This window comes from Arachis stenosperma, chromosome 6 (genome assembly GCF_014773155.1).
Source record: "Arachis stenosperma cultivar V10309 chromosome 6, arast.V10309.gnm1.PFL2, whole genome shotgun sequence".
NCBI classification, from domain to species: Eukaryota; Viridiplantae; Streptophyta; class Magnoliopsida; order Fabales; family Fabaceae; genus Arachis; species Arachis stenosperma.
The window spans coordinates 21,255,351-21,327,439 of record NC_080382.1 but is presented as its reverse complement, the minus strand read 5'-3'; the positions used below and the strand labels follow the sequence as shown (position 1 = coordinate 21,327,439).

Genomic DNA, 72,089 nt, shown 5'->3' with positions numbered 1-72,089 from the left:
CAAAAAATAATTTACTTGTGTTAACGTATTATTATATAATTTCTTTATCTTAATAATTTCCTTGTATTATATGATTTCTAAGGTGTTCCGTATCTTGTAACTGAACTGAACTAGTTTTGTAGATACATGTGAGGGACAAGTTTCTAAGATTATCTTTATCCATTGAGAAGGTGCCACGTACTCCAAAAATCGAAATAGCCCCTTATTGCGCTTGTTTTCAGAGTTTTGTCTGTCTTCGAATATTGTGTACCAAGATTGCCCCTTGATTTATGTAACCCTGTTGCAGCGGTTGAAAAACTGTTAAGAGAAATCCACAGAAACAGACATAGAATGTTTCGTCACGGGTGAAGATAATCTATACATTATTCTAAGGGCAAAATACTAAAATAAGCCAAGGGGAAGAAATTTTTACGTAAATTCGCTAAACCAAAATTTAGTTCATGAATCAACCAATACATGTTTATATGTAGTTCGAATCAATTAGATTCGAACTCAATCTACACATAATTCGAATCATATTGCTTCGAATTATACACAAAACTCACACACACACTAATTCGAATCAACTTGATTCGAATTACACACATACAATAATTCGAATCAAGTTGATTCGAATTACACCCTGATTTATTAAAAAAATTAATAATTTATTAAAAAATTTATTAAAAAATAATAATTTAAAATTAAAAAAATATATATTTTATTTCATGTATTAAAAAAAATCTAACAAAATATTTAATTACGAGACTTTTTTTAAATATTAATGAGCTATCAATTCAAATTTCATACAATACTCTTTTGTCCATTTTTAATAGCTCATGAATATTTTTTAATAAATTTTTTTAAATTATATGGTGAGATATTACATGATTCGAATTACGCATGGAAAGTTCAATCACTCTGATTCGAATTATATGGTGAGCAATTCAAATTCTATACAATACTCTTCTGTCCATTCTTGATAGCTCATGAATACTTTTTAATAAATTTATTTTAATTATACCACAAAAAATATTTTATTCTATGCAAAATAATTTAAAAATGGCTTAAAAGATGTTAGGAGTACTATAAAAATTTGCAATGACTTAGGACATTAATAATTTAGAAATTAAAGAAAATATATTTTTATCATGTATTTACCTAAATCACTAGAATATTACAAACTTTTATAGTACTCGTAACATTTTTAAGCCATTTTTTAAATTATTTTGTATAGAATAAAATATATTTTTTAATTATTTTGGATGGAATAAAATATTTTCTTTAATTTTTAAATTATTATTGACTATCTAGAGTATTTTATTTAAAATTTGTGTACATGCATGTATTTACCTAAATCATTAGAACATTACAAATTTTTATAGTATTCCTAATATTTTTTAAGTCATTTTTTAAATTATTTTGCATTATTTTTTTGTGGTTTATATAATTAAAATAAATTTATTAAAAAATTTTCATGAGCTATCAAGAATGGGCAGAAGAGTATTGTATAGAATTCGAATTGCTCACCGTATAATTCGAATCAGAGTGATTGAACTTCCCATGCGTAATTCGAATCATGTAATATCTCACCATATAATTTAAAAAAAATTATTAAAAAATATTCATGAGCTATTAAAAATGGACAAAAGAGTATTTTATGAAATTTGAATTGATAGCTCATTAATATTTAAAAAAAGTCTCGTAATTAAATATTTTGTTAGATTTTTTTTAATGCATGAAATAAAATATATATTTTTTTAATTTTAAATTATTATTTTTTAATAATTTTTTTAATAAAATATTAATTTTTTTTAATAAATCAAGGTGTAATTCGAATCAACTTGATTCGAATTATTTTATGTGTGTAATTCGAATCAAGTTGATTCGAATTAGTGTGTGTGAATTTTGTGTATAATTCGAAGCAATATGATTCGAATTATGTGTAGATTGAGTTTGAATCTAATTGATTCGAACTACATAGAAACATGCATTGGTTGATTCATGAACTAAATTTTGGTTTGGCGGATTTACGTAAAAATTTCTTCCCATTGGCTTATTTTAGTATTTTGCCCTTATTCTAAACAAGATACTTATTCAATTACTCATCAAAAAAATAATGCATGAAATGTATAACACTACCGAATTTTGATTTTGATGAGTTATTAATATTCACATCCACATACACGCATCAACAGTCTAAAAAATTTATTTACATTTCATAGGTTACAAAAAAAAATTTATTCAATACTTTACCCAATTTATTTTCACTTGAAAGTATTACCCGAAGATCAATATATTAATCAAGAAATTTAGGTTAAATAATATTAGATTTTTCTGGGGTGATAAACAAATTGGTCTTTTCCTTTATTTCATTCATCTTAAATTCGAATCTTGAAAAAGAAAATTGTACTGAAAGTTTAGTTCTTCAAGTTATTTTAGGTGAATAAGGACTAAGGAAGACATTACATTTTCGGAGACATTAATATTCCATTGGTAATATGGAATATCAGTATTCCAAGTAAGTTTGCAATTTTAATTTTTAACCTAATGAGTATGAATACATTAATTCATTTATTTTGGAGAATAAAAAGATTATAATAATCAACAAAGAAATCATATTTTTAACAACTCTACATTATAATTGATATAAAAACCTTTAACTTTTCAATGTTTTCTGTTAATGTGCATATATATTGTTATAATATAATTAGGATTAATTATCATTATTTAGTATATCTGAATATTTATTATAGGATATTATGTTTTTATTATTTCGATTTTCTTAGCATCTATAAATACCTTTTTATATTGTATAATTCTAGACAACTTGAATACACTCAATAATACACAAATCCTTTTTTCAGTTTAGTCTTTTGTTTCTAACATGGTATCAGAACAATAGTATTCTCCTTCTTTACGGGATGCAACCTCAGCCTCTCCAAGACATCCCTCAAACTCTTGAGCTCATTGTTGGTAGCCTTGAGCTTCTCCTCGACGAGGGCTTTCTGGTGGTTGAGCTTGTCCATGAAGTCGAGTTCGAGTTCTTCAATCACATCATCATGGCTCTTAATATAGTTAAGATATGAATTCAGGATGTACTGGTGGACAAACCTGGCCTGAACGAGGGACAAGACGGTATTGGAGGTGGATTTGGAGGGGTCAAAGGAGGCAATCTGAACGAGCCAGTGAATAAGTGCGAGGAAGGAAGGTCACTGGTGAGGGACACCGGGGGATTTGAGCATGGATTTGTTGAACACTAACGGATACTTGAGGCTCTTCAAGATAGGGGAAAGATCGGCTTCGAGCTTTGACACACGGTACCCGATCTCTCCCAAAAGGAACGTTAGGGTTTTGATGATGTCTTCTATGAAAGGTGTGGAGCCACTGGATTCAAAGGTGATGGGAGATTTTCGCGACAAGAGGAACGAGTTTATGCGGGAAATCACCCATTGCTGCCAGTGGTGCTCCTTGTAGTCATCGAATCTCGTGGTTCCCGCGCCGTCGGCGGCGGAAGAAGGGCGAGTGCTTGCAAAATTGGCGGCGCAGTCCATGTCTGCTGTTGACGGTGGTTGGAATCGGAGAACACTCCAATTTTGAATACACTCAATAATACACAAATCCTTTCTCCAGTTTAGTCTCTTGTTTCTAATATAGTATCAGAGCCATGGTATCCTCCTTGAGGAGGATAGGTTATTTTTCTTCGGTTGAAATTACCGTATTTTTCATATATTTTTTTCCTGTCCCATTTTTTTCCTTCTCTTTTGTCAAATTCTTTGATACTTTTTCACCTCACCGACTAGCATGTTCTCTCTGTTTTGTATTTTTTTTAGTCTAATGAATGAAACACCATTATCATCTTCTGCTTACCTATTTCTAAGGAAAAATCATATATTTTTTGTCACCTTCCGGCAGTTCCGTCTGCGCTTCCTTCAGACAACGACAGTTCCGTCTGTGCTTCATTCTGACAAGCGGCAGTTCCATCTGCACTTCCTTTCGGCAGTTCCGTATGCACCCATTCTATCAGTTTATGCATTTTTTCTCCTTATTTTGTTGTTTTAAATAAGTTTCAAACTCAAGTGATCACTTGAGTTTGAGAGGGGATGTTAAAATATAATTAGGATCAATTAGGATCAATTAGCATTATTTAGCATATCTGAATATTTATTATAAGATATTATGTCTTTATTATTTCGATTCTCTTAGCATCTATAAATACCCTTCTATATTGTATCATTCTAGACAACTTGAATACACTCAGTAATACACAAATTCTTTTTCCAATTTAGTCTCTTGTTTTTAACATGGTATCAGAGCAATGGTATCCTCCTTCTTTACGGGATGCAACCTTAGCCTCTCCAAGTCATCCCTCAAACTCTTGAGGTCATTGTTGGCAACCTCAAGTTTCTCCTCGGCGAGGGACTTCTGGTGGTTGAGCTTGTCCATGAAGTAGAGTTCGAGTTCTTCAACCACATCATCATGGCCTTTAATGTAGTTAAGATAGGAATAGAGGATGTACTGGTGGACAGGCCTGGCCTGGACGATGGACAAGACAGTATTGGAGGTAGATTTGGAGGGGTCAAAGGAGAAGATCAGAACGAGCTAGTGAATGAGTGCGAGGAAGGAAGGCAACTTGTGAGGGATAGTGGAGGATTTGAGCATGGAATTGTTGAACACGAACGGGTACTTAAGGCTCTTCAAGAGAGTGAAAAGATCGTCTTCGAGCTTTGACACACGGTACCCGATCTTTCCCAGAAGGAACGTTAGGGTTTTGAGGATGTCCTCCGTGAAAGGTGTGGAGCCGCTGGATTCAAAGGTGATGGGAGATTTTCACAACAAGAGGAACGAGTTTAAGCTGGAAATCACCCATTACTGCCAGTGGTGCTCCTTGTAGTCATCGAACCTCATGGACCCCGTGCCGCCGCCGGCAGAAGAAGGGCAGATGCTTGCGAAATTGGCGGCGGAGTCCATGTCAGCTGCTGATGGTGGTTGGAATCGGAGAACACTCCAATTTTGAATACACTCAATAATACACAAATCCTTTCTCCAGTTTAGTCTCTGGTTTCTAACATGGCATCAGAGCCATAGTATTCTCTTTAAGGAGGATAGGTTATTTTTCTTCGGTTGAAATCACCGTATTTTTCATATTTTTTTCCCGTGTCATTTTTTTCCTTCTCTTTTGTCAAATTCTTTGATACTTTTTCACCTCACCGACTAGTCTGTTCTCTCTGTTCTGTATTTTTTTGAGTCTAATGAATCAAACACCATTATCATCTGCTGCTTACCTATTTCAATGGAAAAATCATTTATTTTTTGTCACCTTCCAAAAGTTCCATCTGCGCTTCCTCCAGACAGCGGCAGTTCCATCTGCGCTTCCTCCAAACAAGCGGCAGTTCCGTCTGCGCTTCCTTCAGGCAGTTCCGTCTGCACCCATTCTATCAGTTTATGTATTTTTTCTCTTTATTTCGTTGTTTTAAATAAGTTTCAAACTCAAGTTATCACTTGAGTTTGAGGGGGGATATTAGAATATAATTAGGATCAATTAGGATCAATTAGCATTATTTAGCATATCTGGATATTTATTATAAGATATTACATCTTTATTATTTCGATTCTCTTAACATCTATAAATACCCTTCTATATTGTATCATTCTAGACAACTTAAATACACTCAATAATACACAAATCCTTTTTCTAGTTTAGTCTCTTGTTTCTAACATGGTATTAGAGCAATGGTATCCTCTTTTTTTACGGGATGCAACCTCAGCCTCTCAAAGTCATCACTCAAACTTTTGAGCTCATTGTTGGCAGCCTCGAGCTTCTCCTCGGCGAGAGCCTTCTTGTGGTTGAGCTTGTCCATGAAGTCGAGTTCGAGTTCTTCAACCACATCATCATGGCCCTTAATGTAGTTAAGATAGGAATTGAGGATGTACTGGTGGACAAGCCTGGCCTGGACAAGGGACAAGACGGTATTGGAGGTGGATTTGGAGGGGTCAAAGGAGGCGATCTGAATGAGCCAGTGAATAAGCGCGAGGAAGGAAGGCCACTAGTGAGGGACACCGGGGGATTTGAGCATGGATTTGTTGAACACTAACGGATACTTGAGACTCTTCAAGATAGGGGGAAGATCGGCTTCGAGCTTTGACACACAGTACCCGATCTCTCCTAGAAGGAATGTTAGGGTTTTGATGATGTCTTCCGTGAAAGGTGTGGAGCCACTGGATTTGAAGGTGATGGGAGTTTTTCGCGACAAGAGGAACGAGTTTATGCGGAAAATCACCAATTGCTGCCAGTGGTACTCCTTCTAGTTATCGAACCTCGTGGTCCCCGTGCGGCCGGCGGTGGAAGAAGGGCGGGTGCTTGGGAAATTGGTGGCGCAGTCCATGTCTGCTATTGACGGTGGTTGGAATCGGAGAACACTCCAATTTTGAATACACTCAATAATACACAAATCCTTTCTCCACTTTAGTCTCTTGTTTCTAACATGGTATCAGAGTCATGGTATCCTCTTTGAAGAGGATAGGTTATTTTTCTTCGGTTGAAATCACCGTATTTTTTATATTTTTTTCCCGTGCCATTTTTTTTCCTTCTCTTTTGTCAAATTCTTTGATACTTTTTCACCTCACTGACTAGGATGTTCTCTCTGTTTTGTATTTTTTCGAGTCTAATGAATCAAACACCATTATCATCTGCAGTTTACCTATTTCTATGGAAAAATCATATATTTTTTTGTCACCTTTCGGCAGTTCCATATGCGCTTCCATCAGACAGCGGTAGTTCCGTCTTCGCTTACTCCAGACAAGCGGCCGTTCCGTCTGTGCTCAGACAAGCGACAGTTCCATCTGCGCTTCATTCCGGCAGTTCCGTCTGCACCCGTTCTATCAGTTTATGTATTTCTTCTCTCTATTTCGTTGTTTTAAATAAGTTTCAAACTCAAGTTATCACTTGAGTTTGAGGGGAGGGGGGATGTTAGAATGTATTTAGGATCAATTAGGATCAATTATCATTATTTAGCATATATGAATATTTATTATAAGATATTACGTCTTTATTTTCGATTCTCTTAGCAATCATAAATACCCTTCTATATTGTATCATTCTTGACAACTTGAATACACTCAATAATACACAAATCATTTTTCTAGTTTAGTCTCTTGTTTCTAACATGGTATCAGAGCAATGGTATCCTCCTTCTTTATGGGATGCAACCTCAGCCTCTCCAAGTCATCCCTCAAACTCTTGAGCTCATTGTTGGCATCCTCGAGCTTCTCCTCGGCGAGGGCCTTCTTGTGGTTGAGCTTGTCCATGAAGTCGAGTTCGAGTTCTTAAACCAAATCATCATGGCCTTTAATGTAGTTAAGATAGAAATTGAGGATGTATGGGCGGACAGGCCTGGCCTAGATGAGGGACAAGACATTTTGGAGGTAGATTTGGAGGGGTCAAAGGAAGCAATCTCAACGAGCCAGTGAATGAGTGCGAGGAAGAAAGGCCACTGGTGAGGGACATAAGGAGATTTGAGCATGGATATGTTGAAAACGAACAGGTACTTGAGGCTTTTCAGGAGAGGTGGAAGATCGGCTTCGAGCTTCGACACACGGTACCTGATCTCTCCTAGAAGGAACGTTAGGGTTTTGAGGATGTTCTCCGTGAAAGGTGTGGAGCCACTGGATTTGAAAGTGATAGGAAATTTCTGCGACAAGAGGAACGAGTTTATGCGAGAAATCACTCATTGCTGACAGTGGTGCTCCTTGTAGTCATCGAACCTTGTGGCCTCTGCGCCGCCAGTTGTGGAAGAAGAGCGGATGCTTGCGAAATTGGCGGCGAAGTCCATGTCTGCTGTTGACGGTGGTTGGAATCGGAGAACACTCCAATTTTGAATACACTCAATAATACACAAATCCTTTCTCCAGTTTAGTCTTTTGTTTCTAACATGGCATAAGAGCCATGGTATCCTCCTTGAGGAGGATAGGTTATTTTTCTTCGGTTGAAATCACCGTATTTTTCATATTTTTTTCCTGTGCCATTTTTTTCCTTCTCTTTTGTCAAATTTTTTGATACTTTTTCACCTCAGAGACTAGCATGTTCTCTCTATTTTGTATTTTTTCGATTCTAATGGATCAAACACCATTATCATCTGCTGCTTACCTATTTCTATGGAAAAATCATATTTTTTTGTCCATGAAGTCGAGTTCGAGTTCTTCAACCACATTATCATGGCCCTTAATGTAGTTAAGATAGGAATTGAGAATGTACTGGTGGATAGGCCTGGTCTAGACGAGGGACAAGACATTTTGGAGGTAGATTTGGAGGGGTTAAATGAGACAATCTGAACGAGCCAGTGAATGAGTGCGAGGAAGGAAGGCCACTGGTGAGGGACAGCGGGAGATTTGAGCATGAATTTGTTGAACACAAACAGGTACTTGAGGCTCTTCAGGAGAGGGGGAGGATCATCTTCGAGCTTCGACACACGGTACCCGATCTCTCCTAGAAGGCATGTTAGGGTTTCGAGGATGTCCTCCGTGAAAGGTGTCGAGCCGCTAGATTTGAATGTGATGGGAGATTTCCGCGACAAAAGGAACGAGTTTATGCGGGAAATCACCCATTGCTGCCAGTGGTGCTCCTTGTAGTCATCGAACCTCGTGGGCCCCGCACCGTCGCCGGTGAAAGAAGGCGGATGCTTGCGAAATTGGTGGCGAAGGGTGGTTGAAATTGGAGAACACTCCAATTTTGAATACACTCAATAATACACAAATCCTTTCTCCGGCTTAGTCTCTTGTTTCTAACATGGTATCAGAGCCTTGGTATCCTCCTTGAGGAGGATAGGTTATTTTTCTTCGGTTGAAATCACCGTATTTTTCATATTTTTTCCCGTGTCATTTTTTTCCTTCTCTTTTGTCAAATTCTTTGATACTTTTTCACCTTACTGACTAGCATTTTCTCTTTGTTTTGTATTTTTTCGAGTCTAATGAATCAAACACCATTATCATCTGCTACTTACCTATTTCTATGGAAAAATCATGTATTTTTTGTCACCTTCCGGCAGTTCCGTCTGCGCTTCCTTCAGACAGCGGCAGTTTCGTCTGCGCTTCTTTCAGACAAGCGGCCGTTCCGTCTGTACTTCCTTCAGACAAGCGGAAGTTCCATCTACGCTTCCTTCTGGCAGTTCCGTCTGTGCCCGTTCTATCAGTTTATGCATTTTTTCTCTCTATTTCGTTGTTTTAAATAAGGTTCAAACTCAAGTTATCACTTGAGTTTGAGGGGGGATGTTAGATTCTATTTAGGATCAATTAGGATGAATTAGCATTATTTAGCATATCTGAATATTTATTATAAGATATTACGTCTTTATTATTTCAATTCTCTTAGCATCCATAAATACCCTTCTATATTGTATCATTCTTGACAACTTGAATACACTCAATAATACACAAATCATTTTTCCAGTTTAGTCTCTTGTTTCTAACATGGTATAAGAGCAATGTTATCCTCTTTCTTTACGGGATGCAACCTCAGCCTCTTCAAGTCATCCCTCAAACTCTTGAGCTCATTGTTGGCAGGCTCGAGCTTCTCCTCGGCAAGGGCCTTCTAGTGGTTGAGCTTGTCCATGAAGTCGAGTTCGAGTTCTTCAACCACATCATCATGGCCCTTAATGTAGTTAAGATAGGAATTGAGGGTGTAGTAGTGGATAGGCCTGGTCTGGACGAGGGACAAGACGTTTTGGAGGTAGATTTGGAGGAGTCAAAGGAGATGATCTGAATGAGCCAGTGAATGAGTGCGAGGAAGAAAGGTCATTGGTGAGGGACAGCGGGGGATTTGAGCATGGATTTGTTGAACACAAACAGGTACTTGAGGCTCTTCAGGAGAGAAGGGAAGATCGTCTTCGAGCTTTGACACACAGTACCCGATCTCTCCCCGAAGAAACGTTAGGGTTTCGAGGATGTCCTCCGTGAAAGGTGTGGAGCCGCTGGATTCGAAGGTGATGAGAGATTTCCGCGATAAGAGGAACGAGTTTATGCGGAAAATCACCCATTGCTGCCAGTGGTACTCCTTGTAGTCATCGAACCTCGTGGGCCCCGCACCGCCGCTGGCAAAAGAAGGGCGGATGCTTGTGAAATTGGCGGCGGAGTCCATGTCTGCTGTTGACGGTGGTTGGAATCGGAGAACACTCCAATTTTTAATACACTCAATAATACACAAATCCTTTCTCCAATTTAGTTTCTTGTTTCTAACATGTTATCAGAGCTTTGGTATCTTCCTTAAGATGGATATGTTATTTTTCTTCGGTTGAAATCACCGTATTTTTCATATTTTTTTTCGTACCATTTTTTTCCTTCTCTTTTGTCAAATTCTTTAATACTTTTTCACCTTACTGACTAGCCTGTTCTCTCTGTTTTGTATTTTTTTGAGTTTAATAAATCAAACACTATTATCATCTGCTGCTTACCTATTTTTATGAAAAAATCATATATTTTTGTCACCTTTCGGCAGTTCCGTCTGCGCTTCCTTCCGGCAGTTCCATCTGCACCGGTTCTATCAGTTTATGCATTTTTTTCTTTATTTCGTTGTTTTAAATAAGTTTCAAACTCAAGTTATTACTTGAGTTTGAGGGGGATATTAGAATATAATTAGGATCAATTAGGATCGATTAACATTATTCAGCATATCTGAATATTTATTATAATATATTACGTATTTATTATTTCGATTCTCTTAGTATCTATACATACCCTTCTATATTGTATCATTCTAAACAACTTAAATACACTCAATAATATATAAATCTTTTTCCAGTTTAGTTTTTTGTTTCTAACCTATATAATTTTTCCATCTTAAAGGCATGTTTAATATTTGAAAAAACAATCATATTTATTATATTTTAATTTATACTAAATACATCACTATAAATAAAAATTCTATGAAAATAACTATTCACTTTATTTGTAGACAAAACTAAAGTCATGGATATTTACTTATAGATAAAGTACTATTTTTATATCCATGTTTGAGTTAAATTTTAATTTAATTTTAACGTTTTAAATGTCTTATTTCAATCTTAAAATATTTTAAATAGATTTAATATTGTCTCACTTTTGTATTTGATACAAGTAATTAATATATTAAAGATTCAACAGCGTTCAAATTTTTTATGTAAGTAAAATCAACTCACCAATAATCATTAATTTTAATTTTTTTTTATTCTGGACGATTGATGATTGATTATTAAAATTTGAAATTTTGTACGAGAAGGAGAACAAGAAAAAAAAGTATTATGAAAAGATTTTGATTATATTTTTCTAACACATAAAAATAAGAAAATATGACTTAACTAATAATATTGTTAATGTATGTCCGCGTTATTTTTTTTCGTTAACTATTTATATCAAATTAATGATAAAATAATATTAAATATGTTTAAAATTTTTTAAAACAAAAATAAAATATTAAAGATTAAATTAAAATTATAAAATAATATTTTACCCTTTATTTATTATTGATTTTAGAAAATTAAGAAGTGTTCGTTCGTCGGCTTCCGAACAGGTCGGGAGAACAGAAGATGCAAGGGTGGATAGGTGAGGATGTCTTAGTCCTGGTCGCACTGATTGTGGGTCTGCCGAGCTAACGAGCACTTGGGCTGGTGAACGGACGAAGGGGGGTGCCACCTGCAAAGACACTCCGACGCTCAAGTCAGTAATGTGCAGGCGGGCAGAATAATGGGGTGAGATAATGGGGTGAGAGAATGTGACGTACCTCGGGGGAAGAGCCAATCTTCCCCTTATATACATGTCAGTAGTGGGCCCCTCATGGGACAGGCCCATATTCCCAAGGACGCTGTCCTGCAGCCGTGTGTGAGCTGTACAAGACGCGTGTCCGGGTCGGTTGGGGGGCGCGTGTCCGGGTCGGGTATTGCTTGGGTCGGGTCGGCCCGTGTTGATTTTGGGCCGGGCCGTAACAGTGCCCCCACGCGCCAATGGTAGTCGTGAGAGCTACCAATGGCGTGTCGTCTCGCATCTCGTCTGGTCGGCCGCTCGTGGAAAGGATGTGCCCCCAACGCGCGTCTCTTGGTTGTTCAAACAACCGTTTCTCCGCTTCGTTTCCTGTGCCGAGCATTGAATGCTCATAATGGGGTAAAAACCCCGTTTGAAAAGACCATTTTGCCCCCAGGCGTTTCGCGCTCTGGAGGCAGTTTTTAAACGAGTGGTTTTGATATTTCTGCACTTTATGCACTTTTTTCGCACTCCCTATTCTCCCTTCTTCCTCCTTACTACAAGGCTTTGCTGTGGTGCCTCCGTTCGTATTTCTTGCATTTTCCCAAATTCACGTTCGTGTTTCTTGCATTTTCCCAGATTCAACTTCATCTTCCTTTCATCAATTCAGGTAACTTTTGGATCATCCCCTTTTTATGCATTATTTCTGTATGCTTGTTGTTTGGTTCTTTGAAGTTATCGTGTAGCCTCTTAGTTGCGAGTAGACGTGTTAGGGGGAAAAGTACCATTCCAGGGTAGGTTTTTTCTCGCTCTTTTAGCCATTTTAGTCTTGTTTGGCCTTAGTCGGGAAGTCGTGAGGGTGGTGTGTGTGTTCGGCTTGAGCAACCGATCTCTTAGACTAACTGGATGGTACCCCCATGTAGGTATGGCTCGCACGGTCTCCCGGGCATCCGTTAACCCCGCGGCGTACGACCAATATGCTTGGGTCGTCTCTGATATAAGGGATTCACCCAACCAAATGGGCGAAGAGGAGCTCACGGAGTTCCGACAAGCCGGGTATTTGTGCGGCGGGACTGACGAGGAGGCCAACTACGACGTCTTCGTCCCGGATCCTCACGAGCGTTTGTACGAAATCAACTTCCAACCCCGCCAGGTTGCCGACTGGATTTGGTTCTATAAAGCCATGTTCACTCAGGTCGGGGTCCGCATTCCGTTCTCCGCCTTTCAGATGGCACTGTTAAACCGAATCTCCGTGTCACCGTCGCAGTTGCATCCGAACAGTTGGGCTTCTATCCGCTGTTTCGAGATGGTCTGTGAATATCTCGAACTGCCGGTGTCCGTGGACGTTTTTCTCTTTTTCTTCACCCTTACAAACCCTACCAAGGAGGGAAAACATAGAAAAGGGTTCATGTCCTTCCGTGCTGCCCAGGGTCGGAAGATCTTCGGTTTGTTTGAAGATTCCTATCATGGGTTTAAGGACAAGTATTTTATGGTCCGCCCTGCCAAAGGTCGTCACCCCTTTTGGTTGTCTTTGGAGGGGGTACGGCTCATCCCGACTTATTGGAGCTTCGGGGCAGGGTCCAATAGTTTTATTAAGGTAAATTATAAAAGCATGTCGGCAGTAGATAAGCAGATTGCCGAGGTGCTAAACGCAGTTTTTGGGAAGAACCCGGTAAATCCCCATCTCCTCATGGGTGACAGGGAGTCCGGCCGTAATTATATTTGTGAGGAGCTTTTCTCTTTGCCCTTTGTCTTTTTTCCTTTTATTGATATTGTGTGGCGACTAACCGACCTTCTTTGTTTTCCTGCAGTGGATATGTCTGCGTCGGTGACGGGCCTTGCCGACTTGTTTCAAACCTTTCTTGCCGGTGGTGATGACGAGGAGGGTGACGAGCAGCCTACCCCCGGGGGACCTGATGCTCCTCCGGAGGGCCAGGATGCTCCCGAGCAGAGGGCCGCAGCCGACGGGATCGGAACCTCGGCTCAGGGCGCCATGGTGGAAGGTGGCAAGGCGGTCCACGTTTCCCCTATCCGTGAGGTGACCGGGATTGGGGGTTCGGTGCCCACTCCGGATGATGAGGAGGAGGTGGTAGAAGTCTCCGGCCTGAAGAGAAAGAGAAAGAAGACATCCACGGCGTCGTCTGGTCCTGAGGGTGTCCTTACCGTTATGGAAAGGAATTTTGACGCCTCAAAATTTATAGACACCCAGCTGATCCCTGGTACCGAGGAGCATTTCCATGAGTCATCCCTTGCTGGGCAGGCGAGGTGGATGTACCGCACTCTTCTGCGCGGTGCGGTCATAGCTCGGAAGGCCGAGTTCGAATTGTCCGGGATGGAGTCTCTCCGTCGGAAGTTGGACTCCGCAGGGAAGGCCAACAATGAATTGAAAAGTGAAGTAGAAACTCTCCGGGAGCAGTTGACTCAAACTTCGGAGAAGTTGGATGCCGCCGAGAAGAAGACCACCACCGCTGAGCAGAAAGCTACCTCCGCCGAACAAAAGTTAACAGCTGCCGAGAAGAAACAGAAAGAGTCGGACGCGACGATTGAACGTCTGGTCGAGCGTGAGATGGCTCTGGAGAAACAGGTCGGCGAGGCGCAGAAGCGTACGGCCGAAGTCGAGAAGGAGAAGCGGGCCGTGGAGGCCGAACTGGCAACATGGAAGGCCAAGTACAAAGACGTCGTTAAACAGGGTAAAGGCGCGATTTTGGGCACCGAGGAAGCCCTGAAGGCTCAAATTAAAATTGTTGCCCCTGAGTTCGACACGTCGGCAATTGGCGTTTTTAAGATTATTAAGGATGGCCAGGTTGTTGATGTTCCGAAGAAATGAACTCTTTGTTTCGTCGTTTTTGTTTAGCCGTTTCGTTTTGGCTTGTAGACAGTTGTTTTTAGCCGTTTTGGCTTACGAACAGTTTAATCTTAGCCGTTTTAATTTTGGCTTGTGAACAATGACTCTTTGGTCGCTTGCTCGTGTTGTCGCGATGAAGTTTTTCTTACTTGTCCGACTGTGTTATCGTTTTTAGTAACCGTTTTTGGTTTATAGTTGTTTATACCGTCGGCCCGTGGGCTCTCGTGTAGTTGTTCGTTACAACGGTGGTTGTTGACCTCCCGGGGTGATCAGTCCCGGGTTAGGTGTCGTCGCTAGTCATGACAAGATGATTTATCTGAAAAACGGACATAAAATAGAGTGGAGAATTTGCACAAGTATATCTTATTCGGTAACCACATAAAGGACTTGAAAGTTACTATAAACGACAAGTTGACTACTTAGCTAGATTAGCCGGCATGTCACTCCGTCCTCTAGGAGTAGAATCTTCTAAGGTTGTCCGCGTTCCATGTCCTCGGGACTTCCTTGCCATCAAGCTTTTCTAACTTAAAGGCTCCTTTTCCCATCACTTTTTTGATTCTATATGGGCCTTCCCAGTTTGCCGCTAGCTTGCCCTCTCCGGGGGTCGGCAGGCCGATATCATTCCGTCTCAGGACGAGGTCGTCAGGCTCAAAGTCCCTCTTGAGCACTTTGGTGTTGTAGCGCAGATCTATTCTTTGTTTTAGCGCTGTTTCCGTCAAATGGGCCATTTCCCGGGCTTCATCTATCAGGTCCTTTTCTACAGTTTCCTCTACTCCTTTCAAAAGCAATCGCGGGCTCGGTTCACCGATCTCCACGGGTATTACTGCATCCACCCCGTACGTTAGTCGGAAAGGGGTTTCCTTGGTGGAGGATTGCTCGGTTGTTCGATAAGACCAGAGGACCGATGCCAGCTCGTCGGCCCAAGCACCCTTTTTGTTGTCCAACCTCTTCTTTAGCCCTGAAAGGATAACCTTGTTGGCGGACTCCACTTGTCCGTTCGTCCGAGGGTGTTCTACCGAAGAGAACCTTTGCCTTATACCTAGGCCGCTGAGGAATTTTGTGAACTTTTTGTCAGCAAATTGTGTGCCGTTGTCCGAGATGACGACTTCTGGTATCCCGAACCGTGTTATCACTTGCCTCCACATGAATTTTCTGCAATTGGCTGAGGATATGCTAGCCAATGGTTCGGCTTCTATCCATTTGGTATAGTAATCAATTGTCACTATGAGATATTTGACCTGCCCAGGGCCGACAGGGAAGGGCCCCAAGAGGTCGATTCCCCACTGAGCGAACGGCCGGGAAGTCGTCAGCAAGCTCAACTCGTTTGCCGGTGCCTTGGCAAAGTTGGCGTTCTGTTGGCACTTTATGCACTTTTTGACAAACTCTTTGGAATCTGCCATCATCGACGGCCAGTAGTACCCAGCTCGGATCAACTTCCTTGCTAGGGCTTTTCCTCCGATGTGGTGCCCACAGCAGCCCTCGTGGACTTTCCTGACGACGTAGTCCGTTTGGTCGGGGTGTAGGCACTTTAGTAGGGGTTGGCTGAGCCCTTTTCTGAACAGCTGCCCTTGGATGACGGCGTATTTGGCCGCTTCCCTCCTTAATTTCATCGCATCCTTTTCGTCACCAGGGATTTGGCCGTGTTCTAGGTAATTGGTGATGGGGTCTAGCCATGAAGAACTTAGGGTTGTTATGTGTAGTGCAATTGCAGGTTCCCTTGTCATGCCTTGGATGAGAGATCGGTTTCCCTCCCCTGGCTTCGTGCTGGCTAATTTTGATAGGAGGTCTGCTCGTGTGTTCCTTTCCCTGGGTACATGCTGGACCGTGACCTCGTCGAACTTTTGGCTCAAGCTTTTGACCTTTTTCAAGTACTTCTGCAACAAGGGGTCCTTGGCTTGATAGCTGCCGTTTACTTGGGAAGTGACGACTTGGGAATCGCTGCATACTTCCAGCCTTTTTGCGCCGACCTCTGTTGCTAGGGTCAAGCCTCCTATGAGGGCTTCGTATTCTGCTTGGTTGTTCGAGATGGGAAACTCGAGTCTGACCGACTGTTCGTATACGACCCCGTTTGGATTTTCTAGGATGATCCCGGCTCCTCCGAAGGTCTGGTTGGAGGCTCCGTCCACGTGGAGCTTCCACCGTGTACCCATGTCTTCGCCTGGGTCTCCTGTTACTTCAACCAAAAAATCAGCCATGGCCTGCGCCTTGATGGCTTGCCGGGGCTCGTACCGTATGTCATATTGAGAGAGTTCGATGGACCAAGTCATCATTCTTCCCGCCAGGTCGGGTTTTTGGAGAACTTGCCGGATCCCTTGGTCCGTTCTGACGACCACTTGGTGACTCTGGAAATACTGTTTTAACCTTCTCGAGGAAGTTAGGAGTGCTAAGGCTAGCTTTTCCAACTTGCTATATCTTAACTCTGCTCCTTGTAGGGCCCTGCTTATGAAGTAGACTGGTTGTTGGGTCCTCCCGTCCTCCCGCACTAGTACTGCGGCCAGGGCTTCGCTTGTTATAGCGAGGTACAGGTACAGTGGTTCCCCGTCCCTTGGCTTCCCGAGAACGGGAGGTGCCGCTAGGATTTCCTTGAAGTGTTGAAAGGCTTCTTCGCACGCGGGTGTCCACTCAAACGCCATCCCTTTCTTCATGAGGTTGAAGAATGGCAGGGCCTTTGTCGCCGAGGCCCCGAGAAACCGGGAAAGTGATGTCAATCGCCCTGCCAACCTCTGGACGTCCTTGACACAGCCCGGGCTCTTCATTTGAAGTATTGCCTGGCATTTCTCCGGGTTGGCTTCTACCCCTCTCTGAGTTATCATAAATCCCAGGAACTTGCCGGCTTCCATGGCGAAGGCGCACTTGAGGGGGTTCAGCCTCATACCATGTTGACGGAGGGACGCAAACACACTTGCCAGGTCGTCTAGGAGGTCGTCAGGTCGTGTTGTTTTTGCCAGGATGTCGTCCACGTAAACTTCGACCGTTTTCCCTACGAGGTCGTGGAATATCCTGTTCATCAGCCTTTGATATGTCGCCCCTGCATTTTTCAAGCCAAACGGCATTACCTTGTAGCAGAAAGTTCCTCCTGGCGTTATGAACGCCGTTTTGTCTTCGTCTGGTCGGTGCATCGGTATCTGATTGTAACCGGAGTAGGCGTCCATGAAACTCAGATATCGGTACCCCGCCGCGGCGTCGACGAGTGCATCTATGTTGGGGAGGGGGAAGCAGTCTTTGGGGCATGCTTTGTTAAGGTCAGAGTAGTCCACTTCTCGTATGAAGCCTGCTTCTAGGAGGCCGGCCGTTTGCTTGGCTACCTCCTCTGCTCTTTCCGCCGACATCTTTCTCCTTCGTTGAGCCACTGGGCGTGCTTCCGGCTTGACGGCTAGGTGGTGTGAGATGATTTGTGGATCAATGCCCGGCATGTCGGCTGGCGTCCATGCGAACAGGTCTTTGTTGGCCCTTATCATTTCAATCAAAGGCTCCTTCAACTCATGTGGGAGGTTCTTGTTAACGAATGTGAACTTTTCCCCTTCGTCACCGATGCTAAATTTCTCCAGGTCCCCTTCTGGTTCCGGCCTCGGGTTGTCCTCTACTCTGGCGTCGAGGTCGGCTAGGAATACGCCAGATGCTTCCTTGGACTTCTTTCTGAGGGAAAGGCTGGCGTTGTCACAAGCGACCGCCGTCTCGAGGTCTCCTCTTATGGTCCCTATGGATCCATCATCGGTGACAAACTTCATAACTAGTAGCTTGGTGTTGATTATGGCTTCAAAATCATTGATTGTTTTTCTTCCCAAGATGATGTTGTAGGCTGTGGAGTCTCGGAGGATCACGAATTCGGCCATCGCCGATCTTCGGCCTTGCATCTGTCCTACCGAGATCGTTAGGGAAATGACTCCGTCTGGTTTGATGAAGTGGTCGCCTAACCCGATAACCCCGTGCTGGTGGGTCGTCAGGTCGGCATCCTTCAGCCCCAGTGCGTCGAACACATTGCGGAACATGATGTTTGAATCAGCCCCAGTGTCGACAAGGATCCGTTTGACGAGGCCGGTTCCCACTCTGGCCGTTATGACCATGGGAGGGTTTTCCGGGGCGTCGCTGAACCATTGATCTTCTGGGCCGAAAGAAATGGACGGAGGTTTTTTGGTACTCTGCACAGGTGGAGATGAGATCGCCAGAACCTTGGCGTTTTTCTTGTGTGCCGACCGGGATTTTGGTGCAGCGTTTTTTGCCGTTACCACGTTTATCACCGTGAGGCCGTGGTCTCTGTCTTCGGGCTCCGGTCGCCGTTTGGCCGAGCGTGTCTTGCCTTCCTCGTCTTGCTCACGATAACGCCTTCTCGGCTCCCTGATGAGATGGGAGAACGCTGCTAGCTTTCCTTCCCTTATCGCTTGTTCTAATGCATCCTTCAGGTCGAAGCAGTCCTGTGTTTGGTGGCCATATCCCTTATGGTAATCGCAATAAAGGTTCTTGTTTCCACCCGTGCGGTCCTTGAGTGGTCGGGGCTTCGGAAGAATTCCCTTTTCAGCTATTTGCTGATAGACTTCCACGATGGGGAGGGTGAGCGGAGTGTAGTTAGTAAACTTCCCGACTCGAGGAAACGGCCTAGGTGCTTTGTTTGATGCCTCCTCCCTAGCCTTCTCTTTTGCTCTCTCCCCGTCGCCACCGGGCTGACGAGCCTGGCCGTAACCGGACTGCCGCTTATTGGCAGCCACTACTCGGCTGACCTCCTCGTCGTTTATGTACTCTTTGGCCACCGTTTGGATTTCATGCATTGTCCAAACCGGCTTCGTGGTAAGGTGTTTTCGGAAGTTCTCGTTGAGGAGGCCGTTCGTCAGGCAGAGACTGGCCACCGAGTCGGTTAAGCCGTCGATTTCCAAGCATTCGTCGTTGAACCGATCTAAGTACCTCCTGGTCGGCTCTCCCTGTCTCTGGGTTACCCCGAGAAGGTTGATAGGATGCTTGGCCTTTGCTATTCGCGTTGTAAATTGAGCCAGGAATGCGCGGCTGATGTCTGAGAAATTGTAGATGGAACCTTGAGGGAGGCCGTTAAACCATCTGCTCGCTGGTCCTGCTAGGGTCACCGGGAAGGCGCGGCATCTTACTTCGTCGCCTACTCCCTCTAGATTCATCCTGGCCTCAAAGGCCGTGAGGTGTTCTAGAGGGTCTTGAGTTCCGTCGTACCTCATGTCCGTTGGCTTGTCGAAGTGTTTCGGCAGCCGGACCTCGAGGATAGATCGGTGGAACGGGGTGGCGCCCATTATCACAGGTTGTCGTGTTCTTCCGTCTTCGCGACCTCTTGTCGCTCGATGGGTTGGTCTGCCGCGGGAGTAGATAATCGTGTCATTTCGTCTCCTCACTATGGGTGATTCCTCCCGCGAGCTCTCCGCTTCAGTCCGCGGGCGGCTTCGGCGAGAGTCTTCCTCCTCGCTCCCGGGAGACGGGGTGTAGCTCGGATCGGTAGATCGTCCGTCCCGCTCCCGGTTGGCAAGCTGTCGCTCCAGGTTCTGGACTCTGTGGCGTAGCTCTTGCATTATTACGGCGCTATCGCCGCCCGTTCCTCCGAAGGGTCGTGTCCTCGTGTGTTGACGGGGGGACCTTCGCCGCCCTCCTTGCGAGGCGATGGAGGCTGCCCCCTCCGCTCCGGCAGCCCGGCCTTGGTCGCCGGGACCCAGTACAACCTCCATTTAGACGTCCCCACAGACGGCGCCAATGTTCGTTCGTCGGCTTCCGAACAGGTCGGGAGAACAGAAGATGCAAGGGTGGATAGGTGAGGATGTCTTAGTCCTGGTCGCACTGATTGTGGGTCTGCCGAGCTAACGAGCACTTGGGCTGGTGAACGGACGAAGGGGGGTGCCACCTGCAAAGACACTCCGACGCTCAAGTCAGTAATGTGCAGGCGGGCAGAATAATGGGGTGAGATAATGGGGTGAGAGAATGTGACGTACCTCGGGGGAAGAGCCAATCTTCCCCTTATATACATGTCAGTAGTGGGCCCCTCATGGGACAGGCCCATATTCCCAAGGACGCTGTCCTGCAGCCGTGTGTGAGCTGTACAGGACGCGTGTCCGGGTCGGTTGGGGGACGCGTGTCCGGGTCGGGTATTGCTTGGGTCGGGTCGGCCCGTGTTGATTTTGGGCCGGGCCGTAACAAGAAGAAAGAACGCCTCGTAGAAAATTAATTTATTATTATACATTCCATTATGTTATTGTAGGATTATTAATTGTGGAACATTGGATACAAATTAAAGGACTTATGAGGGGTACATTTTCGTCAATTCACGTGTCTCTTTATTTTCACACCTACAATATAGTTAGATTTAAGCACGGATTTAGTGGACCCTGGATTTCTACTTCAAAACACACACAAAAAATAAAATATCCATAAAAATAATACAAGCATGAAGAACTTAATTAATGTATGTTTAATATATATTGCAACCTAGTATATGTTATCTTTGAGGTATACATGTTTACCACAACTTAACTATGTTATTTCTTAACCAAAATTGCTCGGAAGAATATATATATTTGTTACACTTGTGTTTGTTTTGTGTTAAATAAATTCTCATCGTCCTCCAAGATCGATGTGACGTGTGGATGTGGTTCTTGTTCAGGGAGACACATGGGTGTGTTTCAATAATTGGTGAAAATGCACATTTTGAAATATAAATATGTTTCAATAATAAATAATCAAGTTGGACTAATTGAACTGTTCAATCGGTGGGGTTTTTTGGTTGGGGGGGATACATTCGTACATATATGATATTGCATAGTTTAACAAATCAAACTATCCAAATATATAAAGGAAGTGAATAAAAAAAGTACCAACTAATCATAATTATTTGCTTCAAACTTGTAATTTTATTTTTCTATTTTCAAATTTTCATATGAAATTTTGTTAAAGCTCAAAAAATGTTGTTTTGATTCAGTCATTTTGGGCTTCAATATTCTTTGATCCTTCAGCCCGAGCCCAAATTAAGTTGTGACTATTTATAAAAATTGAGACTTCTCTGTACAAGTTAGAAATGACTTAACTATACTGTAAGGCTTCCTCTAGTGACAACTATATTGGGGAACAAACATATTTTTTATATACTAAAATTAGTTATGTATGTATTTATGTATAAATATATATGTAATTTTATTTATTTTTAATATGTATTTTATATTAGTAGCTGATTTTAATGACTACTTCTATAGTTTTATCGTCTCGTTTTCTTTTTTTACTCGTCTTTTACCTTTCTTTCTTTTCCCTTTTCTCAAGTTAATGTTCTTATTTTTTCTGTTTTTCTTTCAGATATTTAGATCTGATCGAAATTTAAATTTGAAATAATTCATTTGTAATTGTTCTTTTTTATTTGTAGTTTATTGATAATTGATCTTTTTTATGGGTGTCTTTTTCTATATATTATTGTAGATTTAGAATGAAGATACAACCAAAAAAAATTATTCATAAAAATATTTTTAGATTTAGAAAGCTTTTAAATTTATTCGAAAAAAAGATATTTTTTCTGTGTTGCAGCATTTTCTGTGTAGATTTAAAAATTAAAGAGACAATTTTTTATTTCTGTTTCTGTCTTGTAAAATTTTTTGTAATCGAATATTGTGCCTCATTTTAAACTATAATTCAACATAAAAATTATCTATTTTATTTTTTAGTTTTAGATCTAACATTTTTTTCCATTTATAAGTGTTGTTAGGATATTTCCTTAAATGAAAGCCTTTTTTTTCTATATATATATAAAAAAGAGTACGTGAATGTGTCGATATGACAAAACAAAAATGACTTACCTCATCTTGTTGTTTTAAAAAAAATTACGTTTTTAAAAATATAATGCACATTATTAAAATAATCTCATTACACATACTAAGTAAATAATAATTTTTAACAATTAATATATATATATATTTTATTTTATTAATTAAAAATAATTTAAATATATAATTAATTAATAATAATTATATTTTTATATAAGTGTCAGAAATATTTGATGTACGAATATTGTTATTCTTATTCAATTAAAATTATTACATCTATGCAAAGTAATAACCTCTGATCACTGCCCTATTGCAACTTGCAAGTAGTATTTCATGGATTTTTTTTTCTTTGTTCCATTTTTTCACACATATAATTCTTATGAAGATGTTCATATATACTAAACATATAAATATATAGCACGTCTCTTAGCAATAATATGTGTGACTGTGTAATATATTGTCCTTAATGAATACAAGGTAGCGATTACTTTGCTGTTTGTAGCCTCCAAAGGGTGACTTTGTGAGGTGATTGCCAAAACTTGTATTTAAATTTAATATCTAAAATAAATTGAAACGAGTTATTTGTTTTTTTTATAAATAATTTCAAATACCATATAACTCGGATAGAATTGAATTTGAATTTGATGGAGTGATCATATACGCAATGATTCCTATCAATTATTAAGCAATATTGTTGATCAAGGGTATGATTTTAGATTCAAGTTGTTGGTTTTATTATTTGACTAAATTTGTAGGCTTAATAGTTTTTCATTATTTATAACGAGTATAATCTGTATTTGCTATAATTCTAAATAAACTTTTAAAAAATAAAGCTGCATGATTATCACTTTTGGCTTTTTGATAAATATCAAAGTAATCTAATAATTAAGTGTTCAAATCTTTTATTTGAATTTAATTAATTAAGGGGATATATATTGTTGGTTTTAATTAGCTTTAATTTGATGTTGTTCTGAAAAAACTTAAATAGAATTAAGATTACATGTTTACTATCAACCAGATAACTTTTAGTCTAATAGCCAAGTAGCTTCATCAACTATTGGTAATAGTAGAATTGTAAATTAAACATCTATAATTTTACATAATTACTTGATATATTTATATAAACATCAATGACACTCTTCACTCCCTATCTTAGAATATATAAATATTATATAGATACTACATAAAAATATACTTTATTATATATGATCGTTCTAATACATTGAATCAGCTGATCATCCATCAGCTAAACCAATGACTAAGATGGCCTAATCAAAATTAATTAAAGGTTAATCCTAGGAAATCTATATAATGACAAACAATATCATGAAATTAAATAGCATTCTTTTTAATTTATTTATTTTTATTGTGTACCTTAGAGACATGATTTCAGGGTTTGTGTTAGATGTTTCCCCAACCCATTCCCATTCAAGAGTAAGACAACCCACAAGAAAAGTAAAATAAAAACTATGTAGGAATGCACTTTTCCTTGTCTTTGTCTTCTCTTAAGAAAATTTAATAGTTTAATTTAGCTTGACACAAATAACAAAAATTAATTAATTGAATATTGAAAAATAAAACATAGGCTGACAAGTGTTAGGGGCCACTCTCACCCTGGTTGACATATGTAGAGGCAACCTCACATGCATCAACAATACATCATAACTACTTTAATAACATCATTCTATTATATTTCTTGATTAGATTAACTAAATAAATAGTGATTAACTTATAGGTTCTTCTTCTTTCTCCTTTAAATTGTTGTGGTTTGTGTTAGACTAATTCTCTAATTTAGTTAGATCTTTCCTTACCTGTCGTTGTCTTTCACCAGTTTTAATTAAAAGATCATATAGTTTTATTTACTTTATATAGTGCTTTTAGCTTTAACAAATAGTACACGTGTCAAGAATATATAATCTCTTTCTCACAAATTTAACTATTTGATTTAAAAATATTATGTATATAGTAAAAATTAACCACTAAATTAATTATTATATATTTATGTATAAATATATATAATTTAATTTATTTTTTATTTAATATATAATCTATACTATTGGCTAATTTTGGCATAAGAACTAAAAAGCATATATAACCCCACTTTACATTATGATGAAATTTAGCATTATTTATATAAAATTTAATTTCAAGCAACAAATATTGGACTCCAGATCACTTTGTCAAGGTGATCATTGGAAATCGTTGAACTAATTTTTAGGTTGATTTAGTCTCACTAAATTTAAATGCGGTATTGAATTAAGTTTTGTGTTTATTAGTTGTATTATAGGTAATATTGTGAAATTCAGACCCCACTAGTTTTTATTTATATATACAACTATCCTCTTTTACTATTTTTTAAACAGTGATTATGAAACCGAAAGAAAAAATCTATTTAACTATTTAAAATATTTCATAAAAAAAGGTTTATATTTTTTTTTCACATCACGTGGATTTAAATCTAGTTATTAAAAATATTATCCAATTTCAAAGACCACACATATAAGTGATTCCATTAGAACATAGCATCAAATCAGGTTGCTACAATGTCACACTATGCTTATACAAATTATTGTGCTTTATTAATTGCTCCAGTCTTTATCAAGATGTCTAATGATGATTTAGATTTCTTTAGAATTTGGCCTTTCATTTTTTAATGAAAATAAAATAAAATTTATTGTGTATATTCCTTACCAAGTATGTGTTCATTTTTTTAATCTTTAATCTCTTTTTAAGAAAAGGATTTAATTCGAAATGAGTTTAATTTTGATATAGTAAAAATATAAAACATTTTATATATTTGTCCAACTATAACCGTTATTTTAAATGATCATTCAGGTGATCAACAACAAAAAGTTATTTTTACTGATGCGTGATACCAAATATATCTTAAAAGTTAAGCAATGTTACAAAAATGCATGCTTGATTTTTCTTCAACAGGGATGCTGCAACCGATCACTACCTTTTGTATTGTAATTGCTATGCATATGTACAAGTCTTCTTGATACTGCTAACTGATAATGATTGTGATATTAAAATGTGAAAAAATGCTAGGGGATTAAACAATATGGAGAAATAAAGAGATACAAGTTTAGAGCATTATTCTCAAACAAATAGTATGGTGGTTGTCTTATGAGTTGGAGTTTAGGTTATAAATCTTAGAACAAGTGTTTTATAACACTAATGTGACTAAAGCTTTCCATGGGAATAAAATGTGTCATTTATGACTCAGTTTTCACTTAAAAAGAATTAAGGTATGCATAAATCTGTGAAATATTCAACATATTAAACATCATATCCTGTAATATTCAGAGACTATGTCAATGTTTTGCTAATTCAATTACATAACAGAGAAAAAAAAAATAAAAATAAAAAAGGGGGAAATGAACAATGAAAAGAAGAAAAACATATGGTTACCATGTACAACACCACCATTACATACAAGAATCACCCTCACATTCATGACCATCCTCCTCCTCCTCCTCCTCCTCCTTCTTTGTAACTACACAAATCACCAAAAAGACTGCTAAATCATGAAGGAGCAATGCCACACCATGTTTTCCTTCATATATTCTCCATCGGCCCATCGTTAACCGTCGCTGACGGTTATTAGGGACGGAGGTAGTATATGATGAAACATCATAAGTACTGCAGAATCTTCAAGAGGCTCAATGACCATTTTTTCCTTTTGATGAGAAGAATCTACTAAAACCCCTTGCATGTTTCTCTGGTGTAGTAGTTGAGGAGGCTGAAGAAGAAGATGCTGATTTTGTAGGCCTGTGGTTTGATTGCATAGATTGGAAGTTTGACTCATTATCTGAGGGGCTATATAAAGAATTGGTGTAATGCAAAGGGGACTCAGCACCTTGTCTTTGCACAAAACCAGAATTAGCAGTGTCCATTTCAGCATGATCTTGAATATTTGGGCTATGAGGAGCATGACCATTATGCTCTGTGTAGCCTTCAACCTTTTGACTTCTCTCATTGTATGGAGACACCATTGGTGGCTCCATTTGAGGGTGCAAAGACTTCAATTGTTTGCCAAGAAGAAATATGGTTTCTTGACACTCAGCTAGCTTTTCAGCAGCAGCAGCCAACTCTCTCTCCTGGGATAACACAGAATTCAATTGAAGATTAACATATTGAAAGGAAACCGGATTTCAGTTAACTGTTTTGAAGATTACCCTTCTATTAACGAGTGATTTTGTCGATAAAACAGATTAGGTTAATTTTGAAGGAGAAGTTAACATGTCTTTTTTGCACTATTTAACAACATCAAAGTGTCAAATTACACATTTTGAAAGTTTCAGGCATATAGGTGCATGAAGCAAAAGTTTCTAACTTCTTTGATTAATATTAAAAGTTTCCCAAATTTATGCATTTTTCATAGAATAGGCAAGAAGATGCTAAATAAAGCATGGAAACTTCTTTTGATTGGAATTATAGCCGTACCTGCTTGTTCTTAAGTTCATTATCAGCAGCTGCGCTTTCACTCCTAACAAAGAGAGTAACACAGGAATTAGAAATTACAAACAACTTGGGAGATTCAATGACAACGAATTCTTGAAAAATATGTGTAGTAATTTAGTGTTGCCAAGCAAAACAATACACCATGTTACTTAGACCAGCTTAAACACAAATGCAATAAGCAGGATATGCACATGTTCATGATATACTATATGAAAAGGGATGAGTGTCTAACCTTTGTAATTGCTCCTCTAGCTCCTTGGACTTGGCCAAAGCTGCTTCATGACCCTTCTTTTCCTCTCTCAGTTCATTTTCCAGAGTTTCCATCTTTGCACGCAGATGATTTAGTTCGGTTTCAAATTCCTGGGCACGTGCTTCAAGTGACCTGTACGACTCTGCCATACATTTCAGTTGTGTCTCCGCCAAGCTGTTTGATCTTTGAGCAGAAGTCAGTTGTGACTTAACTTCAGCTAGAAGTTGCTCTGTCTCTTGCAATTGAGATTTTGTGGTTTCAAGACTTTCAACACATTTTGATAGATCTGCTACAACCTTCTCTTTCTCTGACTTCAGTTCTTCAAATTCCTCAATCGTGATCTTTTGTGCTGCAACATTCGATTCATAACCTGAAATCGGATTTCCGTCATCAGGGACCTCAGGATCAGAACAGGGATTAAGAATATCGGAATGACCATTCTGATATCTCTCTCCTTTCGAATCATTCTGAACTAACATATTTTCCGGCAAAGCAATCTTATCTATACAATCAGGACTGTTAGTTTCAGCTTCTGTACCCTTGTAACCAAGGATATTGATTCTGAATTCACTTGCTTTAGCTAAAACATAAGACAGATCAAGAACAAACTGTGGCAAGGTTGCTTTATTGCTTGTAACTTTATTAAAGGTGGCGGAGAACTCCTCCAGCTTTCTGCTTATTCCATCTTCATCGGAAGATATCTCATGAACCGTCGTAGCTTCTCTGCCTAGAAGCAAGACAAAATCATGAATCTGAGAGAAGGCAGCCTCTAAATCTGAGCTTATCTGCTCATACTCTGTAGGTTGCTCAGACGAAATGAGTTCTTTTTGGGTACTTGAGCCAGCATCTTCATGATTATCCTGCTTCTCACATGGAGTCTCAGAAGGCTTAACATCCTCAGAGATAACAGCTTCAGGGTCCCGGACTGAAGTGTTGGGTGCATCTTCAAGAACACGTTTAACTTCTTCCAGGATCTTCGCTATATCAGCATCATTTGACATGGACTCAAAAATAGATAATATTTTTGATTGGACCTCTGCAAACAACAAACCATCAACATTAGACTTTGGATCAGGTTCTGGCAACACTGCATCAGAAGATACTTCATTTGGTGATGGAGTTGAGCCACTCTTATTTTCCGAGGTATCATCTTTACCGGTACTGACTTCTGACACATCATTAGTCATAACTTCAGTCGTCTTATCAATTGAAGGAACTGAAACTGTGGCATCTACGTTAGAGTCATTTGATAACCGAGCCAGCTTCTCCACCTCCAAAAAGTCATCCATTAGCTCCAATTTCTTACAGGCTTCAGATTTGCTAAACTCATCAGTGCTCTTCTCTTTTGGGAATTGGGATAGCTCGGATATTACCGCTGTAGACCAAGATTCAGCACAACTTGCAGCATCATCGATTCCATCTTCAGACATGGAGATCAAACTCGGTGCATAGCTTGCATTGCGCCCGTAAATGTTTTCAGGGGTTATATGGATGGTAGATTTTGGAGATCCTTTTTGTTGATTACTTTGCGCTTCCAATAATTGAAGTTTGCTTAGTGTTTTAGCACACATACTCCTTGAGGCCTGCAATTCACTGTTACGTTTTGCCAAAGCTTCTTTGAGCATCTTTGTCTCTTCTTCCATTGTCAATAAGCGCTCCGTAAGGAATTCGTTATCCTTCTGGAATTTCTGTACATTCTCAAGGGAGAATTCGGGCACAGGAGGCATATGAAGACTAGCAGGTTTGACGGGAGACTTCCTTAATCGACTTTCTCCATAATCTCTACCAAGATTCTCAACCTCTAGTTTCATTTGTGCAAGAGCAGCTGGTCCAGGTAACTTCTTCCGCACAAGACCACGTAGTCTTTGGCATTCTGCCTCCAATTTAGTAATTTTTTTAACACCCTCCAGGTGCTGCTTATTAGCAACTTCTGCTGATCTCATACTCATGTTCTTTTCTTCATTGCGAATCTCGAGCTCTTTGGAAATGACATGGATTTCATACTTAAGAGAACTGATTTCTCTTTCGCATGATTCTATGTTGCCCTTAAGATGCTCAATTTCAGCCTCAGCATTAGCTTTTTCTTCGCTCAATTGGATTATCATGTTAGAACGCTCCTGCAGGGTTCTTGACAAAGCCGCATTTTCAGCAGCGGACCTCAGGAGTTCTTGTTCAAAGCTGGCTATCTTTGCCTCAAGCTCACCCTTAATCTTGTCAAGTTGCTTGGTTTTTGTGAGAGCGACTTCCTGTATTTTCTGTTCATGTTCTTCCTTCAGGTTTCTTATCTGCCGCATGCACTCCTTAAGAGCACCATCCAATTGTGATGCATGGTCCTCAGCAGTGAGTTTTGAGAGAGTGACGGTTTCCAGATGGTTCTTCAATGCCAAAGCTTCGGCTTCAGCCTTTTCCCAGCCTGCAAAAATTCAATATGGCTTCAATTGCAAGATCCAAAAACTACTTCATATTATGGCATACTTTTTTGAGTTTATCATTATTTTGTGTAATAGAATCATCAAAGGCTCAAAGCCGTATACCTGAAACAGCTTCTTCGGCTACTTTAGCATGCTGTTTTACCAAGCTCTCCTTGGTATTTATCTCCGAGTTCGCCGCTGACAGCTTTTCATTCAAGTCTTTGATCTCATCCTCCAATGTCTCAATTTTTTCTTCACATGTCTTCACTTGATCTTCTAAACCAGTCAGATGCGTGTACGACTCTACGGAGATTTGGACATAGTTTGGCTTCTTGTAGCTCTCCTATTAGCACAAGCGAAGGCAAAAAAACCAAATGAATGACTTTAATGGCATTGCTAAATCCACAAAAACCAATTTATCAAAGTAAAGGTCCTAGAGAAACACATACAGGATGCTAAGGGATAGAAAAAAATTACAATGATATGAATGAATGCTGAGAATCCAATTACCAAAAACAAAGCAGCCAAATCAATTAAACTCAAAAAAATTCCTCAAGCACAAAATAAACATTCCATTTTTCTGAAGTGCCAATGAATATTATATATACCTGATTAGCCTCAGATGATGCACTAGCAGAGTCCAATGCTGCTGCTGCTTTCTCAAGCACAGCCTTGTCAGATGATTTCTTCTTCCATGGCCACCGCCGGTCCATTGAAAACTACAGACACCCTTTTAGAAACCGAAACACAAAATTCAATTAGAATCAAAATGAGGCCATTCTGTTTTCACCTTCACTGCATTACACTACCAAATTCAAATAAAACATGCTATTCACACAAAATTCATCAGTTAGAACAAAAAACAAAGCCATCTTTTTACTTTCACCACATTTCACTGCCAAATTCTCATTAAAAGATACTAATCACACAAACAACAACAACAAAACCAACAACCCCACCATTTGACAAAATGGTAATCACTCACTCTCACAAAGAACATCCAGGTTCCGTTTTCCAACACACAAGTATACAGTGAAATTGTTTTGCACAGTGTTGGATAGTGTCGGTAGTGAAGGCTCACACATACACACGAAATTGATTAGGGAAAAAAAAGTGTCAACATAGCACATCAAAATGAAGCCTTTTCTTTTCTTTTTTTTTTTTTTTAAATGGGTCCCCTGATTGACACAATTTTACTATTTTTGAGAAGATTTGGCATTTCAGGAAAACAGTAAATAGTAAGAAACATAAGCCAAACAACAATTTAACTAGAGTATCTATCAAACCACGATCTCCAAGATCTAACCGCTGCAACTTCCTCCATTGATAAAAATTTCATAACATCATCAATAGAAGAATTGAATTAATAGAAAAAAATAATTATTTATTTATTTACATATCACAAGTGATTGGCTGCAATGAAAGTGGACTGTTACTGAGCTTAACTTTACCAATTTAAGAAAGAGTTTAATTTTAATTAATCTTACTGTGAGAGCAATGTTGAAAATTAAAATAATTAATGAAAGTAATGATTTTGCTTTTGTAGACAAGCTTCTGTAGTGGCTCAAATTAGATCGAAATTAATATAATTGAAGGAAAAAATTGTCCCTTTTCTTTTTTCAAAAAAGTTGGAGGCTGCATGGAACAAATCCGAGGAAGTTTGCTGGGGAAGTGAATGGTGGTGAAATTGAACAAAATACGATGTCGTTTTGAGTAATTAAGCACAAAAAAAGCAACATTGGAAGCACTGGTTGAACACGGAGTCACCGACACACAGAAATTAAGTTAAAAACAAAAAAAATGACGGTGAATGGAAACGAATAAGTTAGGGAAGTGGCAACAGAAATGAACACCACAAAAAGTGAGTGACTTTGCAAATGTAACGAAATAAATTAGAAAACTTGAATGAATAATCAGTTAATAAGGGAGAAAAAACTGAAGTGGAGAGAGTTAAGAAGAGCATTAATGGAAGAAGAAGAAGAAGAAGAAGAAGAAGAAGGGTGTTGGAGTGAGAATGCAGGTAATTACCAGAGGAGAATGGAGGTGGTTATGTTGTGAAACAGAGAAGAGTGACAATGGGGTTTGTTATTGCTGTTATTGTAGAGAGAGAGACAGAGAGAGAAGGAAGAAGAAGAGGAGAGAGAGAGAGAGAGAGAGAGAGAGGTGGGTAGGCTAAGATATTGGGAATTAGGTGGCCATCTTAGAAAGCTAAAATGGCCTTTTAACCCAAACACCATATCATAATTTTTTTTTGGTACTACATTACCAACTGTAAAAGATTTTTCTTTGTAGAATCTTTGTTTTTTTTATTATTTTGTCAATACCAAATTACTTGAGTAGTTTCATACTTGAAAATAAAAAATATAGAAATGACGATAATATTTTGATTAAATATTGATATTCGAAGTGTATTACAACATTGGTCGACACATATCTTGTGTTGACTCTTCACCTGCAAAATCCAACCATATATAATTACATCAAATAATTTTATTTTTAACAAAAATATTAATATTTGTTTCATATAAAAAAAACTCCAAATATGTTCTAAATTTTTGAGAGAATCCTATCCAAAAATCAAATAGTATATAAATAGTATAGTGTAAAATATTATGAAGTTTGTACTCTAATTCTCTAAGATGACTAATGAAACTCACTACACACTCATTTTATTGATATATTTTACAAACTTTTATGCAAAGTATGTCGAAGACATAAAAATTGTGCTGTAATCACATGTTAGTAGAATTGTTTGATTTTCTAATAATATTTTCTGGAAGACATATATTAATTGATATAGTAACATAAAAAATTAAAAAAAAAAAAGATATTGTGGATTGAGAAATGGTGGGCAAAGAAAGAAAGAAAGAAAAGAAGCTTGAGTTAGAAGGAGGGCATATCGCGTTTTAGTGAGCTGTATCCGATAATGGAGAAGCAAAGAATAAAAGCCATTATTTTAGTCACTCTTTGCTTTAATTTACTTTACACCAATCATAACAACGTAAATTATTATTCATTATAATATATATAATAATGGTTTCTTTATCTTATAATAATGGGAAGATTAACCTATGTAAAGTCCTAATTCAGTTACCAATATTATTGATTTTAATACATAATAATGTGTGTGTATGTGAAATGAGATATTAATTAAGGGGATTGTTACCTTATTTTATAAAATTATTAGAGAATATCAATAACTTTTTATAGTGTTTGTGGTTAAAAATATATATTATATGTCTTACTAATTAAAAATATGATATTTGTTATAAATAATAATGTAGCATAAGAAATTGATTAATTAATTAGGAGGGAGCAGTGACTAGTGTATACAGCTAAATAGAATTTGGTATATTGCTCAAATGAGTTGGCTGCTTCCTAAAGTGCATTACTACTGTTGCCACTTAATTGATATGACATCAACGTCATAATAATATTACCCTTTTTAATATCTTTCACCCTCCTTTTTGACTTTTTCTTTGTTAAAAATATTATGCAAATTTTAGATAATTTTTGCCAATTTCAATTATATATTTTATTTAAATGAACAAGCTAATAAGTTTCAAAATAATTAGACATTACTATTCCTATCTTATTGATCATCCATTAGTTTGTTTGCAAAGTAATTATGATATATAGTTGAAAAGTGAGGAAATTGTTTTGTTAGAAAAAGGTGCCTAAATTAATCACATATATAGTGCGATTTAGTTAGAAAATGAGTTCCAACTTCCATGTAAAACAGTGTAACACTTATTGACAATATCTTGTAATTAAAGTTAAGTTTATGCACAAAGAATTTAATTAATCTTGCAGTCAAGTACAATTACCAAAATACCTAGTAGTACACATAATAAATATGAAACACATCAATTAAAAAAAATATTTATTACTCTCATAAATGATTTGACCATGTCACCTACCATACTAGTACTAAGTAAATGATCAGTGCATTATTGTTACTTATTCAACTCTTTCATTCAAAATAAGTTTTTATTTTTACTGAAAATATTTATTGTATATTGTGATGAAATACAATTAGGGTCACTACCCTTCACTACTAGCATCTGTTTTAATTGTAAAATATATATATATATATATGCTTATTAGTTTAAAATTTTGTATTAATAATAATAATCTTATTTTGTACCTTTAAATTAAAGCACATGCTAGCTAACTTTATTAGTAATAATTGGAAAACCCTAAATATATATGTATATATGTGTAGTATTAAATCCCTCGTGCTATACATGTGGGCTTGCATTTTTTCCACTCATTACAACTAGTTTGTATTATTTTGAAAGAAATATATATTTTATTTTCACAATTTAAATTAATAATTATGTATAATATTATGCTATTAAAATTACTTATTTTAAAATTTAAAATAGTATATAAATAATTATACATGTTACAAATTCATTACACAACTCATTGTATAACTTCATGTATGATTTTATAATATAGTGTGAGAATGCCAAAGTCTTCGGTCAAATGTCCGATATTCGTACTCAATTATTGTACACTAAAATTAGCTCTAGAAATTAATTACTAAAGTATAATATATATTAAAATATAAATATATAATTATTAATGAACTAACTGATCCATCTTATTAGTAATTATAATAAATTGACCTTAATCTTATGATAACGTATATAAGAACAACTGGGTCACAAGTACAAAGTTCAATTAAGCTTCCAGCTATTTTAATTAACTTGGTGTTAGGTAGTATGAACCGATATAATTAATGAATAATGTTATATATACAAAAGTTTTATCTTTGTATCTTTCCTCCGTCCAATTTTTTTCTACCCTTTTCCTTGTCTATGTTGTAATATTGAAAATGAGATTATACCAAAACATAGAACTTTTTTGATCCACTGAAATAATGTTGTAACGGTTTTATGTGTGACAACAAATTTACAAATATTTGCGGCATTTCAAAATAAATAACTTAATAATCCGTTGTCCAATATATATGGTTACAAATATAATTTTCCTTTATTGAACTATAGTCTTATATTATTCATATAGTCTAGCCAAAACCAAATAATTAGAAAGATTTTGTACCATATTTTTTATTTAAAAAAAACAATGTTAAGATTTCAAAATATTGTAATATGAATTTAATTTTAATATACTAATAATGTAAAAAAAAACTTACAATTATGTCATCAAATTTATGTATTTGGATTAAGACACATAAATCTAATTCGCTCCTATTTATACAAGAATATTAATAGGTGTATCATGCACAAATTTATTTTTAGTTGATGTTAAAATTATTTTTATTTAAATGAATCAGAATACCGATCACTCTTTAAATATTTTGGTCATAGATGCTATAATAAACTTTTTAGAATGACTCATCAGAAGATCCAATTTGCTAATTTAAAAAAAAAAACATCCAATTTTAAATAATGCACATTAACGGTGTTTTTGTGCTTTATCTTTAGGTAAGGTTTTAACGAATTATGATACTTCTTTGAAACATATTACGTCCAAACACTTCTTTTCAATAATAAAAAAAAAATAAGTAATAAAAAAATGCGGACTTAGTATTTGAGATTAAATCTAATACCATGTTATGACATGATAACGTTTTTTAATTTTCCTAATTAAGAGCTGGATATATAGTAGTGATTACACAGAGGTTTAGGTTTAGGATTAGGTATAAGAAATAAAAACCATACATATAGAAACATATAGATAGGAAGACAGAAAATGATGAGTTGTGTATATATAAAATTTATTGTCCCATGCCATTTGTTTTCTACTTAAGCAACATCTTGACTATTATTATTCATCCAATTCAAAATTCCAATCAATATAAATATTATTATTTTCTTATTAGAATAAAAACTAATATCGCTTTCTTGAATAAACTATTCGACAAGACCACATAAGAATGATTTTATAAATAGATCATAGATGGCCCCATATATGGTGAATAGGTTGGAGCAAGAGTAGCTACATGAATGAATGTGAAAGCGATTTGGATGTTTGTGTACACATTTTTTCAGTAAAATCTCATACGCATGCTTTATTGCTTCTGCTTTGCTTTCCAATAAAATGCTATTCCCCGTACAAAATCTGCCTCTATATTATTATTATTACACTTATAATACATATTTCATTTTATCTTGGTAAAATATATAATTGCATGCTCCTATTAATTTTATAATAACCATGTAGTTTGTTTATATTTTTTTTAGGTTTATATCTTGTGTCCTAAAAATACATGTTAAAATTATAAATTAAAAAAATTTAAAAATATTAATATTTTAAAATTTTAATAAATTATATTTATTAGCTATACCTTTTTTTTTAACTTAAATTCTACTACTAGTTAAGGTGCATGGTAATGGTACGAGAGTTTCCATGAATAGGCAGACAATTCACACAGAAAAACTTGCTCTCTTTCTTTGGATTCTAAGTTTGTAAGACTTTTTGAATTTTGGACACACAACTTTTGTGACCGTATATTGGGAACTGAAAAGTACGTAACTACGTATAAATTAAAGACGACCTCAATATTAATTGCATATAACAAAAAGTATTATTTAGTTTGGGTTGTTTCATTTTATTAAAGAATTCATTTCTAATAAATAATCATCTCAATTTGGGCTCATATGTAATTTCGATATTTTAAGATTCTGAAACAATGCACTGTCTTTTTGGGGCAAATTTTTCTTTTAAATTATTACGTTTTACTTATAAATCATGCTTCATTTTGATATAATTTACAAATATAAAATATTGTGTACTTACTAAATATTTACTTATAATAATGATGTTCATACCAAGTATTAAACATATTATCAAAGCTAATAAGTCATACTTAGCTTGGATGTTGATTATTATTTTCCAAATTTAATGGCTCCTAATTACTATAGGACTAAGCGTGGAAAATTTTCTCAAATAATAAGTGCCCATTTTTTATATTTTATATTAATTTGTTTTACAAATTAAATTATTAACGTCATATTATATTTTTCAGATATACTCTTGCATCAATAGATGATAAGAAAGAAATTAATAAAATAGTTAAAGCAAACCATCATTATTATTGTTAGAGATATATCCATATTTCTTTTTATCAATTTATACTTTTTGGAAAAATAATTTTATGACAATATATGAAAATTTTGTTTCTTGAAGATTTAGAATTCGATTTTTAGTGAATTTCAAAAGAGAAAAAATATAAGATAAGACAAATAAAAGGAGAAAAACATTTATATAAAAAATTAAGTAAATTCCAAAAAAAAATCTTATTCAAAAGAACGTGTTAGAAATATATATAATTATGTTATCTCTTTTTATCAGCTTAAATTTTTAGGGGGAGTAATTTTATGATGATTATTAGAATTTATTATTTTTTTATCATTAATTAGCTATCAATGTGTAAAAATATAGATTAAATTAAAGTATATTATTGAATTAATAAACTAAAAAAAATTAAATTAATGCTTAAAAGTGATGGTAAAAAATAATAAATTTTAATTATTCTCTAGTATTTTTTCATAAAAAAATTTATAATTCTAACACAATTTTATTATTTTCTTAATCCAATTTAAAAAAATAATAAAAATAGACACTTATATATAAAAGGTGAGGGGGTAATATAAATAGAGACGTGTGAATTTCAAAAGTGGAAAGAATAGTTTCAAAAGATTCTTCTGCTGCTTGCGATGGCAATGGCTCTGCAAGTCAGCTTCCATAAATGAATTCTTACTTATATTACATGCATTTACTGCAAAAAATGCACATGCATGCTACTATAATTTTAAACTCTTAATATTAATCTAGTAGGGGAAACAAAAAGAAGAAACAAATACACATAAATATTAATTGTAACTTAAAAACTTAAGTGTGTTCAAAAGTTTCATGAAAATCATCAATATTCAATACAGGTCGTTTAATTAGTTGAAGTAATAACAATTTATCTTTCTTAATGGATTTGCGTACAAGCAAGTTTAATTTTATGTATACAAAAACTGATATTTAATTTGGAGAATTGATTATATCTCCTAAGTCCTGTAATAAATTTTGTTTATTTTCTGCTTTTAATTAGTATTTTATGCAGTGACGGATCCAAAAAATTTTAGAAGTGGGGGCAAAATAATAAAAAATATTAATATTAATTATTTAGATATTTAAATTTTGGAGTATATTAGCTAATCAAATTTTTAATAAATAAATATAATTAATACATCTAAAAGTATAATAATTTAGTTAAATTTTTTTTATTTCAATATTTCGGTAATATTGCATGAGTTACATTTATTATTAATATTTGTGCTTAATCAAGTATTTAATATATGTCAAATTACATTTATATTGATTATTTTTTATATGATACAAAAAAATTATAACTCAATAGCTAAAAAATTTATAAAAAATATAACTCGAATGAACTAAATTAAAATTTTGACAATTTTTTATTTTGGTATCTAAATTTTTTCTAAAATTATGCAAGAAAGACAAAAAATTTGTGAAAAAAATAAAAATTCAAATCAAACAACCACAATTATTTTTATATGTAGGTATAGATAAAATAATATATTTTTCTCTATTAAATAAATATTAAATAATTTTTTCATATTTAATTGAAAAGTTAATATTTTATAATATTATAGTAAACGTTTTTTTTAACAAAAACAATATTATATGTATGTATAAACAAAATTAAATTAAACAAAACAATAAGAAATAAATAAATGATATATATTATAAAAAATATTAAATACTAATAATCCCATTTATATTTAAAAAGTTAAGCTTAACTTTAGGCAATTAAATAATTAGATTTTTATTAGTTATTATTAATATTTGTTTTGAATTTATATAATATAATAATTTTTATTATTATATTAATATCTAATAATATAAATGTTTTTTACACATAATTTTTTTTGAAGTGCAGGGGCAAATAAATTATTATAATAGGAACAATTCTCTACATATATAATTGTTATTAGTTTTTTAAAAATTCAATGGGACAATTGACCCCACACACATAGATCCGTCCCTGATTTTATGCATTCACATAGAAAATATTTTTTTCACTATACCATCATCTGAATTTTGTTGTACTTAAATTGATATTTATTTAGATTTCGTTTGGTGGAGGATATTTATTTAGGTTTATTTACATTAAAGTGATTATAGCTTTATTAATCATATAAAGTTAATTTCAGACATAACAAACAACTAAAGTCAACATACACCTAAGCTCTATTTTTTTTTCCCATGTTTTCTGTTGCGTTTTTTGGGGTCAATTCATCTGAGCTTTCGGATATGACATTTAACAAATAAAAGAAATAAAAAGATAAAAAAAAATTATGAATTAAATAAATTGCTTTAAACATGAAACCCGACCCACCACCCTCCTTTTTTCTGGCCGTTGATTGCCCTAATAACTCTCATTTAACTGTTTCCTCATCCCTCCAGAATTTTGTCACAACATTTTCCATTTTATTTATTTAATTTTAGATTACAATACTATATATAATTATATATGATATAAAAATCACACGTATATAGCCGCTTGCATGTATGATATATGTTTGTCGGTGTAAATTTAAACGGTTCCGTTAGAAAAATTAAAAAACAGTCAAAATTTATTTTATTTAATATTTATTAATTATTATAATATTTAATAAATATTAAATAAGATAAATTTTAATTATTTTTTATTAATATTTTTTGTTATTAAATATTTTAAATATTTAAATGAAGAGATTGAAACACGTTATATGATTTAGTTCAGCTGTAAATTAGGTTTGCATAGAGTTAAATTATTAATGAAAAATATTATTTGTACAATAAAATTTAATTTTTAATATTATTTAATTATTTTTTAATTAAAACATATTTCTATTTTTTAAATATACATTTATAATTAATATTAATTTAAATTTTAAAAATTAAAATTTTTCTAACTTTCTATTCATTTAATAATTTGTTATTGTTTTTTTCTTTTACGTTTTTTTCTATAACACAATTTTCTTCTTTCTTCTATTCTTCTGTCTCATTCTTCACTTTTTTCTTATAGTATATTTTAAAGTTAGTGTAGAAGTATTTGAACATTTTCTTTTAAAAAAAATTACGTGGTACCGGTTGTAAAAAGAAATAAAAATAAGAAGAGACTCAACAATTTAATTAAATAAACTTCAATTCAATTTTCTCATATGTATCATGAAGAAAAAGGATTTGGGAAATTGTGATAAGAGTGACCAAATTAAATACAGTCACCACTAAATTAATCAATTTATTATTATTTTTCTATTAATTCTACTCTTAGTATTGAAGGAAGTAACTTTTTTCAGAATTATTTAAATGTAATTTCTTATTCCGTTTTTAATAAATAAATAAATAAATTTAAAACCTAGAGCTGAACCTTGGGGTTAGAACATGATCAGAATGGATCTTAAACAATATAACAACATTATATTGAGAAATTCACTAATTACATAAGAAAGGATACAGAAAAACAATGAGAATATTAAATAACATAAATAATTAATATGTTAGAGATGTTCAATTTAATAGGTATCTAAATAATTATGTTAATTATTTTTAATTTAATGATTATTTTTTTATTCGATTTATTCATACATAATTAATAATAGTTAAATATTCAATTTATTAGATATATGGATAATTACCTTAATATTAAAGTTTAAGACGTAATTTGAGAATGAAATATTTTTTACATAAAATTCATTATTTACATTATTTAAAAAAAATTATTATCTATCTAACAAAACCGCGTACATAATTACATATCAGCACTAACTATACTTTCGGTTAATATAAATATAAGACCCATATCCTATATCTCATCAACAATAAGGAGGCTTGTCACTGATGAATAAATAATAAAGCCAAAAACATACCAAAATTGCTGAAAAGTTGGTTGCTACTCCTTATTTAATTTTATCTAATGCATGTGAATATGTTACGACTACTATATATTAACAAAATAATAATATTTCACTATAAATCAATAATATAAAAATAATTGGTGGTTTAAATAATAAGAGGGAATGAACGACCAAGATTTGTAGTTATTTGCCGTAGTCATAACTATATGCAGCATTATAAATATATAAGAGACAATGGGTCGATATTTTCGGTTGGTTTGTGACCCAAAATGTGGCATATGAGTCACTTTATGGGACCCCTACCCTACAAAAATTTCATGAAATCCGTAACATAGATAGGTCAAATTTGCACTGCTCCTTAGAATCGGTAATTTCCTATTGAAGCAACACTTAATAGACTTTGTGATGTTACTTGCTACAAAAATAAAAGGGTAAATTTGATGTGATGATCAATTATGAGGCACGGGTGATGCAACGCTTGCAACTTTATGTATACAATAATCAATTTCAAAACCTTAATTACAATTTCGGTTTTTTTTTTTTTTTTAAGTTGAGTTTGATTGTTTTAACATTGATATAGTATATTATATTATCATCCCATAATGTTTGTCCTTATGAGACTTTTAAAATAATAGAAGATTAAATTAAATGTTTTTTCCCTCGTAATATAATAATGTATATGATCTGTTATTTAAAAGATTGGCTTATACCAACAATCTCAGAATCAGAATCAGCAGGATACGATAATTTTTTTGTAGATCTCTCCACGCTCAAATCACTAAATTCTCAAATCACAGACCACCAACAAAGGACCCTATCAAATCCAGTAACAAAAATACGAATAACGACCTAAGAGTAATTCAATATATATGAGTAACTTATTCAATCACAGATACGCAATTATTCCATCTCTACTCTAAATACTCTCACACTCTTACTCACTAGAGCATTGGAGTCCTTTTGCAGGTGCTCAACACCGCCCCCCCCCCCCCCCACAAGAAGACGACGTTCCACCTCCTTACTCCAAGGAAAGCTAGTTCAAGCATCGATAGAACGAGCTATACCTCGGAGATCACTTTTACACAGAAACATTTGGCGCCCACCGTAGGACCGATTTCTTCTAACCCCACAATTCTTTATTCTCTGCACTCTCTAATCTTTTTGCAGGTCACTACCACATGGCGGACGAACACAGCCACGCTCTCTCGAACACTAACCCGGCCGAGCTTTTGGCCATCAACGAAGCTCTCCGGGCCGAAAATAAGAGAATGGCCGAACTTTTACGCCAAAGGCAACACAACCATAGCAAAGGAGGGGAGCACAAAAACGCTGAAGATAAAGATAATAATGAACACACATCGGAGGCAAAGCACGCTATACCCGATCCCCCGAAAATAACTACCAAAAGAACCAACCCATTCACAAAAGAAGTCATGAGCTTCGAGATGCCCAAGAAATTTACCCTACCAACGATCCTGAAGCCCTACCTAGGAATAGGCAACCCAAACCTCCACGTCACAAAATTCTATGCGAGGATGTTTATGAACAAAGAACACGACCCAATCCTATGCCGAACTTTCCCCACCTTCTTAGACGGAACCGCTTTAATCTGGTTCTCCAACCTCCTAGAAGGATCCATCTCCAACTTCGATGAATTGGCCGACCAGTTTGTCAACCACTTTGCCGCATCCAATATATACGTGCACAATTCCGATTACCTGAGTACTATAAAGCAAGGGCCGAATGAAAGTCTGAAAGACTACATGACCAGGTTCGCTGAGGCAATAAACGAAATACCCAACCTGAATCCAGAAGTTCACCTCCATGCCCTAAAAAGCGGCCTTCGCCCAGGAAAATTTCAGGAGACCACAGTCATAGCAAAGCCGAAAACTCTAGCCGAATTCCGAGTAAAGGCAACAACTCAAATCGAGATCGAAGAGCTCCAAACACTCCAAAAGGCAGACAAGCCCGTCCCAAACAGGGAAGACGAAAAAAAGAACAAACACTCGAGCAATAGAACCATAGTTGTCAGAACCGAACCAGTAATAAACTCGGTCAGACTATTGGGTCACTGGGTTACTGGTTCAACCGTTGAATCACTGGTTGAACCGACTAACTCGGTTCCATTTAAATAAAAATATAAAATAATCACTTAATAAATATTAAATCTATATTAAAAAAAGATCTCCACCAACATTCTACCAACAAATTTTAATTTCTAAAAATAACTAATAAAAGAATTCTGATTAGCATTAAATCTATATTTAAACACTCATGTAGTAGCAATAAGAATAACAATCAAGTGTTAAATCTACATTAAAATAGCAATAATCAAATATTAATATGGTAACAATTAAGTATTAAATTTACAATAACTCAGTAACAATCAAATATTAAACCAGCAACAATCAAGTATCAAGTATTCTATACAATAACAATTAAGTATTAAATTTACATTAAACAAGCAACAATCAAGTTTTAATCCAACAGGAATCAAGTATTCTATACAAATTCCAATTAGCATCAAAAGTTTAAAATGACAACACCAGCATCAAATTCCAATTGCTTTCATATTTGCTTTAAAATGTCACTGAATATAAATTCTAATAAACATCAATTTATTTATTCTAAATCTACAATTAAACAGCAACAATCAAGTTTTAAAAATCAATATACAATAACAAAAAAAAATAGAAGTCCGAAATCAGACTATCTCACAATATTTCAATCTGTTCCCATCACAGAGCCAAAGTCAGAGGAGGCATGAGATGGAGAGGGCCAAAAGCAGAAACAGAAGAGGCACAAGACAGGCACAAGGCAGAGGCAAAACACGAGCAAAGAATAGGGCGACCAAGCACGATGAAGCAAAAACGGGCAAGGAGAAGGCAGAAGCAACAGAGAGCCACGTCGAACGATGACGCGACGATGATGACAGAGACGCATAAGAGCAAGGAGTTGCGCCAACGCGGTGAAGGAGAACCACAGACATAGGCGACGACGCAGTGAAGGAGATGCACAGGAGACGACAAGACGATGCAAAGAAACCGACGACGTGTGGTGGCGGTGACAAACTGAGTGAGAGAATTAGATACTGAGAGCTTTGTCTCTGTGAGTTGTGAGTTGTGAGTTGTGAGATTGAGTCAGAGAGAGTGAAGGGGAATAGGGCTCCGTTAGGGTTTTAATTTTTCTAAAAAGAAGAGTGGGGGAACGGCGTCATTTTCGTGGGAGGGGTTCAAAAAAATAAAAATTGAACCGATTCGATTTTTTAAACTCGTCAGTTCATTGGTTTTTCTTAGAACCGATCAGGTCAAATCAGTTCACACCGGTTTTTTTCTTGTCCGGTCCCTTATTCTACCCGGACTAGTCCTATGACTGGTTTACCGATTTTCCGGTCCAACCGGCCGAGTTGGTCCGGTTTTGACAACAATGAATAGAACAAACCAGAGACAATTTAAGCTCACACGCAAGTTCGACAGCTACACTCCCCTAAATGCCAAAAGAGAGGACATTATCAAGGACATCCTACACTCGAAACTCATCAAACCTCCAAACAAAGCGAACACATACCAGGACCAGCGATACGTGGACAAGTCTAAATACTGCACCTTCTATCAGAAATATGGACATTCAACAGACGACTGTGTTATAGCAAAGGACCTCCTCGAAAAGCTGGCCCGACAAGGCCTGTTAAACAAATACATTGACACCCGAGGAAGGAAACGAATCGCAAAAAACCTCGGCCAGCATTCCAGAACAACTAACAATCCCCGAGACAAAGGAAAAAAGATAGATAAAGACACTAATACACCTCGCCGAATAATAAATTGTATTTTTGGCGATTTTGCAGGAGGCGGATGCACTAACTCGGCCAGGAAAAGATCCTACCGAGCTATGATGATCGTGATAGGGTCAACCTCGTCTCAACCCGTCAACCAAGATGAATTAGAAATCTCATTCCTCCCTAAGGACTATAAAGCAATCGATCGCAACCTTGACGATCCCGTAGTCATCACTGTGCAGGTAGGAGAGCCATTAGTCAAGAAGATACTGATGGATCCGGGGAGTAGTGCGGACGTGCTATTCTACTCAACATTTCAAAAGATGAAGTTAAGTGACAAAGCCCTCCAACCATCATCCGGAGAACTGGTAGGTTTCTCAGGTGAGCGAGTTTCTATCCGAGGTTACATCTGGTTACAAACCACATTTGGAAATTACCCTGACTGTAAAACCATAGACATACAATATCTTGTTGTTGATTGCAAAAGTCCTTACAATATAATCCTAGGCAGACCTTCCTTAAATGCATTCAATGCTATTGTTTCTACTATGCATTTGTGTGTTAAGTTTCTTTCACAGGACAACAAAGTCATAACAATCCACGGAGACCAGAGGGAGGCCAGGCAGTGCTATAACGCCAGCCTGAAGAACGAATACCCAAGACAACCCGAACAGCAGTATGTCCAGGCAGTATACAATTCGGAACAATTGCTTTCCCTGGCCGACCTGGACCCTCGAACCAACTATCAAGAACGACCGCTACCAATAGACGACCTCACGGAAGTTCAACTAACAACCGAGGAAGAAAAGTATACTTACCTCGACAACGCACTGAAAAATGAAGAACAAGATCAACTGGCCGAGCTACTAAGACAAAATGTCGATCTATTCGCATGGACTCCAGCAGATATGCCAGGGATAGATCCCAACGTCATCTGTCACAAGTTAGCAATCAACTCATCAATGCGACCTATATCCCAGAAGAAAAGACACTTCAGCATAGATAAAAGGGCAACTTCCCTCACGGAAACCTAAAAGCTTCTCAACGTCGGCTTCATCAGAGAGCTCAGATACTCCACTTGGCTAGCCAACGTGGTAATGGTAAGAAATAATAACGGTAAGTGGAGGATGTGTGTGGACTATACAGACCTAAACAAGGCCTGTCCAAAGGACGCATACCCCCTTCCATGCATTGATAAACTAGTTGACAGTTCCTCCGGTTTCCAATGTTTTAGGTTTTATGGATGCCTATTCCGGATATAACCAAATACTAATGTATTCGGCTGACCAGGATAAAACTGCCTTTATTACTGACAACGGAAATTTCTGTTATAAGATTATGCCATTCATAGTAAAAAACGCAGGTGCCACATACCAAAGGCTCATGGACAAAGTCTTCTCAAAACAAATCGGCCGAAACATAGAAGTCTATGTCGATGACATAGTAGCAAAGACACCACATGCAACAAATCACATTTAGGACCTAAAAGAAATTTTCCAACAACTTCGAATGTACAACATGAAACTTAACCCCGAGAAATGCGCCTTTGGAGTGCAAGGTGGGAAGTTCCTCGACTTTATGCTCACCTGCCGATGTATTGAAGCTAATCCCAAAAAATGTCAAGCGATTCTAAACATGAAAAGTCCAAAGACAGTTAAAGAGGTACAACAACTAACAGGTCGCCTAGCAACGCTGGCCATATTTTTACCCTGCGTAGCCCACCGATCACATCACTTGTTCAAAAATCTAAGAAAACAAGAAAAATTCGGATGGACCGAGGAATGTGAAGCAGCCTTCACCGAGCTTAAGACTATACTATCGAAACCGCCGATACTCCAAAAACCAGAAGTAGGTAAACTACTATACCTCTATTTATCTGTTACTAATCATGCCATTAGCTCTGTCTTGGTAACAGAAACAGAAAAATAACAACACCCAGTATACTTTGTCAGGAAGACACTCCAGAATGCCAAAGTTAGATATCCAAAATTGGAGAAACTCGCTTTGGCCCTCATAACAATGGCTAGACGATTGCGACATTACTTCCAAATCCATACCATCATAGTCAGCACTGAACAGCCCCTCCGGCAAATTCTGACAAAACCTAAATTAGCAGGGAGGCTAATTAAATGATTGATCGAACTATTCGAATACGACACCCAACACCAATCCCAAGAAGCCATCAAGTCTCAAGTTTTGGCCGATTTCATAGCAGAGCTCACCATAGAAGAACCTGATTTCATGAAGAACAAATGGACACTATACATCGATGGAGCTTCAAATAATAAAGGCTCAGGAGCAGGCATACTGCTCGAGGATGAACATGGAACAGCTTTGGAACAATCCATACAATTCACCTTGCATGCAAGCAATAACCTGGCAGAATATGAAGCACTGATAGCAGAGTTACAACTAGCCCACACAGTGGGCGTAACGCAGGTAAGTGCTAAGTGTGATTCTTTGCTCGTGGTACAATAGGTGGCAAGTAACTTTTAGGTAAAAGATCTACTATTAGAGAAATATAATATCACTGTCAATAATCTTATTAACAGTTTTCAGACATTCGATATTTCCCATATACCTCAGAAACAAAATGAGAGGGCAGATATCCTCTCAAAATTAGCAACTACGAGAAACCAAACTAAACCACCTATATTATCTCAACCAACACTCGTTGAACCTAGTGTTATGCTAATGACAATTTTGAGTATTTCACAAGAAGAGGACCGGCGAACACCGTTCAAACGCTATCTACAAATAGGTGATATACCCAGTAGTGTTCAAAATAAAAGAAAATTCAAAAGGAGAGCAGGTTTCTATACACTACTCGGTGCCGAGCTATATAAGCAGGGATTCATAAGGCCTCTACTCAAATGCCTAAACACCGCATATGCCAAGCTAGCAATGAATGAGGTACACGAAGGTGTCTGTAGAACCCACATAGGAGGAGGAAGTCTAGCTTCCAAGATCTTCCGAGCCGGTTACTACTGGCCGACGTTACAACAAGATTGCATGCATAAGGTCCAACACTGTGACCGCTGTCAACGTCATGCACCAATCATTCACAATCCAGCCGAGCAGTTGTACTCATCCGAGGTAAGCTGGCCCTTTCACAGATGGGGGCTAGACATCCTCAGATCCTTCCCACCAGCACGAGGGCAGGTTAAATTTCTAATTATTGCTATCGATTACTTTACAAAATGGATATAGGTAGTACCATTAGCAAAAATAACTTCTGAAAAAATGATATCCTTTGTGTGGAAAAACATACTTTGCAGATTTGGTATTCCTCAATCCATTATAACTGATAACGGTAGAAAATTCATAGATCAGAAGTTTACAACCTTCTTACAAAATTTTAAAATAGTTAAACAATTCTTCTCTATGGAACACCCACAAACTAATGGTTTAGCCGAGGCTGCCGATAAGATTATCCTGTAGGGACTCAGGAAAAACTCAAAGACTCCAAAGGAGAATGGGCCGAACTCATCCTAGAAGTCCTATGGAGCTATAACACGACAGAGCAATCATCAACAAAAGAAACTCCTTTCAGACTGGTATACGAATGCGATGCCATGCTACCTATTGAAATCTCACTCTAATCCCCTAGGACCGAGAACATCAATGAAGACCACAACATTCAAAACAATCAAACTGAGCTTGACCTCGTTGAGGAAAACCGAAACAAATCAGCTTTACAACAACTCGCCACAAAGCGAGCTATAACTCGAAAATACAACCGAAAACTCAGGCCGAGGACATTTTCAGTAGGTGACCTCATCCTCAGAAAAATAGAGGACGTACGACAACGACCAAGACATGGCAAGCTAAGTGCCAACTAGGAGGGGCCTTTCCGGATATATAAAGTAATTGGCAAAGAAGCATACAAAATTCAAACCCTCGACGGAGCTATACTACCAAACAATTGGAACATTTCTTCTTTAAGAATATACTATAGTTAGTCTATAAGTCAGACATGGTGATGCACTCTTTTTCCTACTACCATATTTTATCCCTAAGTTGAGTTTTGCTGGAGAAGTTTTAATGAGACATACCACCCCGCGTTTTCACAATACTGATAGCCAATTATTTTACAACTATTTTCTATCCTACTCGGCCGAGCAATAACAAATAACCAATACTAACTATTAATATGCACATTCAAAAAGATTTTCGAATAAAAAAATCAAATAACCAACGATATCTATACTTCAAACACGACATCAAACTTTATGCAAAATAAAGATGTTTCCAGCTCAAAAACTACAAGCCGACAAATCCAACTAACAATTACATCCAGTCTTTTGGCTATAAGCCAACAATCTCAATCTTCAAAGTCAACAAAACACAAAAAAACTAATTCATTTCAAAAAATTATGGTGCACCCAGATTTTCACCATGCTCCTCATTGTCATCATCCTCATCCTCCACTAATCGACCATCAACAACAACCTTGTAGGAGTTCATAGCAGAGAAGTCCACCTTGGAAGCCAAGAGCTTGGCCTGCTCCACTGCTCTCTCAAAACCCGCGGCAAACATCTCAAGGCCATGATATTCTTTTTCAACTTCTATCTGCTTCTTTTCTGCAACAAGCACCACTAATCTAGCCTCAAGAGCAACTTTCTCCTTCTTGAAACTCTTTTCAGCATCCTCAGAGGTTATCAATTTCTCTTGTAACGAGTTCACCAAACCCAGCGCATCACGAAGCTTGTTCGATTTCTCCAGATTATCCTGCATCAATTGAGCCATAGAGGCCTTATCAAACGAGTCTCGAGCATGCTTAAGCTCTTAAGTTCGGCCAATACACATCAGGCGAGCTCCCATCACTTAAAGAAACACAGAACTTTAAAACACAGAACAAAGAACAAAAATCACAAATCACTACGAATATGTTGAGATACATCTGTAGATATTGCGAGACACCAACATCACCAACGTCATGTATGAGCCTCATGTCAGAGGGACTTTGAGCATGCTCATCAGCAACAGCAGAAAAGGGGAAGTGCTCACTCCATAATGAGGTCAGGTCTTCATCACCCTTGTACCCATGAAGAATTTTCTGGTTGTTCATAAAACTATTTACTTGCTCCAAATTTACTTCTTTCCCAGCAACCTTATCCTCGGACACATCCATCACCTTCTCCTTTTTACCTTTCCCTCTTTTTCTTTTGTAACTCACTCTCTTAGTTGGTGACGGTTGATCCACCTCCGCACCCTTTTCAGCCACAGTATGACTACTTGACTCTTGCCTCTCCACATTCTTGGTATGAAAAAACACCCGCAGACCACTTGAGTCACCTTCGGAGATTTTTCCACTTCAAAAAATATAATCAATGTTAAAACATCATAAAAAGCCAAAAAAATCCTACACATATAACCATTACCTATATATTCAGTCAACCCATCTTTATCCGATTCAAGTTCAAGAAGATCCATAACAGATAACAACGAAGACGAAGATATGTTATTAACCAGGAACTCGACAATAATCTCATTTCTATGCTCCATCCTATCCATACCTAATATCTGCCTAGGCCTCAGAACCCAAAAGAGATGAAACTTCTCCAACAAACACTTATTAACATACCATGGAAACTTGCCCTCGGCAACACCAACCTTCAGAAACATCGACTTAAAACCTTTATAAGACGACTTATACAAACTAAAAATGGCTCAGCCTGGGGCACTCGCCAGATTCAACCAACCCCCTCTTTTCACACCCTTACACTGGAATAGAGCAAAAAATACCTCCAACAACAGTTCACACTCAAGATATTCCATCAGTACCTCAAAAGCCCTAACAAAAGCCCACGAATTAGGATGCAATTGAGAAGGCACAGACTTAAGCTGCACCAATACCCCTCGCTCAAACTCAGTAAAAGGAAACTTAACCCCAAGGTCCACAAAAATGCAACTATAAAAAAAAGACTCGAATCCTTCACCACGATGGAACACGTGATCATTGGCATTACAAGGCAAACATTTCAGAATAACACCGCAACCCTCCCTAACCCATGAAGATGGCAAACCTAACTGACAAACATTTCGATCATCATAAAAAACAAAAGCATGCTCTTTCACCGACTCAGCCACCCACGCAAAAGGATCATTAGCATTCCAAACCCAAACTTCCTCAACAATTTTATCCTTCTCATCACCAAGCCCCCCTTACCCCGACCCCAAACATTTTTTCTTTTCTCTATCGCGACACTTTTTCCTTTCTCCATCACAAAAGACACAATAAAAAACAGAAGGACGAAAAGAAGATAAGTAGGAGTGACTATCCTTTCTTGCTCATCTTCAGAAAATCAATTAAAAACTTGAGCAAAACCAAAGTCCAAATTTTTCCAAAGTCCACTATATACACGACCCTCTAAAACCCCAACAAAATCAGAACCGTTTATCAAATAAGCAACAAAAAATTAGTGAACAGCAAAAAAACAACCGTTTCAGTTCCCAACGCACATTAACTGCAAGAGTCTTATCAGATGTCTTTTTCCCATTTTTCAAAACATTTAATTCAAAACAAATCATATATCACTTTCAAATCAACCGCCAAAACACAAAGCTTTCCAAAATTTTCATAAAATCATGCCGAGATACAGGGCCTACAATTCCAACTCCGAGGAATAACTTAACCAAACTTAATTCATCTATACCTCAGACACCTTGATGAGCGGATAATTTATACGCTTTTTGGCATTATTTTCAGTGTGTTTTTAGTATATTTTTAGTTAGTTTTTATTACATTTTTATTAGTTTTTAGTTAAAATTCGCTTTTCTGGGCTTTACTATGAGTTTGTGTGTTTTTCTGTGATTTTAGGTATTTTCTGGCTGAAATTGAGGGATCTGAGCAAAAATCTGATTCAGAGGCTAAAAGGACTGCAGATGCTGTTGGATTCTGGCCTCCTTGCACTCAAAGTGGATTTTCTGGAGCTACAGAAACCCAATTGGCGTGCTCTCAATGGCGTTGGAAAGTAGACATTCTGGGCTTTCCAGCAATGTATAATAGTCCATACTTTGCCCGAGATTTGATGGCCTAAACCGGCGTTGCAAATCAGCTTCAGAATTCCCAGCGTTTAATGCTGGAACTGGCATAAAAATTGGAGTTAAACGCCCAAACTGGCACAAAAGCTGGCGTTTAACTCCAAGAAGAGTCTCTACACGAAAATGCTTCAATGCTCAGCCCAAGCACACACCAAGTGGGCCCGGAAGTGGATTTTTCTGTCATTTACTCATTTCTGTAAACCCTAGGTTACTAGTTCACTATTAATAGGATCTTTTTACATTGTATCTGTACCTCATGACACTTTACACGTTTCTCATTGTATCTTCTACAGCATGAGTCTCTAAACCCCATGGTTGGGGGTGAGGAGCTCTGCTGTGTCTTGATGGATTAATGCAATTACTACTGTTTCTCATTCAATCATGCTTGCTTCTGTTCTAAGATATCACTTGTTCTTAACCCGGATGAATGTGATGATCCGTGACACTCATCATCATTCTCAACTATGAATGCGTGCCTGACAACCACCTCCGTTCTATCTTAGATTGAGTAGATATCTCTTGGATTCCTTAATCAGAATCTTCGTGGTATAAGCTAGAATTGATGGCGGCATTCAAGAGAATCCGGAAGGTCTAAACCTTGTCTGTGGTATTCTGAGTAGGATTCAATGATTGAATGACTGTGACGAGCTTCAAACTCGCGATTGTGGGGCGTTAGTGACAGACGCAAAAGAATCACTGGATTCTATTCCGACATGATCGAGAACCGACAGCTGAATAGCCGTGCCGTGACAGGGTGCGTTGAACATTTTCACTGAGAGGATGGGAGGTAGCCATTGACAACGGTGAAACCCTACATACAGCTTGCCATAGAAGGAGCCTAGCGTGCTTGAAGAAGAAGACAGTAGGAAAGCAGAGGTTCAGAAGATAGAGCATCTCTAAAACCTCAACCTGTTCCCCATTACTGCAAAAACAAGTACCTATTTCATGTTCTTTTGCTTTTTACAATCAATCCTGATAATTATTGATATCCTGACTAAGAGTTACAAGATAACCATAGCTTGCTTCAAGCCGACAATCTCCGTGGGATCGACCCTTACTCACGTAAGGTATTACTTGGACGACCCAGTGCACTTGCTGGTTAGTTGTGCGGGATTGCAAACGTGTGATTGCAATTTCGCGCTCCAAGTTTTTGGCGCCGTTGCCGGGGATTGTTCGAGTTTGGACAACTGACGGCTTATCTTGTTGCTTAGATTAGGACTGTTTTATTTTTGTTGGTTTAGAGTCTTTTATTTGAGTATAATTTCATATTTTAAGTTTGGTGTTAATTACATGCTTTTGTTTTTCTTTTAATTTTTCGAAATTACTTGTTCTTAGTCCTTTTTGATCTTTTAAAAATTCTAAGTTTGGTGTCTTCTTTGTGTTTTTCTTTAGATTTTCGAAAATTCATGTTTGATTCTCTGAAAAATTTTAAGTTTAGTGTCTCTTTGTTGTTTTTATCTTTCCTCTTTTCAAAAAATATATATACATATATATCTTGATTACTATTCACATCAATTCCCTTTTCTCCATCATGGACATAAATGGGAATGAACAGTCCAAAAGGACTCTGGGGTCATATGCTAACCCCATTACAGCTGCATATGGGAGTAGCATCTGTATACCTCCCATCAAAGCAAGCAGCTTTGAGCTAAACCCTCAACTCATTATCATGGTGCAGCAAAGTTGCCAGTATTCCGGTCTTCCACAGGAAGAACCTACTGAGTTTCTGGCACAATTCTTACAACTTGCTGACACAGTACGTGATAAAGAGGTGGATCAGGATGTCTACAGATTATTACTGTTTCCATTTGCTGTAAAAGATCAAGCTAAGAGGTGGTTAAATAACCAACCTATAGCAAGCATAAAGACATGGAGACAGTTATCAGATAGATTCCTGAATCACTTTTACCCTCCAAAAAGGATGACACAGCTAAGGCTGGACATCCAAGGCTTTAAACAAAAGGATAATGAATCCCTTTACAATGCCTGGGAGAGGTATAGAGGTATGCTAAGAAAATGCCCCTCTGAAATATTTTCAGAGTGGGTACAGTTAGACATCTTTTACTATGGGCTTACAGAAAAAGCTCAGATGTCTCTAGACCACTCAGCCGGTGGATCTATACATATGAGGAAGACAATTGAGGAGGCTCAAGAGCTTATAGATACTGTTGCTAGAAATCAACATTTGTACTCTAGCAATGAGTCCTCTACAAAAGAAGAAGTTATGGCATTAGCCACTGATCCTAATCCTCAAGAACAGATGGTTGAGCTGACTCAACAATTACACCTGATAACAAAACAGTTAGCAGAATTTAAAGAGATACTCCAAGAGACTAAATTTGCTAACAAGAACATAGAATCACAGTTGAATCAGGCAAAACAGCAGTTATCTAAACAGATAACAGAAGAATGCCAAGCAGTTCAACTGAGGAGTGGGAAGACATTGAATAACACTGCTCAAAGTAACAAAAAGTCAATAAAGGAATAATTGACAGAGGATAGCCAAATCACTATCCAAAATCCCTCTGAGGACAGTAAGAGCCCAGAGAGGAGTGCTATTGGCGTTCAAACGCCAGAAAAGGGGGGAAAACTGGCGTTAAACGCCCATTCCCTGCCTAGTTCTGGCGTTCAAACGCCAGAAAAGGGGGAAAAGTTAGCGTTACATTTTCCACCCAATCCTGGCGTTCAAACGCCAATGGGGAATCAGACACCTGAAAGTGCTGATAGTAACCCCTCTAAAAAGGCTTCTCCAACCACCTCTGTAAGGAATAAACCTGCAGAAACTAAGGTTGAAGAATATAAAGCCAAGATGCCTTATCCTCAGAAACTCCACCAAGCAGAACAGGATAAGCAATTTGCCCGCTTTGCAGACTACCTAAGGACTCTTGAAATAAAGATTCCGTTTGCAGAGGCACTTGAGCAAATACCTTCTTATGCCAAGTTCATGAAAGAGATCTTAAGCCATAAGAAGGATTGGAGAGAAACTGAAAAAGTGTTTCTCACTGAAGAATGCAGTGCAGTCATTCTGAAAAGCTTACCAGAAAAGCTTCAAGATCCAGGAAGCTTTATGATACCATGCACATTAGAAGGTGCTTGCACCAAGATAGCCCTGTGTGACCTTGGAGCAAGTATCAATATAATACCTGCATCCACTATCAGAAAGCTTGGGTTGACTGAAGAAGTCAAACCAACCCGGATATGCCTCCAACTTGCTAATGGATCCATTAAATACCCATCAGGCATAATTGAGGACATGATTGTCAAGGTTGGGCCATTTGCCTTTCCAACTGACTTTGTAGTGCTGGAAATGGAGGAGCACAAGAGTGCAACTCTCATTCTAGGAAGACCTTTCCTAGCAACTGGACGAACTCTCATTGATGTACAAAAAGGGGAAGTAACCCTGAGAGTCAATGAGGATGAGTTCAAGTTTAATACTGTAAAAGCTATGCAGCATCCAGACACACCAAATGATTGCATGGGCGCTGACATTATTGACTCTTTGGTGGAAGAGATCAATATTACTGAAAGTCTAGAATCAGAGCTTGAGGACATCTTCAAGGATGCTCAGCCTGATCAGGAAGAACCAGAGGAAACAAAAGAATTTTTGAAAATTCCTCAGGAGGAGGATAAGCCTCCCAAACCTGAACTCAAACCACTACCACCATCCCTGAAGTATGCATTTCTGGGAGAGGGTGACACTTTTCCAGTGATTATAAGCTCTGCTTTAAATCCACAGGAAGAGGAAGCACTAATTCAAGTGCTAAGGACACACAAGACAGCTCTTGGGTGGTCCATAAGTGATCTTAAGGGCATTAGCCCGGCAAGATGCATGCACAAGATCCTATTGGAGGATAATGCCAAACAAGTGGTCCAACCACAAAGGCGGCTAAATCCAGCCATGAAGGAGGTAGTGCAGAAAGAGGTCACTAAATTACTAGAGGCTGAGATTATATATCCTATTTCTGATAGCCCCTGGGTGAGCCCTGTCCAAGTTGTCCCCAAGAAGGGAGGCATGACAGTAGTTCGTAATGAAAAAAATGAACTGGTTCCTACAAGAACAGTCACAGGGTGGCGCATGTGTATTGACTACAGAAGGCTCAATACGGCCACCAGAAAGGATCACTTTCCTTTACCATTCATAGACCAAATGCTAGAAAGACTAGCTAGTCATGACTATTATTGCTTTTTGGATGGCTATTCAGGCTACAACCAAATTGTAGTAGATCCTCAGGACCAAGAGAAAACAGCATTTACTTGCCCTTCTGGCGTATTTGCCTATAGGAGGATGCCTTTTGGTCTGTGTAATGCTCCTGCAACCTTTCAGAGATGCATGCTATCCATCTTCTCTGATATGGTGGAGAAATTCCTGGAAGTCTTCATGGATGACTTCTCAGTATATGGAGATTCATTCAACTCCTGTCTTAACCACCTAGCACTTGTCCTGAAAAGGTGCCAAGAGACTAACCTGGTTTTAAACTGGGAAAAATGCCACTTTATGGTGACTGAAGGAATTGTCCTTGGACACAAAATTTTAAGCAAGGGAATAGAGGTGGATAAAGCAAAGGTAGAGGTAATTGAAAAATTACCACCACCTGCCAATGTTAAGGCAATCAGAAGCTTTCTGGGGCATGCAGGATTCTACAGAAGGTTTATAAAGGATTTTTCGAAAATTGCAAAACCTCTGAGCAATCTGCTAGCTGCTGACACACCATTTGTGTTTGACACACAGTGTCTGCAGGCATTTGAGACCCTGAAAGCTAAGCTGGTCACAGCACCAGTCATCTTTGCACCAGACTGGACATTACCATTCGAATTAATGTGTGATGCCAGTGACCATGCCATTGGTGCAGTGTTGGGACAGAGGCATAACAAGCTTCTGCACGTCATTTATTATGCTAGCCATGTTTTAAATGACGCACAGAAGAACTACACAACCACAGAAAAAGAGTTACTTGCAGTGGTCTATGCCATTGACAAATTTAGATCCTATTTAGTAGGATCAAAGGTGATTGTGTACACTGACCATACTACTCTTAAGTACTTACTCACAAAGCAGGATTCAAAACCCAGGCTCATAAGATGGGTATTGCTTCTGCAAGAGTTTGATATAGAAATAAGAGACAGAAAAGGGACAGAGAACCAAGTAGCTGATCATCTGTCCCGAATAGAACCAGTAGCTGGGGCGTTCCTCCCTTCTACTGAGATCTCTGAGACTTTCCCTGATGAGCAACTCTTTGCCATTCAGGAAGCTCCATGGTTTGCAGATATTGCAAATTATAAAGCTGTGAGGTTCATACCCCAGGAGTACAGCAGGGTGCAAAGAAAGAAATTGATTTCAGATGCCAAGTACTACCTGTGGGATGAGCCATACCTCTTTAAGAGATGTGCAGACGGAATAATCCGTAGATGTGTACCCAAAGAGGAAGCACAATATGGAGGACACTTTGGAGGTGAGCGAACAGCAACCAAGGTCCTCCAATGCGGATTCTACTGGCCTACTCTCTATAGAGATGCCCGAGAGTTTGTGCGTAACTGTGACAGTTGCCAAAGAGCTGGTAACTTGCCTCATGGTTACGCCATGCCTCAGCAAGGGATCTTAGAGATTGAATTGTTTGATGTATGGAAAATTGACTTCATGGGCCCCTTCCCACCATCATACTCAAACACTTATATTCTAGTGGCAGTAGACTATGTATCTAAATGGGTGGAAGCAATTGCCACACCCAATAATGATACCAAGACCGTGCTGAAATTCCTACAGAAACACATCTTCAGCAGGTTTGGTGTTCCCAGAGTACTGATCAGTGATGGAGGTACCCATTTCTGCAATAAACAACTGTACTCTGCTATGGTTAGATATGGGATTAGCCACAAAGTAGCAACTCCGTATCACCCACAGACAAATGGGCAAGCTGAGGTCTCTAACAGAGAGCTCAAAAGAATCCTGGAACGGACTGTTATTGCCCGTAGAAAGGATTGGGCAAAGGGCTTGGATGATGCTCTGTGGGCATACAGAACAGCATACAAGACTCCTATAGGAACCTCTCCATACCAACTAGTGTATGGGAAGGCCTGTCATCTGCCCGTGGAACTAGAACATAAAGCCTACTGGGCAACCAGATTCCTAAACATGGATGCTAAGTTAGCCGGTGAAAAAAGATTGCTCCAGCTAAATGAGCTAGAGGAATTCAGACTCAATGCCTTTGAAAATGCAAAAATCTATAAGGAAAAGGCAAAGAAGTGGCATGACAAGAAATTGTCATCCAGAGTCTTTAAGCCAGGACAAAAGGTCCTGCTCTTCAACTCTAGGCTCAGATTGTTCCCAGGAAAGCTTAAGTCCCGCTGGAGGGGTCCATATGTGATTACAGGAGTATCACCATATGGATATGTTGAGCTTCAGGATAATGATTCTGACAAGAAGTTCATTGTCAATGGACTGAGGATCAAGCATTATCTTGAAAGCAATTTTGAGCAAGAATGCTCAAAACTGAGACTTGAGTGATTTTCAGTGAAGGTCCAGCTAAAGACAGTAAAGAAGCGCTTACTGGGAGGCAACCCAGTGATTAGAAGGGTATCAGTTCTGTCTAATCAAGGTTTGATACATATTCTTAAAAGGCAATTATCAAAATTGAAGGAATTCACAGAGTTACAGAAGGATTCAGTGCAAAAAGCAGAGAAAAATAGCTTACTGGCGAAAAAACGCTAGTAAGGGGCATTCTGGGCGTTAAACGCCAGAATGGGCACCATTCTGTGCGTTTAACGCCAGTAAATGTGCCATTTTGGGCGTTAAACGCCAGAATGGGCACCATTCTGAGCGTTTAACGCCAGGTGTGCAGCATCCTGGGCGTTTAGCAAAACGCCCAGTGATGAAGGGATTTCTGGCGTTTAACGCCAACCAGGATACCTGGCTGGGCGTTAAACGCCCAAATAGGCCACCAAATGGGCGTTAAACGCCAGAATGGATACCATTCTGGGCGTTTAACGCCAGAAAGGCTGGGGGAGGAGATTTTGTTTCCCACTTTAATTTTTTTTAAACTTTCTTGTTTTGATCCATATCTTTCTCCATAAACACATTACAAACTTTCATCATTCACCTTCCAATTTTAAAAATTAGAATCTTCTTCAAATCTATTTCAAATCCTTTCCTAGACTCTTTCAAAAACTCAATTATCTCCTCAAATTTTTTCCATATCTTCTCAAATCTCCTTTAATTTTTCGAAAATTTCTCCTCCTCTCCTATTTAAACACGTTCGGCCACCCTCCTTCTCCACACCATTCGAATTTGCTCTCCTCATCTCTCCTCTCTTTGCCTTCTCTTGCTTGAGGACAAGCAAACCTCTAAGTTTGGTGTGCTTTCCGTGATCACTAGGCCAAGATTTATCAAGATCATGGCTCCTAGGGGAAAACAAACCAATTCAAGAGGCAAGAAAGAGAATAATCCAAAGGATGTTTGGAGTCAAGAGAAGTTCTTAACCAAAGAACATGCATACCATTACCACAAAATAATGGGTCTGAGGTCAGTGATCCCGGAAGTCAAATTCAATCTGAAAGAAGATGAATATCCGGAGATCCAAGAGCAAATTCGAAACAGAGGATGGGAAGTTCTAACCAACCCTGAGACAAAGGTTGGAAGGAACATGGTTCAGGAATTCTACTCAAATCTGTGGCTGACAGATAAGCAGAGAATGACTGGAACTGCTTTTCATACCTACAGAACCATGGTCAGAGGGAGAATTATTTACTTCCATCTGGACAAAATAAGAAAGGTCTTCAAATTGCCTCAACTGCAAGATGATCCTGAATCCTTTAATAGGAGGATGGTGAGAGCAGATAAAGGGTTGGATCAAGTTCTAGAGGACATATGCCTCCCTGGAACTAAATGGATAACCAATTCAAAAGGTGTCCCAAACCAACTCAGGAGGGGAGACCTCAAACCAATTGCAAGAGGTTGGCTAGACTTTATTGGGCGTTCCATATTACCCACTAGCAACCGTTCTGAGGTTACCATCAAGAGAGCAGTGATGATTCATTGCATTATGCTTGGAAAAGAAGTGGAGGTTCATCATCTGATTGCTTGTGAGATCTACACAATTGCAAACAAGAATTCCACTGAAGCCAAACTGGCGTACCCAAGCTTGATCTCTTTGCTCTATAAAGAGGCTGGGGTAAAGATGGGAGTAGATGAATTCATACCCATTGAACATTCAATCACCAAGAAGTCAATGGAAGGACAAATGCAAGACAACTCTATCAAAAAGAGGGCGCAGGAGTTCCTCCCTGAATTTCCTGAAATTGACTACTGGGCCAGCCTAGAAGCATCTATCACTAAGTTGCAAGAAACTATGGAGCAACTTAAGAAAGAACAGCAGAATCAGAACTGCATGCTCTGCAAATTGCTGAAGGAACAAGAGAAGCAGGGGCGTGAACTTCAAGAGATGAAACGCCAAAAGCTCTCCCCTCAAGTGGAGGGAGCATCCACTTCTCAAAATCAAGGTTGTTGAGTCCTAACTCTGTGATAACCTCTATCATTAGGAGCCTATTTAAATTTTTTGTTTTTTATTACTATTAGTCTTATCTTATATCTATTTCTGAGTTTTGTTCTTAATTCAACACTTTGTTCTGAGCCAATATGGCATTCAGAGCATCAATTTCAAGAACTCCTTTCTTCTGAGGTACCCCATTATTCACGGAATTCCTCTCAGAGGTGTACATGAACTGGTTGTTTGCAACCATGTCAATGAGTTCTTGAGCCTCTTCAGGCGTTTTCTTCAGGTGGATAGATCCACCTGCAGAATGGTCCAATGACATTTTCGAAAATTCAGAGAGACCATAATAGAATATATCTAATATGGTCCATTCTGAAAACATGTCAGATGGACATCTTTTGGTCAGCTGCTTGTATCTTTCCCAAGCTTCATAGAGGGATTCACCATCTTTTTGTTTGAAGGTTTGAACATCCACTCTCAGCTTGCTCAGCTTTTGAGGAGGAAAGAATTTATCTAAGAATGCAGTGACAAGCTTATCCCATGAGTCCAGGCTATCCTTGGGTTGTGAATCCAACCATACTCTAGCCCTGTCTCTTACAGCAAAAGGGAAAAGCAAGAGTCTGTAGACTTCAGGATCAACTCCATTTGTCTTTACAGTCTCACAGATCTGCAAGAACTCAGTTAAAAATTGATAAGGATCTTCAGATGGAAGTCCATAAAACTTGCAGTTTTGTTGCATTAAAGCAACTAGTTGAGGCTTAAGCTCAAAGTTATTGGCTCCAATGGCAGGAATGGAGATGCTTCTTCCATCAAACTTGGACGTTGGCTTTGTGAAGTCACCAAGCATTCTCCTTGCATTATTATTATTTTCGGCCATCTCCTTCTCTTGTTCTAATGTTTCTGAAAGGTTACCTTTAGAATAATTTAATTTAGCTTCTCTTAATTTTCTCTTCAGAGTCCTTTCAGGTTCTGGATCAATTTCAACAAGAGTGCTTTTATCCTTGTTCCTGCTCATATGAAAGAGAAGAAAACAAGAAAAGAAGAGGAATCCTCTATGTCACAGTATAGAGATTCCTTTATGTTAGTAGAAAAAGAAGGGGTAGAAGAATGAAGAGGGGGATTCGGATTTTTGGAGGAAGAGAGGTGGAGAGAAGTGTTAGTAATTAAATAATTAAATAGAAGAAGAAAAGAGGAGGGAGATTTCGAAAATAATTTTTGAAAAGGGGTTAGTGATTTTCGAAAATTAGAGATAAAATGTAATTAAAATTAAAACATGAAACAATTAATTAATTAAAAAGAATTTTTGAAAAAGAGAGATATTTTCGAAAATAGAGGAGGGAAAAGTAGTTAGGTAGTTTTGAAAAAGATAAGAAACAAACAACAAGTTAGTTAATTGATTGAAAAAGATTTGAAATCAAATTTGAAAAGATAAGAAGATAAGAGGTTTAAATAAGATATTTTTGAAAATCAAATTTTGAAAAAGATAAAATTTTTGAAAAAGATCAAATAAAAGATAAAAAGATTTAATTCAAAAATTTTGAAATTACTTACTTCACTAACAAGAAACTACAAGATAAGATTCTAGAACTTAAAGATTGAACCTTTCTTAACAAGAAAGTAACAAACTTCAAATTTTTGAACCAATCACATTAATTATTAGTGAATTTTTCGAAAATTACATATAAAGATAAGAAAAAGATTTTGAAAATAATTTGAAAAAGATTTTTGAAATTTTTGAAAAATAGAAAAAAAATGAAAAAGATATGATTTTTGAAAAAGATTTTGAAAAGATAAGATTTTTAAAATTGAAATTTTGACTTGACTTGTAAGAAACAACTAATTTTGAAAATTTTTGACCAAGTCAACCCAAAATTTCAAAAATTTGGAGGGAAATAAGGAAAAGATATTTTTTTTTTGATTTTTGAATTTTTAATTATGAAAGAGAAAAACAACAAAAATACTTTATGCATGAAATTTTTGGATCAAAACAATGAATGCATGCAAGAATGCTATGAATGTCAAGATGAACACCAAGAACACTTTGAAGATCATGATGAACATCAAGAACATAATTTTGAAAAATTTTTGATGCAAAGAAAATATGCAAGACACCAAACTTAGAAAATTTTAATGCATGGAAAATATGAATGCAAAAATGCATATGAAAAACAAGAAACAACACAAAACAAGAAATCATCAAGATCAAACAAGAGGACTTATCAAGAACAACTTGAAGATCATGAAGAACACTATGAATGCATGGGATTTTCGAAAAAATGCAAGAAAAAATTTTAAAAGCATGCAATTGACACCAAACTTAAAAATTGACTCAAGACTCAAACAAGAAACACAAAATATTTTTGATTTTTTATGATTTTCTAAATTTTTTTGGATTTTTTTTAATATTTTCGAAAATAAAGTTTGGAAAAACGAAAAATAAAAGAAAAATTTTTGAAAAAGATTTTTGAAAAGAAAAGTACCTAATCTGAGCAACAAGATGAACCGTCAGTTGTCCATACTCGAACAATCCCCGGCAACGGCGCCAAAAACTTGGTGGACGAAATTGTGATCACATGTTCTTTATACTTTAAGGATGTTTACTCTTAGGGCACTGTTTATTTTCTTTACTTGAATTCACAACTCCGTTCAACTAACCAGCAAGTGTACTGGGTCGTCCAAGTAATAACCTTACGTGAGTAAGGGTCGAATCCACAGAGATTGTTGGTATGAAGCAAGCTATGGTCACCTTGCAAATCTCAGTTAGGCAGATTAAAATTGTTTATGGGTTTCGAAAATTAATAATAAAATAAGAAATAATAAAAGGGATAGAATACTTATGTAGATTCATTGGTGCATAGGAATTTCAGTTAAGTATATGAAGATGCTGTATGGCTCAAGGACGTCTGCCTTCCTACTGCTTCCACTCAATCCTTCTTACTCCTTTCCATGGCAAGCTTTGTATAGGGGTTCACCATCAGCTGTGGCTACTTTCAATCCTCTCGGGGAAATATCCTATGCGGCTGTCACTCGCACAGCTAACCAGTCTGGAGGCATCACCCATGGCTGATGGCTACATCCCATCCTCGCAGTGAAAGCTAATGCTCACGCACTCTGTCACAGTACGGCCAATCACCGGTTGGTTCCCGCTCCTACTGGAATAGAATCCATCTTTTGCGTCTGTCACTAACGCCCAGCAGGTTACAAGTTTGAAGCACGTCACAGTCATTCATTACCGGAATCCTACTCGGAATACCACAGACAAGGTGAGACTTTCCGGATTCCCAGGATCCTACTCGGAACACCACAGACAAGGTTGGACTTTCCGGATCCTCATAAATGCCGCCATCTATCTAGCTTATACCACGAAGATTCTGTTGGGGAATCTAAGAGATACACATTCAAGCTCTGTTGCATGTAGAACGGAAGTGGTTGTCAATCACGCGCGTTCATCAGTGAGAATAGTGATGAGGGTTATCTAACTCATCACATTCATCATGTTCTTGGGTACGAATGAATATCTTGAAATAAGAATAAGATAGAGACCGAATAAGAGATAATAGAACTTCATTAATACTTGAGGTACAGCAGAGCTCCACACCCTTAATCTATGGTGTGCAGAAACTCCACTGTTGAAAATACATAAGCAAAGGGTCCAGGCATGGCCGAATGGCCAGCCCCCTAAAACGTGATCAATAGTCTCCTAGGATGAAGAATAAAACAAAACTGAGACCAAAGATGTCTAATACATTAGTAATTCATCCTATTTATAATAAACTAGCTCCTAGGGTTTACATGAGTAAGTAATTGATGCATAAATCCACTTCCGGGGCCCACTTGGTGTATGCTTGGGCTGAGCTTGATCAATCCACGAGCTGAGGCTTCTCTTGGAGTTGAACTCCGAGTTATGACGTGTTTTGGGCGTTCAACTCCGGATCATGACGTTTTTCTGGCGTTTAACTCCAGACAGCAGCATGTACTTGGCGTTCAACGCCAAGTTACGTCGTCATTCTTCAAATAAAGTATGGACTATTATATATTGCTGGAAAGCCCTGGATGTCTACTTTCCAACGCCGTTGAGAGCGCGCCATTTAGAGTTCTGTAGCTCCAGAAAATCCATTTCGAGTGCAGGGAGGTCAGAATCCAACAACATCAGCAGTCCTTTTGTCAGCCTTTTTCAGAGTTTTGCTCAAATCCCTCAATTTCAGTCAGAATTTACCTGAAATCACAGAAAAACACACAAACTCATAGTAAAGTCCAGAAATGTGAATTTAACCTAAAAACTAATGAAAACATCCCTAAAAGTAGCTCAATCATACTAAAAACTATCTGAAAACAATGCCAAAAAGTGTATAAATTATCCGCTCATCACAACACCAAACTTAAATTGTTGCTTGTCCCCAAGCAACTGAAAATCAAACAGGATAAAAAGAAGAGAATATACTATAAAGTCCAAAATATCACTGAATATTAATTTAATTACATGAGCGGGACTTGTAGCTTTTTGCTTCTGAACAGTTTTGGCATCTCACTTTTTTCTTTGTAGTTTAGAGGGATTGGCGTCTCTGGAGAACTTAGAATTTGGGATAGTGTTATTAACTTTCTTAGTTAAGCATGTTGATTCTTGAACACAGCTACTTATGAGTCTTGGCCGTGGCCCTAAGCACTTTGTTTTCCAGTATTACCACCGGATACATAAATGCCACAGACACATAACTGGGTGAACCTTTTCAGATTGTGACTTAGCTTTGCTAAAGTCCCCAGTTAGTGGTGTCCAGAGCTCTTAAGCACACTCTTTTGCCTTGGATCACGACTTTAACCACTTAGTCTCAAGCTTTTTACTTGGACCTTCATGACACAAGCACATGGTTAGGGACAGCTTGATTTAGCCGCTTAGGCCTGGATTTATTTCTTTGGGCCCTCCTATCCATTGATGCTCAAAGCCTTGGATCCTTTTTACCCTTGCCTTTTGGTTTTAAGGGCTATTGGCTTTTTCTATTGCTCCTTCTTTTTCTATATACTCTTTTTAGATCCCTTTTTTTTTTCACTGCTTTTTCTTGCTTCAAGAATCAATTTCATGATTTTTCAGATCATCAATAACATTTCTCTTTGTTCATCATTCTTTCAAGAGCCAACAATTTTAACACTCATAAACAACAAGATCCAAAGACATATGCACTGTTCAATCATTCATTCAGAAAACAAAAAGTATTGTCACCACATCAATATAATTAAACTAAATTCAATAATAATTTCGAAAATTATGTACTTCTTGTTCTTTTGAATTAAAACATTTTTCTTTTAAGAAAGGTGAAGGACTAATGGATTTTATTCATAGCTTTAAGGCATGGTTACATACTAATGATCATGAAATAAAGACACAAAACATAGATAAACACAATAATTAAAAACCGAAAACAGAAAGAAATAAAGAACAATGAATGAATCCACCTCTTAGTGGCGTCTTCTTCTTGAAGGACCAATGATGTTCTTCAACTCTTCTATGTCCCTTCCTTGCCTTTGTTGCTCCTCCCTCATTGCTCTTTGATCTTCTCTTATTTCTTGGAGAATGATGGAGTGTTCATGATGTTCCACCTTTAGTTGTTCAACATTATGGCTCAAATCTTCTAAAGAGGTATTGAGTTGCTCCCAATAGTTGTTGGGAGGAAAGTGCATTCCTTGAGGCATTTGTTGATGATGAATTTCCTCATGTTCTCCTTGAGGGCCGTGAGGAACTTCTCTTGATTGCTCCATCCTTTTCTTGGTGATGGGCTTGTCTTCTTCAATGGAGACATCTCCTTCTATGATAACTCCAGCTGAGAAACATAGATGGCATATAAGGTGGGGGAAGGCTAGCCGTGCCATGTATGAAGGCTTGTCAGCTATTTTGTAGAGTTCATTGGAGATGACTTCATGAACCTCTACTTCCTCTCCAATCATGATGCTATGAACCATGATGGTCCGATCCACAGTAACTTCAGATCGGTTGCTTGTAGGGATGATGGATCTTTGGATGAATTCCAACCATCCTCTGGCTACAGGCTTGAGGTCCAGTCTTCTTAGTTGGACTGGCTTGCCTTTGGAGTCTATTCTCCATTGGGCGCCTTCCACACAAATGTCCCTAAGGACTTGGTCCAACCTTTGATTAAAGTTGACCCTCCTTGTGTAGGGGCGTTCATCACCTTGCATCATAGGTAAATGAAACGCCAACCTCACATTCTCCGGACTAAAATCCAAGTATTTCCCCCTAACCATTGTGAGATAATTCTTTGGGCTTGGGTTCATACCCTGGTCATGGTTCCTAGTGATCCATGCATTAGCATAGAACTCTTGAACCATCAATATTCCGACTCGTTGCATGGGGTTGGCTAGGACTTCCCAACCTCTTCTTTGAATCTCATGTCGGATCTCCGGATACTCATTCTTCTTGAGCTTGAAAGGGACCTCAGGGATCACCTTCTTCTTTGCCACAACATCATAGAAGTGGTCTTGATGGCTCTTGGAGATGAATCTCTCCCTTTCCCATGACTCGGAGGTGGAAGCTTTTGCTTTCCCTTTCCCTTTTCTTGAGGAAACTCCGGCCTTAGGTGCCATTGGTAATGGAAAAACAAAAAAAAGCTTATGCTTTTACCACACCAAACTTAAAATTTGCTCGTCCTCGAGCAAGAAAGAAAGAATAGTAGAAGAAGAAGAAGAGAATATGGTGGAGAGGGAGAGAAGTGGGTTCGGCTATTTGAGAGAAGAAGGGGTTTGTATTGTGTGAAAATGATGAAGAAGGGAAGGGTATTTATAGGGAGAGGGGAGGGTGGGTTTCGGCCATTTGGGTGGGAATGGGTGGGAACTTGAATTTGAATTTTATGAGGGTAGGTGGGGTTTATGGGGAAGAGGAGGTTGATGTGAATGGTGAATGGGGTAATTGGGAAGAGGAATTGAGGTGATTGGTGAAGGGTGTTGGGAAGTGTGACATTGAGAATGAGATTTGGATTAGGATAGTGTGATTAGGATTAAAAGGAATGTGGTAGGTGGGGATCCTGTGGGGTCCACAGATCCTGAGGTGGGGATCCTGTGGGGTCCACAGATCCTGAGGTGAAAACAAATACCATTCCTTCACCATATAGGCATGTAACATGCCTTCATGCATCATTCTGGCGTTCAAACGCCCATTGGTGCATGTTCTGGGCATTCAACGCCCATGTAATGCATGTTTCTGGCGTTGAACGCCAGTTTCATGCTTGTTTCTGGCGTTCAGCGCCAGATTGCCCTCTTCGTGCACCATCCTGGCGTTTAACGCCAGGTTGTTGCTTGTTTTGGGCGTTCAACGCCAGACAGATGCATCTTACTGGCGTTGAACGCCAGTCTGCGCTACCTCCAGGGTGAAAAAATTTTTTCTTCTGTTTTTGACTCTGTTTTTAATTTTTTTGATTTTTTCGTGACTCCTCATGATCATGTACCTAATAAAACACAAAAATAACAAAGAAACAAAATAAAATAAAATTAGATGAATAAAATTGGGTTGCCTTCCAACAAGCGCTTCTTTAATGTCAATAGCTTGACAGTGGCTCTCTTGGAGCCACAAGATGATCAGGTCAACTTAAGTGTGGTATTCCCAACACCAAACTTAGAGTTTGGATATGGGATTTGAACACCAAACTTAGAGTTTGGTTGTGGCCTCACAACACCAAACTTAGAGTTTGACTGTGTGGGCTCTTCTTGACCTTGAACTGAGAGAAGCTCTTCATGCTTACTCTCTTTTGTCACAGAGGGATGGCCATGTGTCTTAAACACAAGGTAGTCCCCATTCAATTGAAGGACTAACTCACCTCTGTTGACATCTATCACAGCTCCTGCTGTGGCTAGGAATGGTCTTCCTAGGATGATGCATTCATCATCTTCTTTCCTAGTGTCTAGGATTATGAAATCAGTAGGGATGTAAAGGCCTTCAACCTTTACTAGCACGTCCTCTACTAATCCATAAATTTGTCTCATTGACTTATCTGCCAATTGTAATGAGAACAAGGCAGGTTGTACCTCAATGATTCCCAGCTTCTCCATTACAGAGAGTGGCATAAGATTTATCCCTGAACCAAGATCACATAGAGCTTTTTCAAAGCTCATGGTACCTATGGTGCAAGGTATTAAGAACTTGCCAGGATCTTGTTTCTTTTGAGGTAGAGTTTTCTGAATCCAAGTATCTAGTTCACTAATGAGCAAGGGAGGTTCACTTTCCCAAGTCTCATTACCAAACAGTTTGGCATTCAGCTTCATGATAGCTCCTAAATATTGAGCAACTTGCTCTCCAGTCACATCTTCATTCTCTTCAGAGGATGAATATTCTTCAGAGCTCATGAATGGCAGAAGGAGATTTAATGGAATCTCTATGATCTCTAGATGAGCCTCAGATTCCTCAGGATCCTTAATAGGAAACTCCTTCTTGCTTGAGGGACGTCCCAGGAGGTCTTCCTCACTAGGATTTTCGTCCTCCTCCTCCCTAGTGCATTCGGCCACTTTGATTAAATCAATGGCCTTGCACTCTCCTTTTGGATTTTCTTCTGTATTGCTTGGGAGAATACTGGGAGGAGTTTCAATAACTTTCTTGCTCAGCTGGCCCACTTGTGCCTCCAGATTTCTAATGGAGGATCTTGTTTCATTCATGAAACTGAAAGTGGCCTTTGACAGATCAGAGACTATATTGGCTAAATTAGAATTGTTTTGTTCAGAGTTCTCTGTCTGTTGCTGAGAAGATGATGGATATGGCTTACTATTATTCAGCCTGTTGCGTCCACCATTGTTAAAGCCTTGTTGAGGCTTTTGTTGATCCTTCCATGAGAAATTTGGATGATTTCTCCATGATGAGTTATAGGTGTTTCCATAAGGTTCACCTAAGTAATTAACCTCTGCCATGGCAGGGTTCTCAGGATCATAAGCTTCTTCAGAAGCTGCCTCTCTATTACTGTTGGATGCATGTTGCAGTCCATTCAGATTTTGAGAGGTCATGTTGACCTGTTGAGTCAACACTTTGTTCTGAGCCAATATGGCATTCAGAGCATCAATTTCAAGAACTCCTTTCTTCTGAGGTACCCCATTATTCACGGAATTCCTCTCAGAGGTGTACATGAACTGGTTGTTTGCAACCATGTCAATGAGTTCTTGAGCCTCTTCAGGCGTTTTCTTCAGGTGGATAGATCCACCTGCAGAATGGTCCAATGACATTTTCGAAAATTCAGAGAGACCATAATAGAATATATCTAATATGGTCCATTCTGAAAACATGTCAGATGGACATCTTTTGGTCAGCTGCTTGTATCTTTCCCAAGCTTCATAGAGGGATTCACCATCTTTTTGTTTGAAGGTTTGAACATCCACTCTCAGCTTGCTCAGCTTTTGAGGAGGAAAGAATTTATCTAAGAATGCAGTGACAAGCTTATCCCATGAGTCCAGGCTATCCTTGGGTTGTGAATCCAACCATACTCTAGCCCTGTCTTTTACAGCAAAAGGGAAAAGCAAGAGTCTGTAAACTTCAGGATCAACTCCATTTGTCTTTACAGTCTCACAGATCTGCAAGAACTCAGTTAAAAACTGATAAGGATCTTCAGATGGAAGTCCATAAAACTTGCAGTTTTGTTGCATTAAAGCAACTAGTTGAGGCTTAAGCTCAAAGTTATTGGCTCCAATGGCAGGAATGGAGATGCTTCTTCCATCAAACTTGGACGTTGGCTTTGTGAAGTCACCAAGCATTCTCCTTGCATTATTATTATTTTCGGCCATCTCCTTCTCTTGTTCTAATGTTTCTGAAAGGTTACCTTTAGAATAATTTAATTTAGCTTCTCTTAATTTTCTCTTCAGAGTCCTTTCAGGTTCTGGATCAATTTCAACAAGAGTGCTTTTATCCTTGTTCCTGCTCATATGAAAGAGAAGAAAACAAGAAAAGAAGAGGAATCCTCTATGTCACAGTATAGAGATTCCTTTATGTTAGTAGAAAAAGAAGGGGTAGAAGAATGAAGAGGGGGATTCGGATTTTTGGAGGAAGAGAGGTGGAGAGAAGTGTTAGTAATTAAATAATTAAATAGAAGAAGAAAAGAGGAGGGAGATTTCGAAAATAATTTTTGAAAAGGGGTTAGTGATTTTCGAAAATTAGAGATAAAATGTAATTAAAATTAAAACATGAAACAATTAATTAATTAAAAAAAATTTTTGAAAAAGAGAGATATTTTCGAAAATAGAGGAGGGAAAAGTAGTTAGGTAGTTTTGAAAATGATAAGAAACAAACAACAAGTTAGTTAGTTGATTGAAAAAGATTTGAAATCAAATTTGAAAAGATAAGAAGATAAGAGGTTTAAATAAGATATTTTTGAAAATCAAATTTTGAAAAAGATAAAATTTTTGAAAAAGATCAAATAAAAGATAAAAAGATTTAATTCAAAAATTTTGAAATTACTTACTTCACTAACAAGAAACTACAAGATAAGATTCTAGAACTTAAAGATTGAACCTTTCTTAACAAGAAAGTAACAAACTTCAAATTTTTGAACCAATCACATTAATTATTAGTGAATTTTTCGAAAATTACATATAAAGATAAGAAAAAGATTTTGAAAATAATTTGAAAAAGATTTTTAAAATTTTCGAAAAATAGAAAAAAAATGAAAAAGATATGATTTTTGAAAAAGATTTTGAAAAGATAAGATTTTTAAAATTGAAATTTTGACTTGACTTGTAAGAAACAACTAATTTTGAAAATTTTTGACCAAGTCAACCCAAAATTTCGAAAATTTGGAGGGAAATAAGGAAAAGATATTTTTTTTTATTTTTGAATTTTTAATTATGAAAGAGAAAAACAACAAAAATACTTTATGCATGAAATTTTTGGATCAAAACAATGAATGCATGCAAGAATGCTATGAATGTCAAGATGAACACCAAGAACACTTTGAAGATCATGATGAACATCAAGAACATAATTTTGAAAAATTTTTTATGCAAAGAAAATATGCAAGACACCAAACTTAGAAATTTTTAATGCATGGAAAATATGAATGCAAAAATGCATATGAAAAACAAGAAACAACACAAAACAAGAAATCATCAAGATCAAACAAGAGGACTTATCAAGAACAACTTGAAGATCATGAAGAACACTATGAATGCATGGGATTTTCGAAAAAATGCAAGAAAAAATTTTAAAAGCATGCAATTGACACCAAACTTAAAAATTGACTCAAGACTCAAACAAGAAACACAAAATATTTTTGATTTTTTATGATTTTCTAAATTTTTTTGGATTTTTTTTAATATTTTCGAAAATAAAGTTTGGAAAAACGAAAAATAAAAGAAAAATTTTTGAAAAAGATTTTTGAAAAGAAAAGTACCTAATCTGAGCAACAAGATGAACCGTCAGTTGTCCATACTCGAACAATCCCCGGCAACGGCGCCAAAAACTTGGTGGACGAAATTGTGATCACATGTTCTTTATACTTTAAGGATGTTTACTCTTAGGGCACTGTTTATTTTCTTTACTTGAATTCACAACTCCGTTCAACTAACCAGCAAGTGTACTGGGTCGTCCAAGTAATAACCTTACGTGAGTAAGGGTCGAATCCACAGAGATTGTTGGTATGAAGCAAGCTATGGTCACCTTGCAAATCTCAGTTAGGCAGATTAAAATTGTTTATGGGTTTCGAAAATTAATAATAAAATAAGAAATAATAAAAGGGATAGAATACTTATGTAGATTCATTGGTGCATAGGAATTTCAGTTAAGTATATGAAGATGCTGTATGGCTCAAGGACGTCTGCCTTCCTACTGCTTCCACTCAATCCTTCTTACTCCTTTCCATGGCAAGCTTTGTATAGGGGTTCACCATCAGCTGTGGCTACTTTCAATCCTCTCGGGGAAATATCCTATGCGGCTGTCACTCGCACAGCTAACCAGTCTGGAGGCATCACCCATGGCTGATGGCTACATCCCATCCTCGCAGTGAAAGCTAATGCTCACGCACTCTGTCACAGTACGGCCAATCACCGGTTGGTTCCCGCTCCTACTGGAATAGAATCCCTCTTTTGCGTCTGTCACTAACGCCCAGCAGGTTACAAGTTTGAAGCACGTCACAGTCATTCATTACCGGAATCCTACTCGGAATACCACAGACAAGGTGAGACTTTCCGGATTCCCAGGATCCTACTCGGAACACCACAGACAAGGTTGGACTTTCCGGATCCTCATAAATGCCGCCATCTATCTAGCTTATACCACGAAGATTCTGTTGGGGAATCTAAGAGATACACATTCAAGCTCTGTTGCATGTAGAACGAAAGTGGTTGTCAATCACGCGCGTTCATCAGTGAGAATAGTGATGAGGGTTATCTAACTCATCACATTCATCATGTTCTTGGGTACGAATGAATATCTTGGAATAAGAATAAGATAGAGACCGAATAAGAGATAATAGAACTTCATTAATACTTGAGGTACAGCAGAGCTCCACACCC

At 37.5% G+C, this 72,089-nt stretch overlaps 2 protein-coding genes across 3 annotated transcripts; both read right to left on the bottom strand.

Moving 5' to 3' along the window:
- Window positions 1-17,687: 17,687 nt before the first annotated feature.
- Window positions 17,688-20,205, bottom strand: LOC130933865 (uncharacterized). Its single transcript, XM_057863473.1, has 3 exons — window positions 19,459-20,205; window positions 17,836-19,305; window positions 17,688-17,726 (listed from the first exon to the last, which is right to left on the bottom strand). The coding sequence occupies exons 1-3, from the start codon at window positions 20,203-20,205 to the stop codon at window positions 17,688-17,690; spliced, it is 2,256 nt and encodes a 751-aa protein (XP_057719456.1).
- A 5,353-nt stretch (window positions 20,206-25,558) lies between these two features.
- Window positions 25,559-31,589, bottom strand: LOC130933406 (filament-like plant protein 4). 2 transcript variants are annotated; one of them, XM_057863014.1, is made up of 6 exons: window positions 31,435-31,589; window positions 30,015-30,136; window positions 29,530-29,749; window positions 26,978-29,408; window positions 26,728-26,770; window positions 25,559-26,381 (listed from the first exon to the last, which is right to left on the bottom strand). In XM_057863014.1, the coding sequence occupies exons 2-6, from the start codon at window positions 30,117-30,119 to the stop codon at window positions 25,944-25,946; spliced, it is 3,237 nt and encodes a 1,078-aa protein (XP_057718997.1). In that variant the 5' UTR covers window positions 30,120-30,136; window positions 31,435-31,589; the 3' UTR covers window positions 25,559-25,943. The 2 variants fall into 2 exon arrangements, with proteins under 2 accessions (XP_057718997.1, XP_057718996.1); XM_057863013.1 differs by lacking the exon at window positions 31,435-31,589 and adding an exon at window positions 30,392-30,817.
- Window positions 31,590-72,089: the final 40,500 nt, after the last annotated feature.

Coding starts and splice junctions, on each gene's coding strand:
- LOC130933865 (XM_057863473.1), bottom strand. CDS start 20,205: ATGGAGGTTGTACTGGGTCCCGGCGACCAAGGCCGGGCTGCCGGAGCG. Junction 19,306..19,458: donor ATCCTATCAACCTTCTCGGG/GTAACCCAGAGA, acceptor CTTACCACGAAG/CCGGTTTGGACAATGCATGA. Junction 17,727..17,835: donor CGGCGGAAAGAGCAGAGGAG/GTAGCCAAGCAA, acceptor TCCCCAACATAG/ATGCACTCGTCGACGCCGCG.
- LOC130933406 (XM_057863014.1), bottom strand. CDS start 30,119: ATGGACCGGCGGTGGCCATGGAAGAAGAAATCATCTGACAAGGCTGTG. Junction 29,750..30,014: donor CATCATCTGAGGCTAATCAG/GTATATATAATA, acceptor TTGTGCTAATAG/GAGAGCTACAAGAAGCCAAA. Junction 29,409..29,529: donor AGCCGAAGAAGCTGTTTCAG/GTATACGGCTTT, acceptor GAATTTTTGCAG/GCTGGGAAAAGGCTGAAGCC.